The sequence below is a fragment of the Glandiceps talaboti genome, chromosome 8, assembly GCF_964340395.1.
Source record: "Glandiceps talaboti chromosome 8, keGlaTala1.1, whole genome shotgun sequence".
In the NCBI taxonomy this organism is placed as follows: Eukaryota; Metazoa; Hemichordata; class Enteropneusta; family Spengelidae; genus Glandiceps; species Glandiceps talaboti.
Window position 1 is genome coordinate 16611278 of NC_135556.1, and position 54864 is coordinate 16666141.

At 35.1% G+C, this 54864-nt stretch overlaps 3 protein-coding genes across 4 annotated transcripts; 2 read left to right on the top strand and 1 right to left on the bottom strand.

Annotated features, from left to right (window-relative positions):
- The first annotated feature begins 1995 nt into the window (after window positions 1–1995).
- Window positions 1996–8726, top strand: LOC144438543 (leucine-rich repeat-containing protein 51-like). The gene is made up of 4 exons (XM_078127618.1): window positions 1996–2140; window positions 2312–2435; window positions 5573–5778; window positions 7716–8726. Exons 2-4 carry the CDS (start codon window positions 2315–2317, stop codon window positions 8004–8006), a joined length of 618 nt encoding a protein of 205 aa, XP_077983744.1. The 5' UTR covers window positions 1996–2140; window positions 2312–2314; the 3' UTR covers window positions 8007–8726.
- Window positions 8727–9523: 797 nt separating this feature from the next.
- On the bottom strand, window positions 9524–32177 carry LOC144439534 (N-alpha-acetyltransferase 15, NatA auxiliary subunit-like). The gene is made up of 18 exons (XM_078128839.1): window positions 32039–32177; window positions 30476–30560; window positions 29472–29665; window positions 28054–28122; window positions 27112–27246; window positions 26279–26426; window positions 25225–25440; window positions 23015–23194; window positions 22128–22309; window positions 21480–21632; window positions 20999–21127; window positions 20274–20423; window positions 19244–19492; window positions 18938–19046; window positions 18659–18757; window positions 17859–18002; window positions 16484–16581; window positions 9524–16041 (listed from the first exon to the last, which is right to left on the bottom strand). The coding sequence occupies exons 1-18, from the start codon at window positions 32093–32095 to the stop codon at window positions 15841–15843; spliced, it is 2598 nt and encodes an 865-aa protein (XP_077984965.1). The 5' UTR covers window positions 32096–32177; the 3' UTR covers window positions 9524–15840.
- A 7153-nt stretch (window positions 32178–39330) lies between these two features.
- On the top strand, window positions 39331–49002 carry LOC144438544 (ragulator complex protein LAMTOR1-like). 2 transcript variants are annotated; one of them, XM_078127619.1, is made up of 5 exons: window positions 39331–39510; window positions 41112–41185; window positions 42520–42684; window positions 43355–43478; window positions 44392–49002. In XM_078127619.1, the coding sequence occupies exons 1-5, from the start codon at window positions 39469–39471 to the stop codon at window positions 44482–44484; spliced, it is 498 nt and encodes a 165-aa protein (XP_077983745.1). In that variant the 5' UTR covers window positions 39331–39468; the 3' UTR covers window positions 44485–49002. The 2 variants fall into 2 exon arrangements, with proteins under 2 accessions (XP_077983745.1, XP_077983746.1); XM_078127620.1 differs by having other exon boundaries at window positions 41118–41185.
- The last annotated feature ends 5862 nt before the right edge of the window (window positions 49003–54864 follow it).

Consider the following 54864-nt stretch of genomic DNA (forward strand, 5'->3'; position numbering starts at 1 on the left):
GGATGCATTGCTTTTGTCATCTTTGAGTACATTAAATGTTTGATTAAATTTGTTTTTCTTACATTGTCTTTAGAATTTTTAGTAGGTGTTTTCCATTCCAGAGTTCCTGGAGTGACTCTACACACTGATTACTAACAGCATTGACCTGAAAAAAAAAAAAATTATTTGGAAATAAATTTATGTCATGTGTGTCCATGAATTGAAGCAGCAAACATAGCTCTACACAAAATTTAATGTAGGGGCGATGAGCAAACCATACACAGTAAACTTCAACATCAGTGAAAGGTATCGGCGTATTACATGTTGAGCATACATGTATTTCTAAAATTAGACTGATATAGATATTAGATGTAAATTGTTTGCTCCATATTATTATAAATATCGTCACCCTTCACCTTTTAAAATTTAATGTCATGTACTTCCGACAACACAATCCAGAATGTTGCCAAATTTGTTGCATATAGTTATAAATGAATCCTCTTTTTCCCTAGGGGTATTTGTTTGTACACAAATGAGTTCATGCTGGGAAAATGAGGACTAAGGAACAAGATTATCAAAAACATGTAGTTCAGCTTCTGTGATGTTTATGTTATGTTTACTATCATCTGAAACGTGTAGTTGAGCTTCTGTGATGTTTATGTTATGTTATGTTTACTATCATCTGAAACATGTAGTTGAGCTTCTGTGATGTTTATTTCACTAATAACACTCTATTTCGGTTGTTGTTGTTTGTATATGTAAATATTTATTCCTATATTTATTTTCATTTTGTACAAAGGGGCCGGTGGCCTAATGTACTGAATAAACTACTATGTATAAATTAGACTGGCAGGCTTGTTTACTGTTGTCATTGGCTGGGACTGCAGCAGGTCCAGCATTAGATAGCAATAAACACAGCAAAACGTTGAAAAACCATTTGAATTCACAGTTCTTGAAATAGTCGACATCATTATATGTGCATTTTACCTACCCAAGTTAACAAGGCCTTGGCCTTTGCACGGTCCATCTTGTGACAACTTCACAGTCACACCAACTTGATATTAACGTTTACTTGAGTGTAAATGTTATATGCACCGTAATATTCTAGAAATAAAATATACAGGTAGAATACATATAAAAGAAAAGAATGTTCTCAAAAACAATGTTGACATAAAACCAAAAATTAGACTATTGAATGAGGTTTTCCTCCCTCCCACAGTTTTTGTTAGACCAAACCAAGTACCTAGGGCAATAACATTGATATGACAACTTCAGACAAGCCACAGATATTTGAATGAATGGGGGATTGCATGGAGTGGTGGTGTTGAAACAGTAACTGTAGAAGTTCAGAAGAGACATACTAGTATTGATTTTACAGGATGTACATTGGATGTATGTGTATTATGGTAATCCATTGACATTGCATGAGGACGGTCATGACATGGATGTATTGTCCCCTAAAAAATACATCATATTATTACATATACAGTAATTTACAATCTCTCGTCAAATAGCTCTTCCGATAACTTCCTATTACCTTAGACTGTCGTTAGTCTACTGAGATTTTAGACCCATAGTCTAACCCCAGACAATCAACACGTACAACCTTACTACAAGTGTTCCTGGCAACATGTAGTATAGACCATGGATGTATTACGGTGGTTTGTACATCCATGTTTGTTTAGACAGTCTACACTGTGCACGTTAGCAATGTTTAGTTTTGTCTCTCGAAACAAAACGAATAAAATTTTGCATATTGATGGTTTAACTTACTAGTGTAGTCTCAGATCGTTACCTTGTATGGCTTACAACGCCTTGAAATGATATGTATGACCGCAGTAAATAATATCAACGCCAATCTTGGGTACATTCGCTCACGTCGACTTCTTTCAGCGCCATGCAAAATCACATTCAAAAGGAACCGGTTGACTGGTCACGTGACACAGGAGCCCAATCACGGCCACTTCTCGTTGGACGTAAACTTTCTCTCGCGAGAATTTGGATGTTTATTGACAACCAAGATGGCGAACTCCGTGTTACTGTGTTGAAAACCAACACTACAAAAACAAAACTAATCTGTCACTGTGAAAACGACATTTCACATAGACTGAAACTGAGATCATAACTTGTTGTCTTTCTGCAAGGGACACCGTATTTCGAGGTAAGATTACATTTGAGAATTTAACAGCAGCAACTGTATTCAAATGTGGCAGCAACGCTTTGCACACAGTGATTCGCATTCTAATTTCGTTGAATCGAATACATCATGACGTTTCGGATATTTAGAAATCGGAGCCTTGTAACAATGATCATGCAACGTTTTGAATTTCAGGAAATGTCAACGCCACATTCTAGTGCACGCAACGGCAGTAGCTCGAGTCAACCGGGAATCGATTCTTCCAATGAAGTCCCACCACCCTTAGATTATTCGTTTCGATGTCTAACACAAATCGACGGTAGGGTCTCTATTTATTTCACGCATGTCACACTAACTACATTCCCCATGGTTCTTAGATTTAATAACTACAGATATCTAACGTAGTTTATATTTGTGTGATAAAACTACTTATTTTCTATTTTGAATAATTATATTACCACTTTCTTTTCATATTTTGATATCATTACACCAGATGTACTCTCTTTTGAGGGGGTTACTCTCTTCTAAGTTCTACATAAAAAAACCGAAAAATGTTCGTTGATTTATAGTCAGTAAAATTTTTCTCCAATCGAATACTGACAAATAACAAGACACTGTCAAATAAAGAAACAAATATAAATCATGAAATTTTGAGGGCTAATCGTCATGCCTTGTACAAAAAGTGATCACGGCTAGAACTATTATAATATGTAATCAACATTCCATATATGTGACTCGGTACTAGGGGGGCAAAAATCAAATCAATGACATTCTCTGGCAAACTGTTGTATCTAATAGCATCTGGAATGTAAATGTGTACATACCGAGATAAGGAAATATGTCATTGAAAGTTTATTACCAGGTTTACAACATAGCCAGTCTGATTTACAAAAAATCTGATGTGGTGAAAGCGACTCAGTTGTCTTTTATTTATCTCTATTGCCATCTCTATATAGTGTTGTTTGGTTTTTATTTTGATCGTCTCCTTCCCACATTAGATGTCAGAAGGTGGCGATCACTCCCCGTAGCAACAAAATAATTAAGTAAGAAATAAAGCCATATTCACCACATCAGATTTTAATCAGACTGCAGTGTACTTAGTACGGATAGTTGTTATTCCTTAACATATACAGATACACAGAAATGTTCTATTACTAGAAACGTGGGGAATAATTTTAAAAATACACACCATTTCATATTAAACTGATATTTTTCTAACAGTTTTTAGTTCAGGGCTTTTTAATTAGATATAGCACGATGGACTGAAGCAAATGAGTTATCATGTATGTTTACTTGGCTTTAATTTATTCAACAAATATCTTTATATTTTTCATCTAGTATCGTATGAACAGCTGTGTTTACACTGTTATTTCTGCTTTATAGCAATCTTATGGAATAACTATGGAAACATGAAATAACTCTAAAACACCCACACTCATGAAAAACATACAATTGAACTAATATATAATATGTAACAGTACACACACACACACACACACACACACACTTACATGCAAATACATTATATGCACACACCTCATGTCAGCATACATATAAATCAACGAGAGGTGTGGCTCAAAATACCCCTGTTCATTTTTTATAAATTTCTAAAACGTCAATAACCATCATTACAAATGTACTTGTACCAAAATCTTTGCAAGAATAAACATTATCAGATTGATTCAATTTTGAGTATGTAATTGATAGTATTTGCAATGTTCTTCTCAGTCTAAAAGTAGTGCTGGTAGGTCATTAGTATTGATTATAGAAAAATTGATATTACCATAAAAGATGTCAGTTGTAGATCATCATAAATCAATGTACATAACAATGGCACAAGACTGAGTGGGATGTTGAAGTTAAGTTTTCTAAGTGTTGTCGTTGGTGTTGACTACTGGTTATGCCAGTCAGTAAGGAGAAAACTTTGATATATAATCAAATAATTGTTAGTTAGCTTATGAAGACAATGAAGGGGATTTCATCCATGTTTACAAGTAGACAGTGTTCTAATTAGTTGTTGAAACTGGAACAATAAAACTCTCTTAATTCTCTTAATATTCAGAGTATAAAGTGAGATTTGCATGAACAATCATGTACATGTACAGTACATCTCAAAAATTACCCTTTGACTGAAACAGCACAGTGGAGTAGCATAGTAGCTGAGTGCTAAGACCTGGCTAAGACCACGATTTGCATTCACACCAGCATGTGTTAGCAAGAGACCAGGAGTGGTTAATGCCTACCCCATCTCAATTAAACAACCAGACTGACAATATCGGGTAGAAAACTGGAACATGATTATTGAGCTGTAAAATGTAAAGCAATTTTCTCGACAATGTGTGGCTCAACAATTTGTCAAGATTAAATAATGTATATAATTATACCAATTAGAATAATACATGTACAATTGACTAACTAGGCAACCAAGGAAAACAGTGTAACTGAGTGACCTGAATACCATACATAATGGTGACCTACAGTTGTATGGATTCTATCAAATGGTATTTTTGAGTCACACTACAAGACAATACACCAACAAGTCATATTTATACTAACATGTCTGTGATTTTATTTCGTTATTTTCCAAGTCAACAGAGGCGGCTAGCAACTGGGATATTGGTTTACTTCAAATCTCGGCAACAACTCTAATACTACAAAATTGGTGGCAGATGATTCTTTGGGCTCAAAGCAATAATTAATCGGAATTGGGGGATGGGAAAAAAATCACAAATTACTGACTAAGATATGTCACTTGCTGCAGAGGTTAACATCTTCCATTATGTTGCTGTGTTCAAAGTAATTTGAATAACTAACAAAGCCAAGAGTTCAGCATTTCTTGTGAATAAACAAAAGATTGCACATGCACCTATTGTTTGTAAAATTTCAATTTCCCTTTTCATTATTTCTATGATATATATTATAATTATGAATATGAACACCATAGTTCTGTTTCAGTGTGCATTATCACATGATAATAATGACTATGTCAAGAGTAAGTTCAATGTCCCTTTCCATCAATTCCACCCTTACGTGTTTCATGAACTTTACCAGACTACAGTCCCTTCCTAGTTCTTGGAGGGACTAACAAAGAGCTTCACAAGAAATGTTGAAACTTGCTGTCATCTTTGAACACAGCCAACAATTAGGATGGTGCAAAAAAATCACAGCTTTTAACCCTTGATAATTCTGCAGCTGAAATGCTCAATTTTTCACCACATGCCATCCATCTGCATTGTATTCATCCAACCTTCCATGCTAGCTTTGCATTTGCTGACAACACATCTATCACTTGCTTTGATTGTGCTGCTCTTTTTTTTATGTTTCTGTGATCATGCTTTTGACCTTTCATAGCCTTGCCACAGTCACCCCTCTGCATCAATGACATAATGGGGGGGATCTCACTATGATATATGTGTGATGACATACCTACCACAGTTGAGAATACTGTCATTGCAGATATCCTAGATGAAGATCCTAGAACAGGGAAACGAGCCTTGAAGAAAACGGATGAAGGCAAAATTATCTCCTCTGCTTTCAAAGTGAATAACAATTCAATTCAGGACCTCGATGGTTTTGCTGATATCATGAGTAAACTCTTTGATAAACCTGAAGAGGTGTCCTGGATTGATTTGTCGTTCAATGAAATTAACAAACTTGATGATGTAAGTATGTCCAGGTAGACTGGTAGGAATTGTACATCTCTAACAAACGATATATAGTTTGTGAAATGAGACGACTCACAGCTGGCACGTCCGGTACTTCAAGCTTTAATTTCACCAAAAATAAGCAACTTTTTTTTCCGCACAGCAGTAAACAACATCATGTCCTATCTAACTCTTGCAAATCAATACTATTCCATTGTATTGTGTAAAATAATAGATTTGCAACTACTTCACTCTTGCACTTCCTGGTGGTGGCTCTCAATAATGGTGTTTTGTCATTCTGTGTTGCTTTTAAAATAATATCATTAATGCATATAAGGTAAAAAATAAATGCTAATCAATATTTGGACTGCAAAGGCTATGAATTGAAGACGTTTTTGTTTCACAAACTAATTGTTTGTGAGATGTATGATTCTCAGAGAAGCCCAGATGATATTTTTACTGGGGCTAATCTAACATGCATGATGAACTGGTGTATAAATGAAATAACTAATCCAAATTATATTGACAAATATGCATGAAAAGTGGTGTTGCTATTGACAAGCATGTTGGTTTTCAACTAAAATGTCAGAACATTACAGCTGGAAAGGTAAGCTAATCATTTCAACTTTGCATGCCATGGACACTGAAATCTGATATCAGTGTGACAGTGACAGTAGAGTATGAAACAGACAATTTAAGTATGAACTAAATACCAACTACAAATATAGATTTATTTTGCATTGTGCTTGTATTTTTTTGAGGTCGAGATTTTCATCATTTTAACACATGAAATTATTACTGTTGTATATTGATTTGATAGTGACATTGGTATCATTAATATATACTTTGTTATTAAAATCCAAATTTTACATATATGTTATAAATTATAGAGATATGCATGTTGTCATGTTTATATGAAAGTATGATGTTGATTGTGACATCAATATGTATATAATGTTTTCGAAATCCAACTTTTGCATGTATGTTATAAAAAGTGATGTGTAAGTCAGTACATGATTATTATTATTATATGAAAGCATTATTCATTTTGATTTTGTCATATCTTATAAATTGGATACCCTTCATGCTGAGCTACTGTAATAAATATGATAAAATAAACATATGCATGACTAGCCCCATCTACATGGCACTAAAACTCCTACCTGAGGTAGGATTCAGGATATTTTGAAGCCCATGTAGACGCAAACGTGTCCTGAACCTGTCCTGAAACCCTCCTGACTTTGTCCTATGTACTGTCATGACGGAAGGCGCGACATCTACACTGTAACCTTCCTACGTGTAGACACAAATCCTACCTCAGGTAGGACTTGGGACTGCCTCAGGTAGGATGACCTACGTGTAGATGGGGCTAGTGAGAGTTAGAGAGACATGCAGCCAGACAGAGGTACTCTCCCACTTTCTCTTCAAAAAGAAAAATTGCTTTGTTGGATATATTACAATGAATACCTGTACTTCTCAAACAAATACTGTACACCATGAGGTGTAGTGAATCTCCTGTGAGTAAACATATTAATTGAAGCTGCACAGTGTGGTACAATAAGTCCAATCAAATTGATTTTTGGATCCACTCCCAAAAATCAGTGATCTTAATTTCAAACTCCAATATGGATAAAACCAACCTCTAATTGACATGCAAAATGTCTAGTTATTGGTTTTTTAACAATTGTCAGTAACTATATCAATATTGTGGACTGTCTGATTGTAAAAATAATACTTCAGTTAGGGTTTGTGCTGCTTTAACTAGGATTGATCTCTTTTTAAATTTGTAGAATTCTCAGTGTTTATTTTCCTTTAAATTCCTGTTGACCCATCACATATGTTCAAGAAAACCTGGCAATGTATGACATCCACAGACATCACCCTGGACCACAGTTTTGACTTCAGAACACCTATCAGATATTCATTTGATATTTAATTTTGTTTGCTCCCCCCAGGTCATTCTTCAATACACTGGACTGAAGATGTTGTATCTCCATGGCAACGCTATAGATGATTTGACAGAGATCGATAAACTGGCTAGACTACCCAGTTTGATGAGTCTGAGTCTCCATGGAAACCCAATAGAAAGTGAAAAAGGTTACAGGAATTACGTACTGACCAAAATTCCACAGTTACGAACACTGGATTTCAGTCGTGTGACAAAGTCTGACACGAATGACGCTGCTACCTGGAATAAAATGTATGGCGGTAAAAGGAGACCAAAGAAGAAGAAAAAGAAAGAATAGATATTCTATTTCAACTGACATCAATACATGATTAACTAGTTTACAAAATCAAATACACTTCAAAGGAAATGAAACTTGTATATCAACCATGAAATTTTTAACAAATTTTGAATGCGTAACTCAGTAATGTACTTTCTTACTTACTTACTTACTTACAAGTGTAGTCTTTTGCCAAAAATCTGTTATTTTTAATGTATAAATATAATTCCCATGGCAAAATAATGTGTGACAAGTTGTAAAAATGATACAAAGAAATTCAAATCATTTGCCAATAATCATGAATTGCGATTAGCATAAAAATATTTTCAATCCGTCCTATATTTTAAAATTTCATAGATCAGAAATTGTATTAAATTTCTGATTTTTACAACATTTTTGCTGACTTAGCATTCACAGAATAATATTCTATATAATAATTACTGGTAGTACATTTTACCATAGACCCCATGATTTTACCTGGATCTGTTGAACCGAAGTCTTCACCATGTAATCATGATGTAATAACCAGAAATATGTTCAAATGTATCAACTTATGAAATTATCATGTATGTGTATATTGTATATTTTCCCAATATTGTTGTCGTTGAGTGTTGTACAAATTGTAGAAAAAAAAACCCAGATGCATTAATGATGTAATCTCCAATCACTGACATTGTCACTAGACAAAAGATGAAAATATATCAGACGTAGAAATTATTTGTAATAAAACAGTACACTGATTTGTGACAAAGAAAAACAAAAGATTGAATCATGAGTTTTACTTTATGGATTTTTGTCACTGTTCTCAAGTTCCTTATCTTCCAATGTTCAAAAATACTGCAACATATGACTTGGACTTAGTTGGAGGTGAAAGGTCAGGGATAGTGTACACCATATGTTGATTTTTGTGACCATTCTGACTTCCATCATGTGTCACAAAGCTATAACATATGACCTTGGAGATGAAGATTAAGGTTAGTCATGTACATCATGTTGATTTTTGTTAACATTCTGAGATGAGCTTCCATTATGTGCCACAAAACTCTTTACATATGACCCTGGAGATGAAAGTCAAGGTTAGTGTGCAATGTCAATTTTTGTGACCATGAGGTTTAACTTCCATGATGTGCCACAAAATTAACATGTGACCCTGGAGATGAAAGTCAAAGTTAGTGTACAACATGTCCATTTTAGTGACCATTCTGAGGTTTAACCTCTATCCTGTGACAAAATTAACATGTGACCTTGGAGATGAAGGTCAAGGTTAGTGTGCAACAATTTTGTGACCATTCTGAGGTTTAACTTCCATTATGTGTCAAAAAACAGGACCTTGGAGATGACGATTAACATTAGTGTACAACATGTTGATATTTGTGACTGTTCTGAGGTTTACCTTCCAATATGTGTCCCAAAACTCTAACATGACCTTGGAGACATACACAAACAAACAAACATACACCAATTACCATGGCTGAATATTATAGCAATACAATGAACAAAGAACAAAATTACAATCTGTACAAAAAATGATGATTTTATTTTCTTAGCATACAATCCAACATGACATTGAAATCTATAAATTAAATGACTAAAGATTGGATTCCTAAAAACAATGGTGGCATGGCTCCTACAAAGACTAGAAAAAAGTATACACAGGAAAACACAAAGTAGAAATTTAAACAAAAATGAGTGTGTTTTGAGAAAAGCTTCCCCAGCTGCAAGAATATACTCTATGGGATGACTTCTTCATTACTGAGTCTCTTCCCATATTTTAACTGCATTTCATGCATCTCTTTAAAAAAGCAAATGTATAAAGAACTATGTGATTAACTTTTTCCATGACGTCTACAATGTATCTGTTTTTAAGTTCACAACTATAGTTCTAAGGCCTGTCATGGAAAAAGAGTGAAAATCACTTTCTATACAAACTCTTCAGTCATGACAATATGTGACATAGCAAAATAATTTTTACGATTAGAAATAAAATTAAACTTAGTTGGAAAATCCCCCCCCCCCCCCACTACGAAAAGCAAATGCATTTTACAATTCAACATTTTTTTTACAGTTGTCCCAATGTGCCTAAATAATTAACCCATACACACAGCTTTAGTTAATGACCTCAAAAAATGACTTGAATCAAAATCCTGAAGTTGACCCGTGTCAGTTTTTCCCCTCCCTCTAAACTCATTACTATACTAGTGTTTATATACTCCTTTCCTTAGTTTAATACTTTTAGTTGAGTTAACCAATGACATAGGAGATTGCCATGACATGCGATGGCAAGAATACAAAGTTTGTAATTTCTGTTCAAGTGTCTACAACTAGGGTTATGCATGGTACAATCGAATCTATCTTGTGGTCTCCTATATTTAATAAATATTGTCCAAGCTGGTCTTGTTTCAAGTTGTTTCTACAAGATATGCTGCTTCAAGAAAAGAAATTGTTGACCCAATAGTCTTGATTTTAACATCTGTTCAAAGTTATAAGAAAGCTGTTTAAGTATGAAGACATTAGTTTTACTGTAAGTAATACACAGCCTCTATTGTAGGCTGGCAGGTCCACCTGGCAAGTATTCCCACCACTCTGCTTGTAAACTCGATATTATCAATTTCAGTATATTCGGCTACACCTTTATGTCTGCAACCGTTAACTATGGGATAAATTTGACAACACCTGTTAGGTAATTTGTACAAAGGTCCAATCTAACTTCTGTATATGGTCAGTATGTATTGTCACATCTGGCTAATTTGACGTAAGTCGTCGCGTGACTTACTTAAACCAATCAGCTTCCATACGTTATCCATGACAAATACTGAGTTCACACGCTGAGTGGAGTAAACACTTGCCAGGTCAACTAACAAGTCTGCTATGAAGGCTTACATCATACTCTATTTGTTTAGAAAAAGGACCAATAAACTAGGCATGCCTCAATGGACTTCAAACAAGACCATTCAGAATCAATGTTTCTCATTTGAAAGCAAAGTACAATTGATTCAAATTGTCTCCTGAACATGAGAAGTGTAACTTTTGTGTGACTTCATGTTATAAATGCAAAATATAAAAAATGGCGTGACAATGCTATCAAGGAGATTTAGGCTAGCACGACTGGAGTTGTGTCAAGTTACATGATTTATGCCATTGGCTGACATCAAACATAATTGTAATGGAGCGGTGCCTTGTAAGTGACATGGTGTCCACATCCCCAATTTTTCCATATCATTGATGGATTTTGACCAGCGATACTATTGACCGATGTTACACAATACAGAAACAGAAACTGATCTATATATAATATAATCAACCAGAGCACCAACTTTCCATAGAAATTGCATAAAGATTATGAACTGAAACCAAAATCAGGAGGGAATTATCAGTACACGTACAGAGAAATCATATCAGATTGAGATCAATTTATAATTATGATTTGAAGGGAGCTTGTGATCAGATAAATACAATGTTGTGCGTGAAAACAAAGTCCATGAAGAATCAATGCAAAACACAAAGTACAGTATCAACATGTAAAGTTTATACATACATTCTGAAAATGTCTACTACAGCAAGTTAAAGCTAACGGCCCATGCACCACACAACATTCCTCCACCCTCCCCCAACCCAAAAATGTTTCACAAGGCTCAAGAGTGGATGTACAGAGAGAAAATGTCTGACACTTTTCTATAACTGCAAGTTGAGAAGGCGGCAAAAGTCTAGTAAGTGTGGTAACACTTGGTTGGTGCATTTAGGCAGGATATATGACCCTTAGTGTGATCTTTATATGAAAGACTAACAGTATTGGAAGTTTAATGTACGTGTCTGCAAACAGATCCTTCCTATATAACAGTCACACTGTATTCACCGACTTTGGCCATTCTCAACACAATAGCACCATAACTTTAAGTTGTACTCATTGGCTAAGCACTCCACAGAAAAGAGCACTTTGTAATCACCAGACATATACTTTTGCAGTTGTTCGTTGCCCACCACAAAAAAATAGGTACATTCCTGTTATGTACTTTGTGATGCTATTTCAACAGACTTTCTACTTATCCTATCTTTGAGGTTTTCTATACTATTTTTTGTAAGTTATACAAAAAAAAAATGTTTCAAACTTGAAATATATATATATACATGAAAAGAGTACATCATGTTGGGATAATAATTCATGTGGTATGGACTTTTTATTTTGAAGGTGAAATATCTTATTTGTGATCAGATGGTTACTTTTACATCTGGCTATTAAATTGATTCTCTAAATTTGAGATATAACTTTCAGACTAATTATCTTGTGCTCAAAGAGCAAAATGGGCAAAAATTCTAGAGTGTATAATTTCAAAAATATGGGCATGTTCTCTAGTACCAAGTCACTTTGTGTATTGAAACTGAGTAATCAATGAGTGAAATTGACAGCAGCGTGCAACTATGGCCAGCAAATGTCTGTGCATACGGTGAGAGTCTAGCTTGACTATTCTTAACGTACATGTCATACAGCGAGTAAATATCCACTACTAATATGATAAGGTCTATGCAGGAGCAACCTTTGTCTCTCTATATCTTAGATCAATTATTCCCTCAGTGTACAAGTTTTTATTTCAAATCACTCATGAACCCCCCATCCCATTTCATTTTGTTGTTGTTGTTGTTGTTGTTGTTGTTGTTAACAATGTGACATTGGTGTATAATTTCAGAAGCAACAAGGAACATTAGATGAACTACCTGGTATATACTATCATTAAATAGCTTGTCTACAGCACTAGTAGTATTCCGTTTATCTCTTCTCATAGTTACAAGCATGGTATAAGGAATATCGCTAGCATCATAACAGGCTAGTCATTTGAGCAGGAGTGATGATAAATCAGAGAAATTTTCAATGACATCACAAAACATGAATGCCACATTTGAAAAGATGGATAAGCTACAATACATGTAATGCAGGAAGTAGCGGTGATTTTGTTAAAACTGCACTAGCTGCAACTGGTACATTTTTTAAAAACTGTTTTGATACACATGATTTACCCATAGCATCCCACACCCTGCACAGTATTGAATCACCTGTGGGTACACATATTATGTAGCTGTGTACGTAGTATGTTACAATATATCCAATAAAATTGATTTGCCGGTCTGCATCAAAAATCAGTGTCCCTGAAGAATCACGATTTCAACTTACTTATACTAGTACTAATATATAAAACAGACCTCTAATTGCCATGTACAATGTCTAATTATTGGTATTTTGACAATTTTCAGTGAATATATTGTTGAAAAAATAATACCCAGTCATAGCTAGTGCAAATTTAAGAGCAAGAAGTAGGTGAAATCTAACCCGGATTCCCATGTATTTTACCGAAGTTCCCTACCAAACTTTTAGTACTTGCTAAGGAAAGCTATGCAACTTTGACCAGATCATCCTGTTACCTGGGATCCTAAACCTTAGCAACAACATTGATAAGAGTATGTTAGCTGGCTTTAGCAATCTTGACACGTTAGACATATAAAGTAAGTTAGTAAAAGATGCAAGTATAAAATACACATTCTGATATTTTGTAAATAAGTAACGCTTGTCTTGGCTTCTTAAGGGTCTTTATTTTATTAGAAAAGTTCTTTTTCCCTCTAAGCATACGTGAGTACAGAAACATTTCTTTGTGAAATGGGAAACTACCACAGGGGCATTGGACAAAAAATATGTCAATTGTAGGTTCTACAAAAATGCACACACAAAAATGGCATAAACGTTAACATAATGTATAATTACTGTCTATATCATCTTGACCACGAAGAATGTGCCTTGGAGACCAATTTCTCAGTCACCAAAATCTTCCCAAACTTTGCCATATGGAAGCTTGATCCTGGTCATTTTGACATAAAGAAATTACGGAGGTTGCCATCTTATTTTCAAACAAACCGACAATCTTTTATTTTCCCATAGTTACATGTAACTTAGTATTTGGCAACCATTTTGAATTCTAAAATGGCTCTTTCGACCTCTATTTGAAAACATACATGGTGACTCCCAATTTTCTTTCTTGATCTTAACTGAGAATGGGTTGAACTTTCCTTGAACAAAGTAATAGCAAAAGTTTCTTTACGACTTATTTCGGAGGCACACACAATGTTAAGTTACAGAAAATTTAGGATTTGCAAAAAAGAAACACTTCAAATGTTTAGTGCATACGTTATGTAATCTTGAATATTGCACATCAGAACATGACTGATTTGCCTTTCAATCTAAATCTTTATTTGCTGACCAAGCATGATTTTCTGTTAACTTATATCACACTGTGTTAATGTTAGTTACTCACTGCTAACCAGTATTAACCAAGCATGACTTTCTGTAGACTCTCATCACATAATGTTAATGTTAGTTACTCATTGCAAACCAATATTAACCAAGCATAATTTTCTGTTAACTTATACCACACTGTTGGTTACTCATTGCTAACCAGTATTAACCAGGCATGACTTTCTGTAAACTCACATCACATAAGGTTAATGTTGGTTACTCATTGCTAACCAATGTTAACTAAGCATGATTTTCTGTTAACTTATATCACACTGTGTTAATGTTGGTTACTCACTTCTAACCATTACTAACCAAGTATGACTTCTGTAAACTTGCATCACATCGTGTTAATGTTAGTCACTCATTACTAACCAATGTTAACCAAGCATGACTTTATGTAAACTCACATCACATTGTGTTAATGTTACATTGTACATATATATTGAGTTTCCTGTAAAAAGTGTGGATTAACATAGTAAACCTTAGCTAACCATAATTAACTGGTATTAACTACTGTCAGCCAACCATGATTTCATGATTTTCAGTTTCCTATGTAAAGCATAGACTAACAGAGTAAACCTTAGACAACAATCAACTTGTGTTAACCTTTGTCAGCAAACCATGATTTTCAGTTTCCAGTCACACAGGTAGACTTATAATAAACAGCCATGATTGTTTCACATCAAAAGTGTACAGTAGTTGTAAACTTTGACTTGTTATACCACAATGTTTAGTTGGTAGACAACATGAATATCTACCTTTATAGTTGATCTTTTCATAAATTTCATTTCTGATGACTTTTGAGGAGTAAATTAGATTTTTTTGAAATTCCAGGACTTTCCAGAGGGTACCTATGGATCCTGTACTTCTGATTTGTGAGATTTCTAGCCTTGCATTTTATACTCTGTCCCCCCTGTGTCTTTTAAAATGCCACACACACAATTATTTGTATATTTACAATTCAATATACAATCAGTACTATTCAGGTATGTTAACTCAAAGGGACACAAGCTGAGTTTATAAGTTGAACAGTTTTTAAAGGTTACTTTTTTTATGCATATCAAAGGGTACTTACTACATTGTAGTATTCTATTTTAAGCATTTGGCAGAACTGAAACCTGGTAATCAGGTATAATACACGACCAATTTGATGACATATATTACGTATGCATGTACTAAAATAAAATGTCAAGAAAACACGCTATTACAAGCCATCAAAACTAAGAGACAGGTGACATTTTTTAATGCACATGAAGCTGTGTACAAAAGTAGTTTACATGAATTGGTTTTGCGTACATATTTCCATCTGAGTGAACTAGCTTATAAACTCTGCTTGCGTCACTTTACATGTAAAGGCAATTGTCTGAACACAAACTGGTTTTGACTTGATTTCAGACACACATAATTAGCAAACTTTTAACTAGCCAGGTTTAGCGTATTTCTGTTCAACTTGGGAGGAAAGCATCAACCCATCAAGTGTGAAGGTCATGACCCGACAAGCCTTGGTAATCACTAGTTACCATGGTAATATTTTAGTAGTATACTATAGGCACATTCTAGTCATTCTCTAGACTGTTACTATGATGAGATGGAATTGGCTTGTGGTGTTTGTGGTGTAGTCTGCTGTTGTATCTTCTCGTCTTCCTTAGGTCCGTCTTTCTGGGTGGGCATGAATGCTGTGGCATATGGGAACAACTCGTGGCATTTTCTCTGGTACTCCTCTGCAGCTGACTCTACTTTCACTGTGTCACATAGAAAGTTTAATACTTCTGTACAATTCTGAAAGGCAAAAGTTGTAAAAGGTGATTACAACACTTGGTGATCTTTCCATATCAAAAATTTACTCTCAAAAGTGAAATTTACATTGTTAGCAATGTGGAAGTCAAAACTATAATTACGACAGCCCAACATTCAAACTGAAATCTACATGTATCTATAAAGAAGAACCTGAAGAATGAAAGAAACAGGAGTCTCAACAAAAAAACAGCATATGTGCATCCATGCAAACCTATGTTCTATGTGTTTTTGATAGAGGTAGCAAGTCGGTAAAATCTGCCTGAAATCCTCACTCATTTTACAAGGGTTTCTGAACAAAATTAAAAGAAATATATATGCAAGTCTTGCCACACATCCCCTCATCTGTTACAGAGGTTTGAAAACCTTAGAAAAAAACGTTGACAAATGCCAAGCCAGAAAACTGGCAAAATGTGACAGCTCTTACCTCTAATGTCCTATCTTGTAAATCATCTCCAAGATTAGTTATTAATTCTGTAACCTTTTCTGTAAGAGATGGCTCTAATACATACAACCCTTTAGCAGCTGCAAGAAGAAAACAATATGAACATTATAACATTTCAGATCATATCGTAATTGATAATGCTGCCTTTCTGGCTATATCATTGTATGAAAGAATACCTAAACTATCTTTCTTTCCAATATCACGCTGACGTATTTTGGAACAACGTTGATTCTCAGCTAAAATAAGCTAGGGCAAGGTTAGTGGCAAAATTACATTCACAGTATATAATTGTTATCTAGTAGAAACTATGGTGAAGATACATGTCCTAAACTAGAAAACCTAACAGCATATTAGAGACAGCTCTCAGTAGACTGCAACATCACCTTGGCAAGACCAGTCACATGTTGTACTTGACACATGCATACCTATTGCCACATGTATGAGGAAATAGGCAGTATATTAATGAAGATACATGTATCTCTTGCATAGCACTCCATAAGTCCATCCACCATGCTCAATCATTCTAAGATAAAACTATTAATTATGTATTAAAGTTGTAACCAGATTCATATTGCATTGATACGCAATACAAGAGCAATGTATCACTGACTGCTTACTGTACTTGCTATCAGATTCATATTGCATTGATACGTAATACAACAGCAATGTATCATTGACTGCTTACTGTACTTGCTATCAGATTCATATTGCATACGTAATACAACAGCAATGTATCATTGACTGCTTACTATACTTGCTATCAGATTCATATTGCATTGATATGTAATACAAGAGCCATGTATCATTGACTTCTTGCTATACTTGCTATCAGATTCATATTGCATTGATATGTAATACAAGAGCCATGTATCACTGACTGCTTACTGTACTTGCTATCAGATTCATATTGCATTGATATGTAATACAAGAGTAATGTATCACTGACTGCTTACTGTACTTGCTATCAGATTCATATTGCATTGATACGTAATACAACAGCAATGTATCATTGACTGCTTACTGTACTTGCTATCAGATTCATATTGCATTGATATGTAATACAAGAGCCATGTATCACTGACTGCTTACTATACTTGCTATCAGATTCATATTGCATTGATATGTAATACAAGAGTAATGTATCATTGACTGCTTACTGTACTTGCTATCAGATTCATATTGCATTGATACGTAATACAACAGCAATGTATCATTGACTGCTTACTGTACTTGCTATCAGATTCATATTGCATTGATACGTAATACAACAGCAATGTATCATTGACTGCTTACTGTACTTGCTATCAGATTCATATTGCATACGTAATACAACAGCAATGTATCATTGACTGCTTACCTGCTATTATATGGGTTAATGATCTAGGATTACTTGTAATAAATTCCTCATTAAATTGCCTCATATCTGTATCACCTAATAATCTCTTCAACTCTTGCTGTACTACTGTGGATACAGCTTCTGGAAGACCACTTTGCTTTTCACCTGTAATACCAAAGTCACAAAGACACACAGCACTGTTAATACCAAAGTCACAAAGACACACAGCATTGTTAATACCAAAGTCACAAAGACACACAGCACTGTTAATACCAAAGTCACAAAGACACACAGCACTGTTAATACCAAAATTAAGTGGTTGCCTTGGCAACCAACCTACAAATAGCATAAGTACTAAGATCCAAAGATTACATAAAGATGACTTCAACAGTGGTAAAACCTGGAACACCGCAGTACCACCACTTACCACCATCGCCACCACCCCACCCCTCTCACACACACAGATCCATAGCAGCACCACAGCCCTTTGTACAGCATAGCCAATAGCACTGAACAAATCCTACAAAGACAGAATTGCTTGTGGATACAGTTGAAACTGGGTTGTCTGACTCTATAGAGTGAACTCTCTTGATAGATAGATAGATAGATAGATAGATAGATAGATAGATAGATAGATAGATAGATAGATAGATAGATAGATAGATAGATAGATAGATAGATAGGCACATGTAACAATAACAAAGTTAAATTTTCACCAGGTCTGATGGCATATCCAACCACTGACACCTTCTGTGTGGAAGAGTTTCAACAATTCCTACTATTAGTAGACACACAAGACAGAATTGAATACAATGACCTACCTCTTCTTGCTAGTTGGCATATACAATAGTGGAGACGTGGGTTGCCTGACTCTATGGAGTGAGCTCTCTTGATCGATTGTAACATTAACAATAATTTACCTGTGAAAACAAAACATTTCTAATATTTAAAATGCAATGTTACCAGTTTTGGGAAAACTTCTGTAGGTGTTTCGAAGTCAGGACAGTTATGGGAGTGTTCATAGACATGGACGTCGTAAGTCAAAATAGTACCACCAGAGGGCACTGTTTATCAGAGAGGTCAGTTTTGATGTTACTCACCTTTCCTTGAATAGATATCAAAAGCTAAGAGATGTGTTTCTATCTCCTGAGGTGCAAAGTTCTGTAATGGCTTCAAGAAATATATTGCCTGTTCAAGAGGGTCATCAATCTGTAAAAGAAATGTTAAAATTGTAAATATTTTCTATCAACCTGTATGAATTCTTGTCAAAAATAAGTGCATTTTTTTGGTAACTTTTGTCTCTTACCTAAATTTACATTCGACTGTTTTGCACCAAAAAATGTACATTTGGGTTTGACACAGATACCCTTGTGCAATAATATGTGTAGTAATAAAACTGCACTCACTCTTTCTAATTTTTCAGGGATCAATTCTTCTTCCTTCGGACCATCTAACTCTGAATCATGTTTATTTTTCTGTTGTTTTGACTCGGCTGCTTTCTCTTCCTCTTTCCTTTTTTCTTCTGCTTTCCTTCTCTCAGCTCTCCTCTGTTTACTTTTCAACTTTTTAAGTTCTTTGGGAGTGAGGTTTTCAGTGTCAATTTCTTCTGTTTTGTCAGAGTCTGTGACTGGGTGATCATGAAGTTGAACGTACACCTGAAATAAAGGAACAGATACTTCATGATAAAAACGTAGACTAGTTGGGTGATCTCGGAGAAAGAGCTATGTAGACTCTTTAAATATAACTTGTTCAAAAAATAACACACATGGTTTTCTAAAAAGTCACGAGTTAATACTACTACATGTCATTATGGACCACACCCACACACACTATCCTGTGTCACATCAAAAATGTGGAGTTCCCCTATCCCTTACAATGTGATGACCCATGTAACCTCAAAGCCAAATTCAATGTGTCACTGAGACTGACACACACCAATTTCTTGTAAAGGTCAAGAATTTCTTGTGCCTCTATCCCTTAAGTAGAAACAACTGAAAACAAAATCTTTTATGATTTTGACACACAACAAACTATTTTGTCTGTACTTAGAGGACAAACCAATGAGCAACATGAATTATGCCACAAATATGCCAAGTTGAACTCATTCAAACAAAAATATGAGCTTTTATACCCAGTTTGTTCTATGTCATGATAAACTTGTGTCTAAGTCATTGGTTCTGCTGTGCCTGAAACATGAGACAAAACATTCCAGATCAACATTAGTTTTCCTGATTTTTCATAAATTACGCTTGACGAAGTATAACCATATTATTCCTCAATATTCTGTCTTCATTCAGCTGGAAAATACTCGTGACTCAAGGGTTTTGTCACTACTTGTCTAAAATTTTCCTTGGCTGAAAGAAAATATTGGGGAATACTATCTAATTGTCTGCCATGAAAGTTTCGTTAGACCTCAATTGGTCCACATTTTCTCACCTCTATTGCAATTTGAGCAGCTTGAAAATAGAAGGGGTGGTAACGTATTATGTCTTCCAATCTCAAAAGTCCTACATAGGCACGAAGTGTCATCTTGCGCATACAGTATGTGTGAAAATCAAACTGGTCTTCAATAATCTCAGAAAAATGCTGAAATTGAAATGAAAAGGCTACATCAGCATGGTAAAATAACCAGAACATCTATTTTTAAAAAAGACAAAAACCCAAACATTCAGCTAATAACTGTGCACAATACACTTATTATATAAATATAGATTTGGTATCAGTAATACGGATTTTGAAAACATCAGCCACAGAATCATTTCCCCTTCATCAGACTAGCAACAGGGTGCTAAAATTAACCATATTAAAGTTCTAAAATCACCACTTTGAGTCGAGACTCTTACCTACAAGTGGCAGTAAGATGACTGTGTAACACAACATAAATTTTAAGATAATGACATATCAGAAATGGTTAATGGTCATGTATATATTTTTTCCAGAGTCAAAGCAAATCATCAATGGGACTCCAGTGCTACTGTAATAGTGTCCTATGGTAGATAGACAACGAATAGTGCCCTCTGTATGCAAATTGAAATTACTATAGGTTTAGTCCAGACAATGTGACACTGTCTCAGCCAATCACTGAAGGCTGTATGAAAACAATGTGTTAAAGTTATCATACCAGTTATTAAGTTGTTCAAGCTATGTATAGGATCACATACCCTATCAATTTCAATACATTTCTTCAGTGCATCCCCATATTTGCCAAGACGTTGATATGCGGCAGCACATTCTATTTGAAACCACATGCACTGCATTTCATTGAGGTTTTCCATGGCTGATACCCCTTCCTGAAAGAAGACAATAAAATAAGGAATGAAAGCAGACAGCACATAATCTCCAATCACATGACAACTGAACATACAAGCCCTGGTCACACTTTAATTTTTATGCAAATAAGTAAAAGGCTCAAGTGTTCTTTCAATCTCTTTTAGCATGATGTAAAACAAAATTATTTTTGAGAGGACCAAGCCAACATCATAATATGGCATCTTGACATGAAAAGTGGCAAAACAAATCTGTCTTTGGATCGTTGATATCTTCACACAAAAAACACTTAAAAATAAACATGATCATTTTCATGGCTACAACAAATGTGAGCACCAGAGTTGATAAATTTCTACTTTTGATCTATACTCTTACCCTAGTAAACTTTGCACACATCTCTTCAGCTTGTTTGGTGAGATTGGCACGAAGCATGTACTTTGCACATTTGGAGTTGATATACCTGTCGGCAGTGTCCTCTGACTGGGCTTCATCAAGCCATTCCACAGCTTGTTGTACATCTCCACCATGCTGTAAATACAAATATGACATTTGAAGTTTCTCTAAATGCTGCACAACCCCTGAAATCCCATGTCAAATGTGTACTCCTCCATATCATGTGATCATCTTATGACCAATGGATTACTCATTCAGAGTGATTATACCTGTGGGTGTAAAATCTCAATTCAAAACCTGTCAACCTGCTTTTAGAACAGCTGTACATAATTCAATGTGTCCCATGAGCCTACCAACCCTATATTTCTTCATTCTAGTGCAAAGTAGTCATATGGACTAAGATTGTATCTGAACATGAACATGAAAAATATACTAAAACAGAGGCAGAGGTGACAATACCCTCTCCTGGGAGAATATTCAAATGTATTTACCATTGTAAGTTTGACATTACCCATAAAATGTAACAGTAGTAGAATGGCTACAATGCTGGACTAGCCATTCACATCTGAGTAAATTTCACCAAGAAAAGTAGATCCACAGATGTAAAAGATAGACTACAATCTGACCTACCTTATATATTTTACCTTTGACAACAAACAATTCTATAAGAGTTGGTGTGTGTTCCAATGCAATCTCTGTGTACTTAAGTGCCTTCTCTGTTTGTCTAAGGTGGTCATAATGCTGTGCTAGGTAAAACAGAGTCCACAAGTATGCAGTGGGTGCTTCCTTCTCAATATCTGGATTCTCTGCATCTAATGAATTAAAGAACAACACATCACCACTGTTCATACTTCTGACAAAGTATTTCGTTAAAACTAGTACTTTTAATCAACAATTGAGAAATTTGAGTGCACACATCTCATCACTAATCAAAAACTAGTCAGACCTTTGGAAAAACTTTGAGTTGGGTTTTGTTGAGACATCCAGTATTTATTTGTGTTATAATCATAAACACACACACACACATACACACACACACACACACACACACACACACACACACACACACACACACATGCACTCTCACACATATGCACGCATGCACACACATGCACACACGCGCGCGCACATACACAACAATAAACTTCACTGGGTTGAGCTTGAATATGACTGACGATGCAATGAATTTCAACTAGTTTTTATGAACAAGTTACCTAAAACACGAACAATTTCTTGAACTAAACTTACATGTACATCATTACATATTCTAATTCAAAATAGTTTTATTACAATATTATCACCTTACTCTGTACAGAAAACCTTCACTAACAACACAAAGAATATACCACAAAATAAACACATGTAACATAAAATACCAACACTGCACTGAACAAAGACAACAGGGTGACGTCATAACTAATGTGACATCACCCACATATCATTAGTTTCTAAAAGAATTCGTATGACTACAGACACATGTACAAATACACTGTAGAAACTGATTCACTTTAACTTACCTGCTGGACTAAATGTACTGTACTTTTCTAGTGAGTCTAAATATCCTAGTACTATCTTCTCAATTATCTGGACTTTCTCTTTGTCTGCGTAAAGAGACTTGAGATTGATAAAGAGTGGAGGTACCCCTTTATGAAGTGTTCTCCTGAGATATTCATCTATTAGACTTTCAAATGTATCACCTGGTGGGGAAAAAAAGATTTCAAGGTCAGTCAGATAATAATCATGATAAATACAGATTTGGACCACAGTTATTTAGTTGCCAGTTGCTACCAACACAGATTTGACAAGCTTGAATGATAAACCATTGCGACAACTGTCTTTTAAACTCTTCTAAGGTGTGTTAGAGAAAGAATTTCAAATGTCTGGGATATTAACTTGACAACTAAGACACTTTTATTTAGACTTCTAGTAGCAGACTAATTACTGAGATATGTATGATATTTTTACATCTTACACAACTCTTTTTGTTACAAATTACATAAAACAAAATACAGACACTGATAGTGCACAAGCATAGAAACTGAATACATTTTATCTCACTGTGAACACAAATCAACATCCAGGGCTCGAAATTCGCGGTAGTCCCGCGTCCACAGACTACCAATGTTTGTCTCTGGGCTACCAAATAATGTGAGTGGTAGCCCAGTTGGGCTACTAAGTTTTGAATGAAACTGTGACAGCCTGACTCCGACGCCTTCCCGGGCCGGGGCCTCCGAGGTCGCAGTCCTGTGTGACGTGTTCTCGCCAAAATTAGCGTCAAAATCAGTGCGTCTTTTCCAAATTTGCATCCACACTACATGTATATCAAATGTACACGAATTACATGTACACTGTACACGTCATTCTTCCGTACATCGTATACACGGCTTGTACTTCCAAAACGTCACAACAAAACATTTATATGCAACAATATTCTGTATAGCGATTTAATGTTATCTTTCTGTACTTTCAATTTTCCATGGTAATCACTCTCTGGAAATATGATCTCCGGCCCAGGCCCTTTCGGCTCTTCTCAGAGTCGGAGTGCAGTACACTTTCGGTACAGCACTGCAATAACTAAATTCCATCACGTGAATGACAGCTTTAACTTTCAACTTGACAGGGACACAGTTGTAATGGTGTTTGATAAAATCTTATGCTGCTGATGAGAACTGTTAACTTGGTATACACCTGTCCTACAGATTCGTTTATTCTTGAACGATGCCTAAAACATTCCGTGTGTAAACCACGCTCACGCAACCACAGAGAGCATGCAGTGGTGAATGGTAAAATTCACGTAATGCATTTGATCTAGTAGTAGTAGCAAAGCTCAAAAGAAAGTTGAATGAAATGGTGACGTGATGGTTTGAATTTATCTGAGTGAAGTTTTCAGCATGGACTGTTTGCCGATGTGGTCTTAGACTCTGTTTGATTATCTCTTCGCCCATGAATGGAAGGGGCTTTGCCGTAATGGCCGTCATGTATTGATACAAAACCTGTCTAACCCGTCTGTTAATAAGTAACCAATCACGTGGATAGATAATGATAACAGCACACAGTTTCTAAACTACCCAAGATGTAGTCTCCACGTCAGGAAATAGCCATGGGGCTTATGAAACTGTTTATACGTTTTCCATACGTTGAATTATATTCAAATTTTACAGGTCTCACTGCACCAAGAGATTTAGCTAATAGATACTAGTACGAACTGCGACTACATGGCAAAAAATGGCATCCCCAATGTCAAATATGGCGTGAAATACACACACATAACGCGTTAACGTGACCTCTCAAGTTATTCAATCAATCATTGAATTCAATACATCATATAGTTACATATATACACAAACACCATTAATGTAGGAATGTATGCATATGGGCTACCAGTCACTGCTCTCGGGCTACCAAATTTAAATGATGGTAGCCCACCTGGGCTACCAAGAAAAAAACCGAATTTCGAGCCCTGACATCACTGTTGGATGAAACAAGGAAGATTCAAACACAAAACTGTTAATATTTGTGTTCACAGTGAGATAGAATGTAACATGTCATGTACACACATGTTATCAGTGCCTGTATAGTGTGCACACATATAAAATGATACATTTCATGAACGAGGAATGCCAAACAACAACAACAATAACAACAACATGCCACCTAATTGAAACTTGTCTTTCTTGTTTAGTACTAAATCTGTTTACATCATACAAGACTACATATAACACCATACCTTTGACAAAGTTAAGTGGAAGTCTTTTCGGTGCTTCGGCACGAGGGTACAATGCTCGTATCTTGGTATACAAGTCTAATCTTTCTACATCATTTTGTGGCAGCACTGCCTGCTCCAGTAGTTTATAATAACCATGATTTTCTGGATTCCTTGCTATCAAATCATAGTACAGTAATTCTGCCTCCTTCAGTTTATTCAGTTTCAAACTCAATTCAGCTGAAAGTATAAAAAAGGCAAAAAAATGAAATGTGACATGTTGAATTTTGCAAACGTGCTCATTAACAACCTCATGAGCACATCAGGGTTGATATTTGGTACTGTAATGTTATTTGTCTTGGAGTTCTTGGTCAATCTTCCCTGTAAGACTTTGACCCTTGACCCTGTCCCTTGACCCTTGACTTCAAGCCTACAAACACTTGTAAATGTAAGTTATTATAAAAATGATTTTAAAAAAGTACATCTCTCTATACTAAATTCCTTTTCATCATTCTAAAGTTGTGGTAAGTGTCAGGAAATTATGGCACGTACTAGTATCACAATATTTTTTCCATACAGTGATTGTAGTATCATTGAATAATACAATGAAGGTTTAATCCCAAGTCTTCTGCACCACAACTGATGCAGTACATTTCTTCCAAATCATGAACAAAATGTGCTTACAAGATCCGTTCTTTGTAATTAAGATGTATCTGTCACTTCACACATGTAAACCTGTCACAAAGGAACCTGGATTGTTCAGCAAGCAATGTTGACATAAAGTACTCCCAAGAGTACTCTGTTCTGGGAGACAGATCAAATATAAAAGACTTGTGATTAAATTTCCCTCGACTCTTGTTTGGCTGGTCTCACAGTAGTGTCCCCAGCAGTGAGAGTTTGGGTAACTGAGACTAGGTTCTCCCCTGTGTCTTCAAAAAACATTGCCTCCCTGTGCTATCTAGAAAACAACATTTAAAAACAGACATAAATTTCCCCCAGCTATTATTATTTTCTGGGGAGAACTCCATGATGTGTATATGATAAGTCAACTTCCTTGAAGTTTGAGAATCAAACTTACCAGCAATATCTTTGAAAGCCAGCTTATCACAAATCTGGTCTTCATACTTGTACAGATGGTCCAAGGCTTCTTGGTACTGTCTTGCCTCCCTCATCACTTCATTCTGGTACAGTAGCATTTCACTGTGTTCGTAGTCATATGGCTTAGGCTGAAATGAATAACCAACAACTTGCTGATGACATCTATGCTGCAATTCTAATACAACTTATGAAAAAAAATATGGGTGTGTTTGCTTGCTTGTGGTAAGCAGGAATGAGACAAGGTTCATGCAAAGATATACAATGTAATAAGTGCTAGTAACTTGTCAAAACACAAACACCACAGGCACCCAGATCCCAATACTATGTTTACTGATACAGCACTACACTTAATAACATTGCGTCAACAATATAAACAAACTGATACAAGCATTGTATCAACCTACATCAAAGGCACTTGCTGTTGTTTTTGTATCAGTGGTACTGTTGTGTTTATCTACGAGGTAATTTTGTCTTTACATGAAGGCTTTTCTTGACTCACTTCATTCAAGCAAAGATACTGTGTTTTTTTCATGGGTTGTATCAGTTATAAACATAGGGGTCTGAAGTTGAGCACAGAGCAGCACGTACGATTTGGAGCTACTTTAATATGTACGGTTAAATCACCCTCCACATCTCATGGCCTTGAATATAATAGGTCTTACAGTAAGTGCATGGACCTTCTTCTTACAACGAAATATTGCCTTACACTTACATGTTGGCCAAAAAATCACACCATTAGAATGACCTTATCAATATCTCTAAGAACATTATTTTTTGGCAGCCTTAAAATAGGGATACAATAAGTTAACTTACTGTTTGTGTTTTTCTGTACTCTTCAAGCACTCTGATTGCCATGTCATATTCTTTGAGTAAATCAAAAGCCATAGCATAGCCAATCCATGATACCCTCTGTGCTGGCCTCAGTTGTAACAACTGAAATCTTGTATCCTGTAAACAAAGTGCGTGATAAATTTATTGTTTCATATTAAGTATTTATGATTCAGACCAATGTCTAACCCCTCTTTCTTCCATTTATGCTTCCTCTCAGTGTTGCAGTAAAGATTACATAGGATTCATTCTTTACCTTAAGATCAAATTTTATTTAACTTGCAACAGAAAACTGTTTTTCCATTTTCATTGTGATTTATTTTGGTGCAAAAATTATTTCAGCTCCCTAAGCTAAAATACTGTAAACCTCGATATTTTCACAACTGGGAAATTTAGCAATTTCAGAGTGTTCAGCTAGTTCTCAAAGACTAATTTTCACTAATTATCAGACTGGTATATTATGCTCATGTACAAGAGAACATTTTAGTCACTACTTATGTTTGCAGTTTTGTTTCTAGTAAAATAAGTGAAAATAAGTCTGTAGCGAAAATGTCAGGTTTACAGTAACTTTACAGCAAAATCCATGCATTCACACTATACACAGTATTACCCACGTCTTATTCACTATGCACATCTTGGACTTGGCATATACGAAAGTCAAAGGGCTAACAGGAAACATGAAGTACAACAGTAAAGGCCACGGTTTCAGTTCCAGGTTATCTTATCAATGGAGCTATAAGGATTACCCAGTACTCACAATCATTTTGTTGTAGACCAACTCTTTCTATATCTTGGTCAGACAATAGTTTTTCACATTTATATTTCAATCTTAATCAGACTGGGCCTTTAACTGTTGTGCATGTTGCACAAATTGTTGTTGGCATCGATATAAAACTGCATGGTGTTAATACCTGTTAATATACTTACCCTGTATCCTTCTAAATCTCTCATTTGAATTTGTAACAATGATAAATCTCGCAAAATTTGAATATTTTCCTGAAAAATACAACATAAAATGGGAACATTTTGATACATATTATAAAACAAAAATCATGCATATCATAACACAGAGCTCATATTTTGTGTCTTTAAATACATCAATTTCATTATAAACTCAGTCTGTGTTTGACTGTGTCTCTAACAATAGTGCATTCGGCAATTAAAATAGTTGGTGACAAGAATTGTCAGGCCATGACAATGTTGCTGCAGCACTTCAGGCTAATGTTGGTGTTACAGTGACAGTGGCCAATACCCTTATTAACACTGCTTTCAAACCTCTATATGTAGACATCTCATTCCAACCAACAGTTTGCATAACACCAACACCTACATCAACATGGTTTTTACAATATTGACTGCAACATTTGATACACCAATCAACCTAATTCTAATACTGATTGTAAAAGATACATTAGTCCACCAGCGACAGTACATAAACGACTTACAGTCGGTGATGCACCGACACCAACAGTTTCTGCAGCATTGACTGCAACAGATGTTGTGTAAGTACACCACTCAACTAAACCCCAATACTAGTTTTGTCACAGATACACCACCAACAGCAACATTGATTACAAATGTATATCAACGACTTGCAGTTTGTGATACACCAACACTTTATCCATTATTGACTGCAACAGATGTTACGTAGATGCAACATTTGATACACCAATCAACCTGTTAAATTCTATTAAATACTGACTGTACGAGACAAATAACATGTACCACTACAGTAAAAGTATATCACTGAAAAACATTTGGTGTATCACAACTGTCATTACTTGTGTACATCATTGGGTGCAACAGATGTTATGTCACTCAGTACATCATTAGTATAGATACATCAAACATCAAACACTTCAAATACTGACTGTAACAGATACACTACTATAGTAACAGTACCTGTATCACATGATGAGTTAGTAAATTACTAAAAAAAAAGTTTGTGTGTCACGAACTACATTAGTTTGTACATCACTGACCGCAACCAAGGTTATATCACTCAACACATCAAACACTTCAAATATTGATTAACACACACTACTACTATAGTGACAGTCCTATACCACAACATGAGTAAGTTAATGACTATCAGTTGATAACGCAAACGGTAATATCATTGGCAACAAAAATTGTGTGACACTTGATACACCAATGAAAACAGACCGCCAACAATCCAGTGACATCTATGCATACTTCTGCAGTTGGTGTATTGATGACAGAGAAGCATTTTGTAATAAAACATACAGCGTATACATATCTTGCAAATGTAATTTTACCTTATCCCATTTGGTGTAAGGATAACAGAGAGGAATTTATAAGTACTGTACCAAACACTATTTTACCTTATCCCATTTAAGCGCATTCCGATAGCACTTGATAGCTTCATCATATTTCCTATCAGACCGCTGTAGTAAGCCGTAGACATGCCAACAGACATGACTTTGTAAATCATTACGCAGACCTCTTCTGACATGTTCATATGCATCATCTTTCCTCCCTAGGCAATTCAAGGTTAAACCTTTCATAGCCAAAGTCTCTGTAATACACAATGTACATTGTAAAAGTGTTAATCTTGTATCTCTTCAAATTAAATGTCAGATCAGTTACTTTGATGTCAATCTTAGCACAGGAATTTCTTGGCTTTATCTTTGCTTTTGTCTGCCACCATATGATTGGTGTCCCATGAGCACTTCTTGGAATCATTTTTTTTTTTTTCAAATCTAAAGCCATTGTGCAAATTTTCTTTTTGAAAATGACTACACAGTTAGTAACTGGGATGTGTGGCATATCAAATCAAGAAAAACTGAAAACAAGTTAAATGCCTTCCATCTATTGTTTCTAAAATACAATGTATACTTCCAGCATTTATTTGGACTTGTTCAGATATTCAAGTGATATCGAAAATAAATGTGACTCTTTGTTTTATGTAGGCATATAAAAATAAGCATGAATAATATGAATGTCGTATATTTTTATGTTTTACGGACAAGCACAGTTACTGAGTAGTTTATTGACTTTTCAGAATATATCACCAGTCCCTTACAATTTCTCATCCAATACACCATTTCTCAGATCCTACAAATTTTCCATCATTAAAGAAATAAACCGAACTATTTGGCCTGGTTGTAAATGACACAAACTTCACCATGAAATGTTTGGAAATGATGATTCTTCAAAGGAGGACAAAGTTACTGAACTACCATGGATATAATAGCAAGTCTTCAAGCTAATTCTCAACAGCTGTCTCTAGTGGCCAAAGAATATATAGTCTTTTGTCTTTACAATTATCATATTCAGTTATATTCATGACATTCACACCTTCTAAATACAAAATCAAACTACTTACCTCCATGCTCACCATACTTTGGGTTAGAAAGAATTTGCTTAGCAAACTTCAATCCATTTTTGTACTGTTTTTGTTCATAACATTTCTGTTGACAAAAGAAAGGTTGAACTCTAGTGAAGGGAAGACAATTTTTGCATTCAAATTTACAAACCTAACTTTGTATATACAATTATCTATACATTCCCCCCCCCCCCCCCCAAAAAAAAAGACTGTTCTCATTGCCATGCTCCTGCTCCAAAGTGCAACTCTTAAAATTCATTTCCCACCTTCAAGTTGTTCTTACAACTGTGCATCACGATCTGTGTAGGGGATCTGATTTGCAATTTAATGACCTTCTGAATTATTACTCAGTACCACCATGAATTTATTAGGCATCACACAATACCACCGACAGGTTAGGTCTAAAACCTAGTTCCAGTGAAAGTTAAGGTAATAGGCATTAGTCGACATATAATAACTAGGTTCCTACTATGACAGCAACAGGATCCTCAGCAATATGCAATCAAACCACACACTGTCCACAATAGCATCATTTTCTGACCCATTTAGAGAAATTTTCAGGCCTTTGTAGGGCATTTCACACTATAACTTATTTAATTTACATGTTTTTTGTTAAGCAAATTTCAAACAACACTATACTTTTCATGGGGGAGGGGGCTTTCCTATTCTGTAATCTGATTAACAGAGAGAGTAGCTGTTACATCAAACTTAGTAGTGGGAGAACCTTACATACATGTATATCTGCAATGTTTCTATTCAAGGAGAAGCATCATAAACTGTACATGTATTTTCATGTACCTTCGCAAAATTCTACCAGTGCAACTCATTCTTGCAATGTGCAATATTTATAATATAGTGACTTTGTATGTTGTACATGTGGCAGTGAAAATTATGTGCAATCATATTCATTTTAATGGCATAAATACTAAATTTGAATAATTATTTTTTCTCTTTCTCAATGTAAATAATTTTGCACTGTGAAGACAGTATGATATTACTTATATTTTAACTTTACAAACAAAAATCTTTTCCTAATCATGATTATATCATTGTTAATAAATTAAATCCGGAAGACAGCATCACTGTCAGTGGAAATGACATGTTATATGTATTCACATGGAAATTCTATGCTAAAATTCAAGTCATGTTTTATTAGTTCCTACAAATAGATTTGAACAAAACTTCTTCTTTTTTTAAAGGAACCTGGTTTTACTTCACATCAAATGATTGGCATTTATGATGTCGAAGATTGATTGTCAATGTAATGTGAATTTGCGATCTGACATCAAATATTCACCTCCAAGTTCTCGAGTTGGAATTTCCTGCAAACTCCTCACCAATTTTATCAACCCATTTTATGGTTTCGTGTCATCTGCAAAACCTGATCAAATTTCTAGCAAAAATATCAAAATTACAAGCAACAGACGTCAAATGGCCTTCCTTTCGGCACTTTACAGTCATGTGTGTCATGCTTGTGCAAAACTGCTCATGTCATGCATGTTTTCTCTCAAATTTCTGAATCACTCTTTAGACTCTCGCGGGCGCAAGTTTCTAATTACCTACCAGTATTCGCTTGAATAGGGTGTTTTCCTTCGGAGGCAGAGGTTGCGACGAAGGCATGACGTACCATATACACTGCTGAAATTATTCGCAAAATCTATGAAATTACTGAAATTCCTCTTTCCAATCCACACACCGCGTGGTTGAAAAATTCAAGATGGCTTCAACGTGAAGCGCATGCGTGTCGCCCTCAATTTCTTCCCTCGTTCAAAAAATATTTTTACTTCCTGTACCATCTATTTCAAACAACGGTTAATTGTAATATTGAATTAAATCAAGCTAAGCTTTTATATTTTAGTACACAAAAAATCTTTATAATCTTTACACCTATTTCATTTTTAAATTATTCATTAACAAGAATTAACTTGTTTCGAACAAGCCTGGGGAGTAAAGAAGTACGAACAGATGTCTGACAGTACTTCCTGTCGAGAAGAAGACGAGTATAAAGTTGGCGTCAGATTCAGATTCAGATTCAGCTAGCGTCATATTGAGCGTCAGATTCAGCGTCAGATAGCGTCAGCTAGCGTCAGATCCGAAGACACCCGACGGACTCAATCAAACCTGAAATAATACTGTTTGGACGACAAGGGAAGATTCCACTCCACAAGCTTTTGATCGAAATTGGGATGTCTCTGCTTTTTCAATTTTTATTTGGGGAATATACGTGAAATAGAGTTGAAATACTTGTCACCGAGACATTGATAGCCCCAAGTTCAGCCACTGTATGTTCGTTGGTTGATACGTTTTGCCAATAATTTACACGGCGTCAGTAAAGGTGTCAGTAAAAATTAAGTTTACGTACGTAATATGTTGCCATACTTATGTTTTATGTATATTTGAAAGACTCTGTGATCTAGCTAGACATGTACCAGAGTTTGGTGTTACTGGTAAAACTTAGGAGGCCTCCAGATCTAGACGCATTGGTAAGTGTTACATTGTATGCTGCGTTTGGAATACTGTACACATGTAATAACATGGAAGTAAAGTACAACTAAAGGAAGTAAAGTACAACTATACATATACACATACAACATTTGTACATACATACATACATGCATACATACATACATACATGTCTGTCATCAGGTAAGGTTTAAAATCTGATTATAGCTTTGCTGCTTGTTCAAACTCAAATGTCGGCTTAGTTGCATGCCCCACCGACCCCCTCTTTACATTACATAATAATTTATAGCATGTAGGGTATGTCTAGATTGTACACCCGAATTCGCCTGACTTGACATGAAGAGTTCTTCATAATGATTTATTCACCACCATATTAGGCCCTAGATTATCATTTTGTCAAGTTCTGAAGATATATAACTATCTCGAATTGACAAAGGGCAAAAAATTGATCTCTGTTTATTAAACGCGTGGTTTTTGGTCATTCCACAGGTGTGTGGGTTCAGTGGGGATAAATTAAATAATCCCACATGAACAAAAGTACGTTTTTGAACTTTATCCTGAGTGGACAGCTTATGACAATTCCGATGACAAGTAACTTTAGCAAACCATTCTTCTGTTTAATCTTTCCCTGGTTCCAATAACAATCATTTAGAAAGGCCAGTAAATCAAAGCAGCAAAGTGTAAGAGATTAATTAACTTGTTGTAAAAGTTAATTTTGGGACATCAAGGCTGAATATTAATTCCTCCTCAGACTGTTTAAAGGATGGAATAAAAATTTTGAGTAACCAGAAAGACGTCAACAGATCTCAGTGATAAGGCATAGACAGACACACACACAAATATATATACACACATGCAGACACATACATATAATATACATGCATGCATACACACACATACACACACACACACACACACACATACACACACACATACCATACATACATACACACACACACATACATACATACATACATACATACATACATGATACATACATACATACATACATACATACATACATACATACATACACACACACATACACATACATACATACATACATACATACATACATACATATATGATACATGCATATATGGTGCATGTATTCATACAGAGAGTCAATCAATCAAACAAGCAGCCAAAATTATACAGATGAAAATTAAATGTAATGTTCTTTGCTAGCTTTAGTAGATTGTAACTTTCTCTTTCCTTTTGTGTTACAGTGATGTCAACTTCAACACTAGGCTGGTGTTAATAAAGTGGTGAAATTATGAAGTTTAATCAAGATTAAATAATATTGAATTTGATTTATTTCCATGTCTGAACATTGGGCATAATGTACAATGCATCAAGCACACTACAGTGCATTGAAGATAGTACAGTACAGTACAGTACAGTACAGTACAGTACAGTATAGTATAGTATAGGGTATAGTATAGTCTAGTAAAGTACAGTACAGTATAGTATAGTATAGTATAGTATGGTATAGTATAGTATAATGTAGTGTAGTACAGTACAGTACAATACAATACAGTATAGTATAGTACAGTACAGTACAGTATAGTATCGCATAGTATAGTACAGTACAGTATAGTACAGTACAGTTATAGTATGGTACAGTACACTATAGTATCGCACAGTAGAGTACAGTACAGTAGTACTGTACAGTATAGTATAGTACTTTACAGTACAGTACAGTATAGTATAGTATAGTATTGTACAGTATAGTATAGTATAATGTAGTGTAGTACAGTACAGTACAATACAGTACAGTATAGTATAGTACTGTACAGTACAGTACAGTATAGAGTAGTGTAGTACAGTACAGTACAGTATAGTATAGTATAGTACAGTACTTTACATTTACAGTACAGTACAGTACAGTATAGTATTAGTGTAGTGTAGTACAGTACAGTGTAGTGTAGTACAGTACAGTATAGTATAGTATAGTACAGTACTTTACATTTACAGTACAGTACAGTTCTATATAGTATTAGTATTATTATAGTGTAGTACAGTACAGTACAGTACAGTACAGTACAGTACAGTACAGTACAGTATAGTATAGTACAGTACACAGTATAGTATAGTGTAGTACAGTACAGTATAGTATAGTACTTTACAGTACAGTATAGTAAAGTATAGTATTAGTATAGTGTAGTGTAGTACAGTACAATACAGTATAGTATAGTATAGTATAGTACAGTACAGTATAGTATAGTATAGTGTAGTACAGTACAATACAGTACAGTATAGTATAGTACAGTATAGTATAGTGTAGTACAGTACAGTATAGTATAGTACAGTACTTTACAGTACAGTACAGTATAGTAAAGTATAGTATTAGTATAGTGTAGTGTAGTACAGTACAGTATAGTACAGTACAGTATAGTACAGTACAGTACAATACAGTACAGTATAGTATAGTATAGTGTAGTACAGTATAGTACAGTATAGTATAGTATAGTGCAGTGTAGTACAGTACAGTACAATACAGTACAGTATAGTATAGTACAGTACAGTATAGTATAGTATAGTGTAGTACAGTACAGTATAGTGTAGTACAGTACAGTACAGTATAGTATAGTATAGTGTAGTGTAGTACAGTACAGTATAGTAGAGTATAGTACAGTACAGTACAGTACAGTATAGTGTAGTACAGTACAATACAGTACAGTATAGTATAGTGTAGTGTAGTACAGTACAGTATAGTATAGTATAGTACAGTACAGTATAGTATAGTACAGTTTAGTATTAGTATAGTGTAGTGTAGTACACTACAGTATAGTATAGTATAGTATAGTACAGTATAGTATAGTATACTAGTACAGTACTTTACAGTACAGTACAGTATAGTATAGTACAGTATAGTATTAGTATAGTGTAGTGTAGTACAGTACAGTGCAGTATAGTAGAGTATAGTACAGTACAGTACAGTACAGTACAGTATAGTATAGTATAGTATAGTATAGTATAGTATAGTATAGTATAGTATAGTATAGTATGGCATAGTATAGTACAGTATAGTATAGTACAGTATAGTATAGTATAGTATAGAGGGGCTGACTGATGTATTAGTGTAGAGTCCCATCATGGCATACCTTCCAGCACAGAATAAACAAGTTACATATTTATATTAATGTATGGTTAACTATGTGCCACAATGTGGTGATGTTATTAAAGTTTATTTGGCCAGTCAGCAACTTTAGGTTGACCAGTCACACTTGTTTACTTGTGATAATTAGAGACATTATTACTCGCATACAATTTAAGGTAAATTGTAAATTAGCATGATATGTTACAACCGATGACTTACTTTACATAAACAACTTTTGTGAATTTGCATAACATATGAAGGACACCTGGTGGCAAGTACAATCATCCAATAATATGGAGTATAGTTGTTTACATGTAACACTAGTATAAATGGACAATATTTGAAAGTTATGGGTGCTGATCCACAGAATTTGATGTGTGATAAAAGTACATTTCTGTAGTACTGTATGCTGTTGGATTCCTATACAATGTATGAGGAAGTTCTGAACTCTGTTACTGCTTGGAAACTCAACACTTTGCTGGGACTGTGAATACTACATTGCTTTGAACATAACTTGGCATTCATGAACAATGACAATCTTATCCATGAGGTGTGCATGTATGTGTGTGTGTGTGTGTATTGCAGTGCCAACAGTGTGTCCCAAGTCTACGCTTTGATACAACACAAATGAGACTTTACAATAAACATTACCAGTAGTTTTATTTTCCATAACCAGCCATCAGTAATTTTATAGGTTTAAGCATAGTTTTTTTCATACAGGCAGATTTGCTGTACAAGTGTTGTATTTTGTTATTTAGAGATAAATGAGATAAAGTAAAACCTTTGATGTGTGTGTGAGTTCTTTCGTATTTCTCCAGTAGTTGTGTTCCTCCTCCATCTGGTACTTAGAAAAACTTGGCTTTCATGACAATATGGTAATATAGTACCATGCATGCAGCACAGTAAATTATAGCACAGAACAGTGTAGTGTAGTGTAGTATATTGTAAAGTACAGTGCGTGTTCCAGAAAATATTAAACATGAGGTTTCTAAGCCTTGGCTTCCACATTTCTAATTAGTGATGTTGGGGAGAGCAATGATGTTATTCTGTTCAGTAATTGCATTGTGGGAATTTATTGGTATTTGAAATATAAACAAGTAGAGAAGAAATAAACACAAATATGCACAATGCAAAAAAAAGTACTTTCATTCTCTCCATTGAGATGTTGAATGGGCATATCAGACTGGTTTATTTGTAAGTCTGATAGGAACTCAGCTGGTAGAAATATATTCAATTATCAACATAAAACAATACACAATCCTTTGTAAAGATTGTCTCTTCTAAAATAGATTCCATCTTGTAACTTCGACAAGGCAGAACTGTGTGTTGATTCCTCTTTTTAGCTCCTGTGTGGGAGCTGATGTCATGGTACAGTGTGTCTGCAGAATTCCACTGCAGAATTTCCATTGATGTCTCAAAAAGCACTGAAGCAAATGTTCTGCAACTTACTATGTGGCATTGTCTGGCAGTAATTTGGCACTGATTAGGTTTTGGTGGGAGTGGATTCAAAAATTAATACTAATTTGCATAATGATTTATGCATAATTATGATAAATGGGGCTATACATGCAGAAGAAATTCGATGAAACTTGCTACATCTACAGATCATACAATGATATAAAAGAGTTGTCAAGTTAATTAAGGGCTAATTTGCATAATAAATGCATGTTTGTAACTCCGGTTATGCATCTAGAAGGGTTTTATCAAATTTGATGAAACTTGCCGCAGATATTGATCATACAGAGATATGATAGTTCTTAATGAAATTTAGTGCTGTCAATTTGGATACTTAACGAATGTTGTCAGTTAGGGCCTAAACCGAGATTACACCAAATTTGATTAAACTTGCTAAATATATTGACCAAGCAAATATTTGATGTTATTGAGTCAATCAATTGCTAATTTGTATAGTTGATGAACTTTTGGAACATGGGATATATTTCTCTGAATGGGAGCATGTTCAGATTATTGTTGGTTGATATGTGTTGTGTTATTGATCAGTACAGAACAAGGGGCAGCAAGACTACATCTTTCACCAATTCCTACCCCAGTTGATGACATTTTCCTCTAGGACATCCTGAATACTGTAACAATTATATACTTCGATCTTGGCTTCTAAGGCATAGATAATTCAGTAGAAGCATGCAAAACTTATTTGAAAGCAATGATGCTCACATCTTTGTTAAATAATTGACCCAGGGAGCACAATTTTAAGTGGAAAAACAATAAGTTACTTGTAAGAAAAATAAATGTTTGATTTTATAATAATGCACTGCCTCTACCCACACAGTATTAAATTCAATGAATTAATTCTTTCGATGGTAAATGAAAAATTACAGTTAATGTTGTGATTATTAAGCCTTATATGTACCAACTTCATGGGGATAGGTAAATAATGCAATAAAGCACATCAATTCATACAAACTGTATATACCTATAATTGTATTTGATACTTATTAGAAAATGTAACGAACATCACAATGATATCTTGTAATTATACATCCTTTACAATTATGATCCATCATAGGGTGACAGACATTATTAACTAACTCAGATTAATATCATCTTGACTGCACTGATCTATCAGCCCAATGCTGTTGTTTTCTTGATAAATAGCCAATGTACTACAGGTTATATACTTTTCAATGTGTGATTTAAATGTGTTAATCTTCAGGCCACTTCAAAATGGACATAAATAATAAACTTATGATACATTACACACATACACAAAGTGAAAGGTAGACACAGTTTCATGAACAATACTCTCAACAAAAATCTTTATTCATTAAATACCTAAAATAGGTTAATGCATCGATGGTTACAACGACACAATGTAAGACTTACCAATTGCGTCTAGATCTGGAGGCCTTCTACGTTTTATCAGTAACACCAAACTCTGGTACATGTCTAGCTAGATCTCAGAGGCTTTCAAATGTGCATAAAAACATAAGTATGGCAACATATTACGCACGTAAATTTAATTTTTACTGACGCCGTGTAAATTATTGGCAAAACGTATCAACCAACGAACATACAGTGGACGAACTTGGGGCTATCAATGTCTCGGTGACAAGTATTTCAACTCTATTTCACGTGTTTTTCCGAAATAAAAATTGTAAAAGCAGAGACATCCCAACTTCCATCAAAAGCTTGTGGAGTGGAATCTTCCCCTGTCGTCTCAACGGTATTAATTCAGGTTTGATTGAGTCCGTCGGGTGTCTTCGGATCTGACGCTAGCTGACGCTATCTGACGCTGAATCTGACGCTCAATATGACGCTAGCTGAATCTGAATCTGAATCTGACGCCAACTTTATACTCGTGAGAAGAAGTGCGTTGAAGCGAGCCGAACACGTTCAAAGGGGTGTATTTCAAAGATTTATTCAAAGTACAATGTCATAAACCTGTTTATTCTACAAAAAAGTCACGATGGGGTGTTGTTTTTGCAAAGACGAAGAGGAATACAGTGGGGTAAGTTAACATAATGCCTGAAGAACCCAAGAAACACATTGAACGAAATACAACGATCGAGAGTGAGTTTACTGTGTGATACATAGACATGTGACCATCAGCTGAACCCAAATGCTAATTTACAAGTCAACAATGAAACAGTAAATTAAATTTCCAGTCGTCGTATTATACTGTCTGCATTTCGTCTCGCACAATATATTGGTTAATGCCTAGAGTGTGTAATGTCATTATAAAGGTGTGAATACCTTTGAACATGTCCATCCAGTGAAAAGAAAATTCATGAACTCAAGGTCAACAAACAACACATTTGTTCAGAATGGCCTCGGTAAAATGCAGTCATCGACTTTCCTCATATCAGACAGACGTGATCAACTTAGATATGTTTTCGTACTTTTGAGCAAATCTATAATAAGAAACATGTGAAAGTATTGTGTATTATAATATGGAGAACCTATTGGAGTGATATAAGCAAAGAAAGCGAGACCCATTGGACCATAGACAGTGGAGGTCCCTCCACGGTCTATGATTAGGCTAACTCACTACATAAACACATTGCTCATACAAAATGATTATATATCATGTGATTGTCATTGAACTTTTAGGTTAATAGACACTAGAAGTGGACAATGGTACAAGCATAAGTTTGTGAGAATTGTTCTTTTTTTAAATTATCATAGATATGCTTATCTATATTATGTCACATTCACACACAATTTATTCCACAAGTGTCTGTGATTTGTATCATTAGACACATTGTAAATGCTGACATTTCCAACTATGTTATCCAAATATCCGACTATTCAATAATCCAGTCATAAAAATATGACAAATCAAATGATTCATTCAAAGTACAAAAATGTACATCTAAATAATTTTGTATGATTAACTATAAGTAAGTAATCATACAAAGTTCAGAATGAATTATTTATTGTAACTCTTAACCAGTGATAGGCAATAGTATATTACTCCTCTGAGTCTTTCTCCGTATGGGTATTTGTTTGTACACAACTAAGTACAAGTTGGGAGAAAGAACATTGATAAGGGGAAAAAAATTGTTTGGTTCCAGTAACCCGACCCAACCTAGATTTTTACTTCCCACCCTAAACTTTTTTTTTTAGGTAATATCAACAAATTATTAAAAAAAATCAAAACAATTTGTAAAATCACGTGAGAAATAGTGGGATTTGAAGATGACATCACCTTGTGTGACCCATCACGCAAAAGATCATATGGAAGGGTTCTAGATAAAAGACAGAAAACATAACGGTACCTGAACCAGACAGAACAAGAGTTATAAAAAAAAAATATTTAAAAAAAAAACAAAGAATGAAGAATGAGGACTAAATTAAGACTTTGAACTGTTTCCTGACCAATGTATCTGTTATGAGAGACAATTTTGTGTTGTGGAGCAAAATGGCAAAAAATAGGGTTTCTTGTGAGTCACTACATAGTTTACATAGGGGCACATTGTAACTGACATATAAATATGTGTATTGCATGAAAATAACAATCATATTGTATTATGTATTATTGCATCAATGACAGTCACATTGTGTCACATATTATCAAAAACTAGTAACAAGCATTTTGCTTTCTTTCAGGAACAGGAACCCAATGAAAGAAGTCGACTACTTGGGAACCCAGTTGGGAATTCAAGTAACCGTCCTATAACAAGGTTTGTCTTAGTTCTATTCTAACTGTTGAGTATGTTAGAAACTGTTACATGCAGTCATTGCTGGTACTCCAGACTATGTGATCAATCGGTATGATAGCATGAACATGACTGACAGTGTGCAGCCGAATGCCAAAAGCTCTTGTGGCTTATCAAATGATGTTCTGTGTATTGGTTAAATTTCTGGTATACATTTTGTATCTATAGGATTGTCGCCCACCTTACTTACTGTCTAAGTGTGTCATGGTCAAATCCTTGTGCATGATGTCATCGCTTTCCTATCTGTTGTAGAGATATACTTTATATCACAGGAAACTGTATACAATAATCAAAATACATTGGGCTAGTGAAGAACAGTACTGTATAGTGCTAATTTTGCTTTGCTTTTAGAAATCTGGTAACTTAAATTTGACCATGTTTGCAGATAAGCCGTGTGGAAATCTGGGAGGATGTACAAAAAAATACAAATACCTTCATAAAGTTATTCTCTCCTGAAAAGTGCAAAACAAATTCTTGTGTCATCCCTACACACCTCCAATGTCAAGTAATCAAAATGGAATGTGTTTAACCACCACATCTTAAAAGTAATAGACTTGTGTGAATCAATGGTCATAGGTTAAAGTAATAACGTGTAAACCTAGAATGGCCAATGAAGTGATTTTAATGAACTTTCAGGGCATCAAAATATTGAAAGAAGAAAAAATCTGGAGTAAAGACAACTGATAGCCATAACATTAGATAATGGCTCTGTTTATTGATACTGTTGACATAGATTGCGTTGGAAATTTGACTCATAAGATATGCATAAAGCCAGGATGCTTGTGATATCCTGTCAGCTGTCACATGACAAGTTATTGGGAATCAGACATAGGTCAAAGGTCATTATGAATGTAAATTGACATATTATTTGAAATCCTGTTTGTTTGACTTTTTGGGCAAAATGCAACATTACATTTTTATTTCAAAAGCAGGAGCCTAACGCCTTGATACAAAGAGAAAGTGAAACAAAAAAATTCATATTTTATTCACTTCCTCTCATAAAGAAATGTCACTACCAAACTGAAAGAACATCTATTTTTTCACCCGGGCAAGTAAATAAAAATTATTGAAATGAAAAAACTCAGTAATTTTACCAGGATTCTCCCGCTATTAAGAAATTACTGACAATGTTGAGGAAACTGTAGATTTACCAAATTTCCTATCCATGTTTTATGTGTCAGATTTCTAATAATATTTAATAGTAAATTGTTTCTAAAAGCAGAGTAGCAAATAACTGTATATATTTTAATTTAATGTCTGTTTGGTTGACAATAATTTGTACTATTTTCTTGTTTCAGTGATGACTTTGACAGTCATTCAACACCATCTATTACCAAAGGTGATGAACAGTCAGCACTCAATAGAATTTTACATCAAACAGCCAATAATGTGATTGATGTTTCAGCCTTAGATTCACATACAATGGAACAACATGAGTACATGGACAGAGCAAGGCAGTACAGGTTAGTAGGGTGTCAGATATTATGTCTGTTAGTATACATTATTACATATGTACCAGAGATTATTACATATGTACCAGAGAGTACTTGCACTGGCGCACGCACATACTAGTGGTATTTTCACTGCAGTGCAAGACTGAAAACATTATTGCATATCTGCCTACAAATGATATACATGTACAAATGAGGGTGTGCTACTCACAAAATCATGTGACCGTGCTGTATGATTTTTATGGCAATTTGCCATTTCAGATAAACATAATTTATGTAACAATAACAGAACCCAATGCCACATGATTTTCAGTGTGGGTACTCAGAGATATTTGCAGTCATGCTTGCAATGTTTTCTGCTGCACTTTCACAAGCATATGGTTGCAGAGAAAACTACAAGCGCTCATGCAAGTACCCCTAGTACGCCACATACACTCACGTGTCATGGGGTTCTGTCATATTCTGGCTGTCATTTTTGTGTCACAAGGTACTACTTACAGCAAATCTCATCAGGAACTAATCAGCCATTTGGCTGTATCAAGTGGTAAATTATTAATCATTTTAGATAGTTTGTCTTTTTGTGGACTGTCAATATAAACTAACTGTTGTTCCTTGCTGTAGTTGTTTGCATTAGTTTCTATGACGACGAGGTTACAGTGATATACTTTGTTTGTGATTACAGTACAAGGATAGCTATAGTTAGTGGTAATTCTACAAGGACAAGAAAACCTACATTGCCGACAGGTACAACAGTTCCACAGGCTGTCTTAGCTAGTGAACCTGTATCAATATCAGATATCCAATTGGTAAGTTCTTTCTATTGTACAGTGTACTGAATGGAATTCCAGTTAATTACATCAGGCATCACTGAAACTGTGTCACATGCATACAGTGTACAGAACATTAATTGAATTCCAGACAAATTTCGCCAGATGCTGCGGAAACTGTGTCACACATATTTCTGTCTTTGATAGTACAGCATTGTGAGATAATGACATCACTTCTGACATGCTGACAAATAACACCAAAATACTTGTAAGTGTAACACATTGTAACCACATGAAGTCACTAAGTCTGGTGTAGATTACATGTGTTTTCACTGGACTTCAATGACTTTGAGAGCTAGTAATATGTTACATTGTGTTGAGGTGCTGTCCTTATCTGTCCAAATTGTATCAAAAGTTGAAAACTATGAATAGGTGATATCTGATGACATTGACTGTCTGTATGATAGATATACATCATTCAAAGCCAAATGTGTCCAACAAGACCTTAATTGTATTCTTGACTGACCTTCAACCGAAGTCATTATGAAAAGGTCATGGAAAGGTCAAGCTTAGAACATGGCCATACTAGGAGCTGTATGTATGCCCCCATCCGAAGCAAATTGCATTTTTAAAAGACACATTCAAAAAAATAAATGTTATAGGATTATCATGCATTACAATGTAACTCAAGTTCAAGTAATTCAAAGTTCATATATTTGTCTTAATAACTGCAAATCTGACAATTTTTATGTCACTACGCCATCTAGTGGCAGCAGATGAACAGTGCTAGAGGTTCTAGTCAAAATATTTCAGTTTTGCCATCATATTTCTACGTGTGTGAAATTGGTTAAACGAATATCAACATGTGTTAGTTTATTTTCACAACTATTTGTTGAGAGTGCTAAGCCTGAGTAATATCCTGTTTATTAGTATTGTTGTTGTCTATTTACAGATAAACAGTGCAGCAGCCAATGCTGCCAGAGCCCTTACTGATGTCCAAGTTGAACACAAAGAAGATTTAGTGGTTCAGTTTGGAATCCCCTAAAATACAAACAATGAAAAGTATTTTTTTGAAAGTAGGAGAGAAAGAAAAGTTTACGAAATACGTTTGACCCCTCTCAAGGACCAAGTATTTTTCTTCACTGTAAGCGAAATTTGTGGTTGTCTTGGTTGCTATGGACATCAGATATGACATATTGACCCAAGGTCAGGAGAGACACAGATTTACATAGATATATGGATCTACAGAGTTTCGCAGCAAAAGAAGATACAAACTTATCAAGTGGGGATCGGAGGTGTGGCAACAGACAAGTTTTGTAACCAGCTTTATTATTATTATTGTTATCATTTATTTTAGGATTTGCAATTTTGAGAACTAGTGTTCTGAGAATATACATGTAGATATGAAGATACTAATGGCAATGTTTCTATTCCTTGAAAAAAAGTGTTTTTCAATTCATTAAAATTGTCCTAGGCTTCAAACTGTATTGAATTACTGTAAATACAGTTTAAAATACCAGAACCGCATACAAGCATATATATTTTTTTTTGTTTTGCAGTATAAGTACTGACATGTCAAAATCCCATTTTGATAGAGTTGTGAGGATATGATCGTCATAGTCACCTCTGCATATACCCTGCTACATTTTAAGTAGATACAAATACATGTACAGTTATACTTGAAAGTGAAATTTGGAACTTGTGTACACCCGATGCTGTGTGCCACATTTGCAATGTCCTTCAATTCTGAACTCAAAGTAATATATGAGAGACTAGATTTCTGTACTTGTGGAAACGAGGAAAAAATTTATGTTACAATTCTCACATAATGGAAACCTAGTGTACTTTTTTTAAAAGGAAATTTGGGTTTAAACTTGTTTATATATGTGTAAGAATATATTTGAAATTGATATTTGATCAGTGTTATTTCACTTAGGTAATATTATACATTCACAAAGTCCATGTGCTTATTGGATGATTTATCATTAATGAAATACCTAAGACATGCAAAAAGGGAATTAATTCACTGTTAACACAGAAAAGAAATATTCTGCTTGTCAGTTGGTTTTCCTAAGTTAGTTAACTCTTCTGTTTACAGCCGTCACAACTCAATTCTTTGTTAGGAGTTTTTGTACAACTGTACCCCTGTTTATTGTGTATTTAGACTGAAGGATTCACCATTGTGTACATTCCTGTAAAAATGTCATGTTACAAAAAAAGGCTCAAGCTGTACTCCCCGTAACTGGGGTATTATGTTTCCGATCAGACAACGAACAGTATATTCACTGAAAAATAGATAAAAATATGAATAATGAGACATTGTATATGGTAATCAGAGGTCTGTTTTATCTATTAGTAGTAAGTAATAAGGTGGAATTGTGATTCTTTGAGGGCACTGATTTTTGGGTGTAGACAGTGTTGAGTCTACACACAAAAATCAACGTGATTGGCTTTGTTGCACTATACCAAGTGCACTGATACACAAACATATTTGATCAATTGTTATAAAACAAATCATTAAACCTGCACCCGCTGTAACTGAAAATCATTAAAATAAAAATGATCAGACATTGTACATGTCAATTAGTTAGAGGTTGATTTTATCTATAAGTCATATATAGTGATATGTTCAAGTCGAGATACAGTGAGGGTGTGGAGAGTTTTGAGTCCACAACCAAAAATCAATATGAACGGATATATCGCACCATACTGTGTGTACTGATACACAAACATATTTACCCACAGGGGATCCAGGGTGTACCACACTATGATTTAGCATGTTATTATATGGAACAAAACTTTTTTTTAAAATGTTCCAGTTGGAGCTCGTGCAGCTTTAAAAAGGTATGCTGACAATGGTGAAGCTTTCAGTGTAACTATACACCCTGCAATGAAATGTTTTACAAACTAAATCTCAAAACACTGATCAAGATGATCAAAACTTTATTCGATGCCATTACATTTTGTAACAAGTAATGTTTGGCTTTGATAGATAATAGTGTCATAGCTCGTAACATTTTATATCTTTCGAGGGTCAAAGTGTTGAAAGTAGAAAAAGATCTTCTAAGTGTAACAGTGTTCTAGAAAAATAAAAGACCAAATGAAAAAAACAGTGATATGGTTCCGATTACCTAACTGTACCTGATGTGAAAATCATAAATTTTAGAAAATGCCAAAACCTAGAGATGGCTTGTCCCAAAATATAAACGTAAAGAAATAATGCAATAGAAAACGCAGGTACACATTGCCTATTACCAGGACAGATTTTGTAAAAATTATAGTTAGTTGCAATATATGCAAAGTACTAAGATACAGCACAAAAGATGACTAGTAAATATTAGATAATTTATGCAGAGCATAACTTTACGTTTTGTCACCCAGTTTCTATTTATGTAAACGACTGAAACTACTGTAGACTAACACAGCATGATGTATTTTTGTGATTTTGATGAAGGTAAAATTTGATAGTTCTAGTTGTAAATATTTGCTATTTCAAAAACGACTTTCTTTCTTTGCTAGAGTGTGTCAGAACATTTGTTGATAAAGGGGGTAGATTAAAATGTTTTAAGTGGCATAAAGTCTGTGACTGAGTCTGAGGCACCATGTTTGACAAGAGGAACTCAATTTACAATTCCAGACAGCTAGCAAAAATCTACAGGTTGCGTGTTCAAGCCTCGGCTTTGTCATTTGTTTCTAAATGGAAATGTCCTTGGCAACTTTTGAACCAAAACTGTCCCACAGTCAACTCAGCTGTATAATTGGGGACCTGGTAGGATAGAGGTTGCAATGTGAATGATATAATCCTATGTGCTAATAAAAGCTACAATGAATTTTTTGCTCCCCATGGAGTTGAGAAAGTATAAAGGCCATTGTGTTGCCATATAGATCTGTGCCAGGGGTAGTAATTGTAAAGCGCTTTGAGCATATGTGAAATTGTTATATATAAACTAACATTATTATTATCACAAAATGTACATACATGGTACATTTAAAAACATGTTTATAAGTAAATTTGATCACCATGGTGGTTTCAACATGCTCAGAAAGACCTGGTGTTATACTGAATTTATTGGTACCCAAAAATTATAATATCTGAATTCCAGATGACACCTATGCAAATCCATAATGTTCATGACCTGTGCTTGATCCACATCCAGGCATTCCTGGGCTTTGTGGAAAAAAACTATCCATGTATCCAAATGAGAATTTAAAGTCTTTTCATTGTCTTGGTTTACTTTAGAAGCCAATAAAAATGCCAATCTTTGTTCTTGGAAGAGATATTACCCTGTTAGTTGAGACTTCAGTTTTCTAAGATAGACACAAACTAAAACTATAGTGGCAACATGTTGATACAACAGTGATAAGCTATTGAATGGACGTTGGTTTAATTAAACATAAGTCTCAGTAGGGAGGCATCTCTGAAAACTAGTTTATTTAGAGTTCCATGAACTTGCAGTTTTGTTTTGGGACTTCCAATGTTTATGCTATCTTGATCACATGGGATTACGATCACACAACAGAGGAACCGCTATCACCCACTTGTGTAATCTACCACACTGAAGAACAATAGATTAGTTTACATCTATCTTAGTACACAGACGGCTGGATTACCAGGTCTATTGTTGCAATATTAGGAACACAACAGTTGGACAGCATGTTCACTATTTGATGTAAATTTAGTGTCACATTACATCTGACATACTCCACTGTCAACACCAACAACACTAATTAGCATAAATCATTCAGTTAACAGACTATGCCACTTAAACCAAACATTAGCATGATTATTCTTGTTTGTCATACTGTAACACTTTTTTAAACAGACATGAGGAAATATTAATGGTAAAACAAGTTACAGGTTAGTAACAATATGACAACTAGAATATATCAATGATTGGGGAGAACAAGTCAAAATTACCACGTCTTTGTGAACAGTTGTCTACACTTTGGTTTGGATGTAAAGTTGTTTTTATATGTATCAATGCATTAAAAAAATAAAATCATTTACTGCAAAGGGAGGTGCCTTTTTGGTTAAAAGCAATAATCTCCCTTTCACCCATTTGTTCTATATCAAGTAGAGAAATCCCACTCATTTCAAATGGTTGGGTGATTCCATGTTTAGGTAGAAAGGCGTCTTTGTATGGCAAGGGTGCTGTAAGAGTATTCAAAGCAGCCTTTAATAATGGGCTTCCTGGGTATGAAATATAACAAAAATTAGCTTACCTGGTGACACGAGAATTGTTCATTTTCAGTGTATAGAGGCTTTCTATAGAATTAAAAAGTTGTACGTTTTCTTGAGTGAGTTGAAAATTTTTTTTCCAAAGTCTCATTCAAGTGACCAGGCTTATTTTCAAGTAGTAAATGTTATATGAGATGATATGAGATTAAAAAAGAGATAACATTTTGCAATGGTATGTATCCCAGATTAATCTGTGTCGTAAAATATTTTGTAGTTTGTGATTTTCTGTGAAAGGAATTACCTACGAAGCATTCAGTGATTTATAAGAATGCATAAAGGGAATGTATTTCTAGAATCATAGTGTATCAAATAAAATCAATCAGGAAAGGAACTTGACAACTCTTTGGGTTTTGCGCTCCCATATGGAGAGCTATAGAAATATGTCTGTGTTTATGTGTGTCTGTGTCTGTCTCTTGCTCTTCCTGTATAAACACTTACACACACACAGATATTTCAATTTTCTTTACAATGATATTAATACGGGTGGCTAAGCAATTCATGTAATTTCAAATGTTCACCTAAAACTCTGATTAATTTGCATAATTAGTGATCACTGCAATCTGAGTGGTCAAAATATGCATGTGTATTTGCATTTGTAATCAACATCAATGGCATATTTGTATCCAAAATGCGTATTTCCACAGTTGTACGAAATAGATTCAGGTGCTGTCAAGAGAGGGTGCTATATGCATTCCTTCACGCTTCAATACCCTCACAATTTCCTGCATAGGCAATGCATGCTGGCACAGATCACCAAACACATCCTTCTCCTTCCCTTTCTGTTTACATTATGGTTTGTTAGTATGACATGTAGGTGGCATTTGCATTTTAAGGATCTTGTGGCCCACTTGGTGTGTCATTTTGTAGGTTTCGACTTGATATTATAAACTTCATGAACTTCAATAATAGTTTCCTCTTTTCAAAATGCTGTTGAACCAAGGTTCATAGTTACATGGAAGGCAAGAGCTCATTCCGAAAATCACTTGAAGTTTCAGTTAATGCACAGACAACTAACACAGTTAGTTGTCTAGTTAGTTGTCTGTGGTTAATGGCAGTTCCTGTCTGGGGCTAACTAAATTGGCATACAATATCGTACAGCTGAACGGCACTATTAGTCAATATTGTATCCGATCCGGCTTGCCATACACCCAAACAGGTACGATCATAGCCCCGGGAAAATGCATACACTACTGCTAGCCAAGAAATAACGACACAATGTAAGCACCAAATCTATGATTAGTCGGGATGCCAACGTGTTTTCTAACTGACCACGTAATAATGGGAAGGGGACTCCGAACACCGTCAATATTATATCAAGTGTATGGTATTTCGTTTACCAGATAACCAACTATGGGTTGTACAGATCAAGTTTTTCGGTAGCTGAGGTGTAAATCGTAACGATACCCCGGGACGATACCGTATAGGACCTAGACAAAATAGTAAAAATCTCAATCAACTAAAGACGGGCATTTAGTATGGATTGACCCTTGTAGGTACCATTAATCAGAATTATGGTCTTAGATTTGGCACGTTACAAATTCGGGTTGTTTGTTTGTTTGTTTGTTTGTTTGTTTGTTTGTTTGTCTGTGTGTTTGTTTGTTGGGTTGATTGATTGGTTTCATAGCAACTGTGATAATTGAGACTATACATTCGTTCCTCTATTTTTTTTTGGTTAGAACTCGACATGTGTTGAGTGTTATACTGTGAAAATCAAGTGTGTGTGTGTGTGTGTGTGTGTGTGTGTGTGTGTGTGTGTGTGTGTGTGTAATATATACATACATGTGTGGCGATCTCAAAACGAAAATATGAATATATTTTTGATAATCCAGAAACGATTTTACAATTGTACAATTACATGTAATATTTTTAAAATGGAGAAATACCACATGAATATGGGAAATTCAAGCATATATTTTCGACTTCTTCAGCTTGCCATAGTCCACTACACATTACGATAATTTATCCACTTCTCATACCTGAAGGCGGTCTTCATTTTAAAATTTGCATATACGTCGATGTCATTGTAAAACTACTGTCAGTTTCAACAACTGAAAAGATATTTACTTAGTTCCGTCAGTGCTATTAATATAGCCACGGATTGAACCTAAGAATATTTTACGAGATTTTCGTTACTTTGTCACGACATGAGTCCGGGACGCTGGGTTTTCTTTGACGACAGCGATAGTGACAGTGTTGACGATTACGCTCAATACCCACCATCGACATCGCGATTTAATATGCGACAAGGTAAGTACACGAGAACAAAAATGTGTGCTAAACGGAAGACACGCATGAATAAATCTATATGCATTCATGTCAGGCTATTTTTTTGACACTGAAAGGTTTTGTTATTTCCGTATTCGGAGGCCATCGGCCCAAAGATATAGACAATTACTACAATAAAGTACTGTAGTACTTCAATAAAGGCAATGAAACTGTTACATAACATTGGTAACTTCTTTTCGTAGTTTCATGGCATGAAAACAGAAAACTGCAAGACGCTGTAGTGTATCTACATTGTTACAGGAAAGTAAATCGTCTGTTCTGAACAGCTAGACGGGGGATCAAAGTACAAGCTAGAAAAATGAACAGGCTCATATGACCAGACATTTCTTTGCCATCCAGCAATTACGTGTAATGAAATCCAATATTTGCCAACGCAAGTTTGCAGTTACGAAATGAGAACTTTTCTGCATTTTTATTCTCCCTTTCTTAAATTAAGTTGTGTGTAAGATTTGTTTATTGCGAATTAACCATACCTTCAAACTTGGCGGGGAGACAAGTGAAAGTCTGCTTGCACTCAGTCTGAAAATTAAAAGAGCTATGTGTTGCTCTGCTACTAATATTGCATTGAGCACTGTTCTTCCAGAAACACTTATACTTACATGACTGTTATGCTCAAAGTGTGTCTGTGTGTGTGTGTGTGTGTGTGTGTGTGTGTGTGTGTGTAAACCATCACCTCAAGTAGTGAAAAGTAAACAAACGATTACTCCCAATTAGTAAGAATGAACGTCCCTATTTATGCTAAATAGTTTTACATGTAAAAATGGACGACACTCATCGGGGAATTTTGCCGGGGAATTCCCTTTAAAGTTGCCATTAGTTGGTGTCTTGCCAGAAATTCAAATAGGCAATTCCATTTATGTACGCACATATGAATTCGTTTGTATGCAAATTCAACATCAAGCCCATCTACTTTGTAAGAATGGTTTGTCAATAGTAAATCATTATATTATTGAATGGCTTGTTCATCGTAATTCTTAGAACTACCGTCTCTTTATTATAAATTAACAGAGTTACTTCCTACAAACCTCTCAAATCGTTTTTATATAGGGCAGATATTTTTCCGAATAACATAACAAACAAGGTTGGAAAGTTGACTAGTTGGGATAGATCTTTGTAATATTCGTTTGCGTTATATTTGTTCCATGCATATGAAATAAACTTTGTTTTCAAGCTAGCATAAGTCCGGATTAGATCAGGTTTTAGATGTAGGTTTATGGTTAGACCCACGGGCCCCCATAGCATGGACTCGATTTCTATTGTTGATCATATTTGATTCATTACTAATATACAATTGGCCAATGCAATTTATACTACGATTCAAGAAGGGAGAGGGGTCAACCTGCATAACAACCCTCATGCCAGTAGATCTAGACGTCTTCTAGTTCCCTCATAGCTAGCCAGGTAATAAGTGTATTGTGTGATTAAAATCCGATGTAGGTAGATGTCGGCCAATCGTTCATTGTTATTTTACCTCGGTATACCTCTAGAGGAGGCGGCTATCCAGACGAAAACGTTAATATGTATCACGAAGGTCAATTCAAGCAAAAATAAAAAGGTAAAATAACAATGATCGATTAGCCGATTATCTACATTAGATTTTAATCAGATTGTAAGTGTATAGTATACAAGTAAGGCTTTGGATCATCCTTACAACTGAATAGGCTTCATCCATTCTCTGTATCTACAGATTATAGATATAGTAATCCGCCCCCACCATATACCAGTCAAGACACTCTACGATGTAAGTATGTGTATATTTTTATTCGGTATAAAATGAACGTCAAATGTGCATTTTAGCAAGTGCATTTGCATTATATTCGTCCGTCACAAGTATTCGCATGTCAAAATTCCTTGACGTTTGTTTTCTTACATAGGTGACATGGTTAATTATGTAATATATGTTAATATTAGATCGACAAATTCAATATTGTAAGATATGATCAAAAATCATAACCAAAGGGGTAAGAAACACTTGATGGTGTAAACAGCAAGAATCAGGTAAATGGGGATGTCATATTATACCTTAGACTGACAGATCAGCCGTTGTGGGCGTGGTCTAATCTTCCTTTCCCCATTACATGATTGGGTAGTCTGATAAGCCCGGACCGATGACGTCATTACAGTCTCATATTAAGAATTAACATTGCCATTGTTCAGATCAAACTTTGTCGAATACAAATTTCACAAGACACTTAAAAATCTTCCAAATTCCTTTCTGATATTTGATGTATATAATGTGATAATTACTGAGTAGATTTCTGTGACTTGTTTCCCTAAAACAGATGTAAATCCTCGAAGAAGAACCTCCCAATTTAGACCTTGTGGATATTCTCAATCGTACTGGAATCCACCTCCCACAGAGCCAGGTTAGTTAATAAGTGGACATTTATATTTAGATAATTATAAACTATCCGAGAGTTATCTATTTTTCGTATAGCTTTTCTTACTGTAAAATAATTATTTCGGTGGAAAGACTTCATCATTTGTGTGAATGTCTTCGTATACAAAAATAATTAAACTGACTGATGTTGTCACAATCCGCGAAAGAGGGACTGTGGCATCAGCCAAAGACGAGACTGGAAAGGAAATACATATATTCTGTGGCATTATTTTTCAAAAACAGTACAATGGCAAGACCAATACATAAAACCCATCTTTGGGGAACTGAAATAAAACTAAAAACAAGACTGTGGAGCACTAAAGCAGTACATGTCCAGCACATCAAAACTCTACCAGCATATTGGAATCGAATTGCCATGAGATTTGATCTGATCATGACACCGACAATCCTTAACACAGACATTTTGAATGTTTTGTGAAAGAGTCTATTTAGCTAGGCCTATATCCATGCTTACAAACCATCTTTAAACAGTGGTTAATTGTCTGAGGGCAGCAAACTTCAAGGCACTGTCAACCTGTCCACAGTAACATATGTCACGAGTAATGAAAAAGAAAATATCAGGCTTTCTTTGTTATTTGCCTGGGCATGTTCATGATCCTTTTTCACGTGTGTTTCTACAGCATGTGATGACAGATGGTGCAGTACCATTGACGAAGGAGTGGTTATGGCCGTCTTGAGAAAATACCAATATCAGGGTATACTCGATAACGATCGCAGATGCTTACAGTACGCAGTCTCCGTGATACGTGAAACTAGAGAGAAGGCGGGTGCTGCTGTAAGTTCTACTGAATATAATTCAAGTTATAGCTATAGATAATAATAGATTCAATAGACACAAGAGATCAACGAGACTCAAATTGTGAATTGGGGAGTTATATGATGTGTGTCACACTGTTTTAGGTCCGTGTTCAAAACTGTATGTTGGGTTACATCTAGCAAATAGAGCTGGGGGGAACCCAATAGAACACTGAAAAGCTCCTGCTATGTTTACAGTAATTTGTAGGTCATGAGTATTTTCTGGCTGAATTAAGAAAAATGATAGAGAATAACATAATTTTGTTAGCACCAGTAATATCAAAGATAAATCGGGGAAAGTAATGGACATTTGAACGTTATGACTCATATATTTCAACACAACAGAACCAGTGACGTAAACGCGCGTTGTAGTGACATAAGACGCTTGTTGTCATGACGTAGAAAGACCAGGGTATACATTCCATGTCTTTCGTTTAACTTGTGGATGGTAAATATACTTTGATATGCACAAAATGGGTCCATGACATCTGACCTTAGAATCGAACTAATATTATTGGCCTGCCGCCAATGATTATTTACGCGCGTTACAAGATCTAAAAACGTTAACATATAATTAATTTTACCAAATTTAAAGTAAAACCAACAACGACAGTACTGTAACTCACTGACGTTATTTTGCATTTATATTTACAACTCTACCATTTATACCATTGTGACTATCCTTCTTCATCACAGATATGGAG

Coding starts and splice junctions, on each gene's coding strand:
- LOC144438543 (XM_078127618.1), top strand. CDS start 2,315: ATGTCAACGCCACATTCTAGTGCACGCAACGGCAGTAGCTCGAGTCAA. Junction 2,436..5,572: donor ATGTCTAACACAAATCGACG/GTAGGGTCTCTA, acceptor CTGTCATTGCAG/ATATCCTAGATGAAGATCCT. Junction 5,779..7,715: donor AAATTAACAAACTTGATGAT/GTAAGTATGTCC, acceptor TGCTCCCCCCAG/GTCATTCTTCAATACACTGG.
- LOC144439534 (XM_078128839.1), bottom strand. CDS start 32,095: ATGCCTTCGTCGCAACCTCTGCCTCCGAAGGAAAACACCCTATTCAAG. Junction 29,666..30,475: donor AAAGTATGGTGAGCATGGAG/GTAAGTAGTTTG, acceptor TGTGTATTACAG/AGACTTTGGCTATGAAAGGT. Junction 21,128..21,479: donor TGTGTGCAAAGTTTACTAGG/GTAAGAGTATAG, acceptor GTCTTCTTTCAG/GAAGGGGTATCAGCCATGGA.
- LOC144438544 (XM_078127619.1), top strand. CDS start 39,469: ATGGGGTGTTGTTTTTGCAAAGACGAAGAGGAATACAGTGGG. Junction 41,186..42,519: donor AGTAACCGTCCTATAACAAG/GTTTGTCTTAGT, acceptor TTCTTGTTTCAG/TGATGACTTTGACAGTCATT. Junction 43,479..44,391: donor CAATATCAGATATCCAATTG/GTAAGTTCTTTC, acceptor GTCTATTTACAG/ATAAACAGTGCAGCAGCCAA.